Below are 72,089 nucleotides of genomic sequence, written 5' to 3'. Positions count from 1 at the left end.
ATGATATTGTTGACGACTACGTGTGAATAGGTGAAAGCACTGCAATTGAATGCTTGAAAAAGTTTGTTGAAGATGTAGTTTCAGTTTTCGAGTGTGAATACTTATGTACCTCAAACTCGAATGATGTATAACGCCCTCTAAAGATAAGAGAGTACTATGGCTTTCTGGGCATGATGGGAAGCATTGACTGCATGCATTGGAAGTGAAAAAATTTATCCAAAAACTTGGAAAGGTATGTTTTTAAGTGGTTACCGTGAAGTTTTCACTGTTGTACTTGAAGTTGTTGCATCTTCTAACCTTTGGATATTACATACTTTCTTTGGAGTAGCTGGTTCCAATAATGATATCAATATGTTAAATCGTTCACCGGTATTTCACGATATTTTACAAGGTCGCGTTCCAGAAATAAATTACACTAGAACCAGTAACTTGTACAATATGGGATACTATTTATCAGATAGTATATATCCTAAATGGGCAATGTTTGTTAAAACAGTATCCCGATCACAAGGAAATAAATGAAAATTGTTTGCACAATATTAAGAAAGGCAATAGAAGGATGTACAATGAGCATTTGGAGTGTTGCAAGCTCGTTTCGTAATCATTTGTGGCCTAGCAAGATTTTGGGATAAAGAAAAGCTTAGAAAGATAATGAGAGCTTGCATCATATTGCTTAAACAGAGGGGTAGTTCCACTTAAGATTCTCTCAAACTCCTCCCAAGGGTAGAGAAGCACCACTTGATGGAGTTGTAACCTTATCGTCATCTTTGCCATGGTGTCCGCCACAATGTTTGCATCTATCATAATCAAACAAAATTCAACACGCCAATTCCAATACATGATATCTCTTATTTTGAACATCAATTGATCAATAAACCCAAATCCATCTTGATGATTAGCAGCAAGATTAAACACCTCCACACAATCTGTCTCACAAATAATATTTCATTGACCCACATCCGAAGTTAAGAGATAACCTCTCCAAATAGCAAATAATTCTCCTTGAAGAATACTATTACTCTCAATCATTCTCAAACACCCCCTTTGCCAATACCCATTACAATATATGATAACACAAGCAAAACCAACACTATCACCAGAACCAGGATAACTAGCATCACAACTAATCTTGAAAGTACCTATGGATGGAGGATTCAAGAACTACTTATAATAGAGGGAAGGGACATACGTTGTAATTAAAAAACACTCTTAAGCTCTTTTTCTGAAGCTAAAGCCAAACAAATCACCTTTTTTGGAGGCCAAGTCTCATGAGGATTAAAGATGTCATTATTCTTTTCTCACCATATTCACCAAAGTCCCAAAAAGGACATACGTTGTAATTCAAAAACACTCTTAAGCCCTTTTTCTGAAGCTAAAGCCAGACACATCACCTTTTTCGGAGGCCAAGTCTCATGAGAATTAAAGATGTCATTATTCCTTACTTGCCATATCCACCAAAGTCCCGAAAAAAATCTGAACGAATGCTCTCCGCTATGATACAAGAACTAGTTCTTCAAATCCAAAGGATGACAAGAAATATCCAACTTGTGCCATACAAGCTGAGCTTTCGGACAATCCTGAATATAATGTAAAATTGATTTCTAGCTAGAAAGACATCTTGGGTACCTATCCGATGACGACATCCATCTTCTGAAGCGAAAACTTGCAATAGGAAGAGCCTCCCTAAGACACATTCAAGTAAAAATGTGTGCTTTTTCGAAACAAGTTTGCGCCAAAGCCAAGGCCAATTTTTCTGTTCCTCCCATCTAAACAGTTGCTTACACACCCACAATTAACTATTGCGTGAGTTATAAACTTTGGATGTAACCCTAGACCAATACCAACCCACTCCTGAATCTGTTTGCACGTTTGGATTGTAAGAAAGAATGTTACCTTTCAGATTTTAAGATAGAGAGAAATAAAGAGTCTCCAAATGCCACTTATCAACTGATCAAATATGCTGTATCTAGAGGTTCGAATCAGAAATGTGAACATAATCCATCTCATTAGATAGCTACCCTTCTCTCCTCCAGCTAGAAAATAAAAAATTCTAGTTCAAATTCTCAATACACTAAGCAAACCCATCTTTCAACACTTTCTAAACTTACAAAGACTCTTCCAAACGTGAGAGTCCTTGTTCCTAGGATAACCAAAACAATCACTTTGGTTGCGTTTTTTTTTTAAGAACAGGATAGGACAAGACACTGAGAACAGGACAGAACAAGACATTGATGGATAGAGACACAAAATTGTGTTCTTGTATTCTGTTTGGTGATAAACTAGAACAAATTATGAAAATTCAATTTATTCTCATTTTTTTTCATTCAAAAAATTTGAGATGAAAAATATAGCAATAAAAAATATAATTATGAAAAATTAACAAGAATAATAAAAGAAAAAATAAAAAATAAGTTGTGTCCCTTGTTAGTGTCTCCATGTCCTTCCTGTCAGGATGGACACAAAATACACTAATTCAGTGTCTCTGGACACATTGTCTCTGTCCATGTCTCCTCTGCCAAACACGATTTTGTGTCTCAGTGTCTCTGTCTCAATGTCCTGTCTTTGTAAACAAACGCAGCCTTTAAGATGATTGGTATTTGGCATCCAACAATTGGACCCATAACTTGGTTGGATGATGGAAAAAAGTCCAAACTATCTTCCTAAGAAAAGCAATATTCACACAATAAGGATCTCTAATCCCCAAACCTCCATATTTTTTTTGGAGTAACCAGCACCTTTCAACTAACAAGATTCAATCTTCTTTCATCAGCCTGTCCTTTCAAAAGAAAATTCCTATCATAGACTCCAGTTTACTAATGATCCCTTTGGAAAAAATAGAGTCTTGCATCTGTTACGTGAGAATAGCGGCTACAACGAAATTGGCCATGTAGACTCTACCTGTCCACTTGAGCAAACTCTATTTCTAACTTGCTAGCCTACCCCGAATCTTATTCAGAACACCATTGAAAGTTGAACGGGTCACCCTAGAATGGTTGAGGGTAACCCCAAGATACTTGCCCAAGTCCTGGCCAAATTTGATGGAGAACACCCCGTGAAGATCTCTTCTCTTGTCGCAGAGACATTCTTGAGTGAAGTGCTTTAAACTTCTCCACATTAATCTTCATCCCAGATGCTTTGCAAAAATTCTCCAAAACTACCATTACATTTCACACTTGTCTCTTTGTAGCTTAACAGAATAAAAGCAAATCATTCGCAAACATTAAGTGGGATATTCTTGGTCCCCCTCTAGAAACAGCAACCGACTTCCACAAGCCCAGATCAACCTAATGACTAATATAGTATGCCAATCTCTTATACACAACAAAAAAAGATAAGGTGATATAGGGTCTCCTTACCTAAGACTCCGACTAAGAGTCAAATCATTCAGACGATTTCCATTCCAAAGAATAGACAAGCAGAAAGTAGTGACACAATTCATAATCAAATTAATTGTAGGACTGAAAAAACTAAAGTTCTGAAGGGTATGAGCCAAAAATTTTCAGTCAACTCTGTCATAAGTTTTCTCCAAATCAATCTTAAAGGTCAAGGTGCCTTTCTTGGATTTAGTCTTCTTTATAAAGTGGAGAACTTCTTGTGCAATAATGATGTTGTCAGGAGTTCCTCGTCCCGGAATAAACCCGTCTTGAAGCGGGCCAACAATCTCCGTAAGATGAGGACGTAGCTTATTAACATGGACCTTCATGATGATCTTGTAAACCACATTGCAGACACTAATCTGCCTGAAGTCCTTCGTAGATACTGACTTTTTAACCTTCGAAATAAGAACCAGTAGAGTCTCTATCATCCTTGTATCAAGAACAATATCGAAAAATGCCTGCTTAATCATATTCCAAACATCAGGACCAATGATCTCCCAATATTCTTTGAAGACAAAAGCTTGAAACCTGTCAGGACTCTGAGCTTCAAAAGAATTCATGTGAAAGCACAATATGATTGTTAAAGAGAAAAGCGACACATATTTTAGTAACTTTACTGAATTCCCTGCTAATGATGATGTCAAAAATGACATTTTACAACTGGAGTTAGGCGAAGATCTTTTTACTCCTGAGAAGTTCATTCAAAAAAATGTCGAACTTCGTAATAGATAAAAATATCATAACTACAAGCAGATTTGGTTGAGCATATCTCGCAGTTCACAATGCTTAATAAGTTAAGTTTAGGGTTTTATTATATATTATATTGTATTTGTTATTATTTTATTTATGTAATATCTCAAATATGCTATGTGTTTTTTAATGTTGTTATGCTTAATTAGATAATATTTTAAAGTTTATTTTATTAGTGTGTAATATCTTTTATATATGATATATAATTATTAATTCTATAATTTTATATTTTTATTTTAGTTAAATTTTCGTAATTTAATTAAAATTATTTGAAATAATTAAAAATAATATAATTTTTAAATTGAAATAAGATCGAGCATTAGAATGACAAATCTTATATTGAGTCTAAAATTAATTTTTATAATATATAATTTTACAAATATTTGTGTAATATTTTATGCGACTTAAAATAAAATTGAACTAAAATTAAACATTAAAAATGTTTTAAGAATGACCTTCAAACTCTGTTTATTCTTCTAATCTTTTTTCATATAGTTTTTTTTTTCTTTAGAGGTTAATGGAAGGTCTAATTATAAGTAAAACACTAAAAGAATACTAAAAGTAAAAGAAGTGTGTGGAGGCAGAGAATTTTAGTTTAGTGCAAGATCTACTTATAAGTAAAACGATTAAAAATTAATCGTAAAAGAAGTGTGCGGAGGTGGGGAAAAAAAATCCTTCGTCGCTTAGTTCCATGGAAAGGAAAAAGATATTCTCTTGCGAGCATTATTATTAGGGTCTATCTAGTGTACAGATGTGTTTTGGTACAGATTTACAGATTTTTGTTTTTATTTGGTTGTTTATTGATTTAAAAACGTATCACTAAAAGTGTTGCTTAAAGAGAAAGTGTTACCCTTAATCGTTAACTTTGGCTCTGATACTAATTTTACTCTTTTTACTTCGAATAAGTTTATAATTTGTATAAATTTGAAATAATTTGCAAATTCATAAAAAATGTTGACCATTTCTACTATTATTAGTATTTATAATTCTGATTTCATTTTTATAGTTTTTCAATCTTGTTTTAGTTTATAATATTCTTTTTTGCATGGATTATTGTATATAAAATATTTTATCTGTTTGTCTTTTTCTTTAATATAATTTCTCAAATCTTCAAAAACTTCTTTTATTTCTACACTTTCTGTTGTTTCTAAATATCTTTTTAATTTTTCAACCTCATTCTCCATTTTTTCTTTCAACAGCTTTAATTCTTTTAAGTCATAATATGGTTTTCTAGGCATTTATAAATTTTTTAAGTTTAATTCCAACTTGTTTATATTTATTCTTATTTCTATCCTTTTTATTATAAGGTCATCAATTTCGATCTGAAGATTATTTAATTCCTTTTTATACTCCTTTATTTTACTTTTTAATTTTTTCGCTCTTTTTCTTTTTATTTTATTTTCTGGTCTTTCAATCTTTGTATGCTTCATTATTTATTTTAGAATTTCTGTAAATTCTATCATCGCTTCATCACTATTTTCTAGAGATTCTATTAATTTTTCTAGCTCTTCCACTTCTCTTTTTAAATTGTCATAGATTATTTTTAGAGCTTCAAATGCTCTTTGATTTATTTCAGAAAACTGCAAAAAATTCAAACGATTTTCTCTTTCAAAGAGCTCTTGTTTCTTATTTTAATAAGTTACATATATTTCTTCTTTATTTATTGTCATAATTTAGTATTTAGGGTTTCATTTAATTTTTCGACCTTTTTTGTTAATTCTTTTATTTCAGAATTTTCTTCTTTAATCTTTAACTTAGATAAACTTAAAGGGCTATTAATTCTAGATTCTCTTATTTGAAAATTTGGTGAGACCAATTTTCCTGATGGTTCTTTTAATAATAGAACTGAGTTTTCAATAGCTTTATATTTTGGTATTTCTGTTTTTACAATTTTCTGAAATAATTCATTGACATAAATTCTTTCTCTGTTTTTAAATATTATACTATGATGGCTATTTGTTAAAGCATAATTTATTGCATATGTAATTGAAAATGGTTCATCATCTTGTTCCATTAGATTCTTTCTATGAAATTTATAAGCCAAACTTATAGATCTTCCAAGATTTTCAGTTGATAAAGGTATAGCATATCCAATTACGTTTGCCAAATTTCCATGAACAATTCTAATTATTTGATCTATTGGGTCATCAGTAATTCTTTTGTCACAGATTGCTAAACTTATTGGTGAATTAATTCTTTTCATATATGTAGATTTGATTAAGACTTGTATAGTACTAATATGAATCCATCCAATTTTAGATCTTTTTTGTTGATCCTTAATTTTCTCAATCTGTTTACTCAATTCTTCATTATTTATCAAGGCTATTTCAAGTTCTCCATTAGCAGATTTTATCTTTATAGGAGCTTCAAGTTGAATTTTTCCATAGTATATTATATTTTTTCTATTAAAAACTTCTTTTAAAAGATTTTGTTTATTAAAATTTTCATTTGATTTGAGATTTAATTCTGTTTTTAGAACAGCCTGCTTTTCATTATCTAATAAAGCAGTTAATCTATAATAATCAGATTCTTCTGTTAATTCTAAACTTTCTAAATAATTCATAATTGAAAAAATAGAATGAAGATGTACCTTTCTGGAGAAAAACTTCCTTTATTTAGTATATTTTACATAAGGGGTTTTTATCTACAGAGGGGAGATTGTAGATACTAACTCCAGAGGGGAGTTTAGAACTATTTTTTCCTAAGGGAATTCTTCCTCAGACTATAGAATCGCCTCGACAGCTTCCTCCTTGCTCTCCTAGCATATGAGTACTCTTAGCCTCCTGCTTCCTATTGTCTGATGCCTTTACAATTGCTTAAGCAACCTATTTATAATAGTTGGGTTTGATGGACAATTCCCATCCTTACCCTTCTTATGACGTCATTGCTTACGTCATTATTTGTTCTCTTTTACCAGATACATTGTTGGTGCTCTATGACCTAAGTGCTTACGTCACTATACAATAATGTTGAGAGATGCTTCAGATGCACTGTCCTCTTCTTTTATCATGTGACCGTCAGATGCATTGTCTTCTTCCTTCATCATGTGAGTTGATTCCGTTTCATTATTGCTTTCTTCAGATATCTCTGAGGCACATAGCTGGCACTTGTGGTCTTCTCTGTCTTTTATCAAATAGTAGAGATTCCTCTTTATCCTCTCAGGGAGTTTTTCTAAAAGTCCAGATAAGTTGTAGAATGCTGATTCAAATTCCACCAAGAGTCTAATCTCTCTTTCTTCAATTTCATTTCTTTTACTGGACACAAGCAGAGTATTTCTACTTTTATAATTAATCCTTGTGTGAGATTCCTTCGTTATTTTTTGAGTTCTTTCAAAGACCCTTGCTAATGTGCTGGCTAGCCTTCCTTCATGACTGTAAATTGTTAAATCTTGAATCTGATCAATTGGTTGAAAATTTCCTAGGAAGACGGACATGAATATTACTTGGTGTGCTGGAACTAAGCATTCTTCTTCTTCATTAAAAATAGGTTGACTGTTTGTAAATTTTAGGGATATATCCCTTGGATTTACATTGTCAATCATATTTTTAAATCTCTTTACTGCATCAACGAATCCTGCAGGAAACTCACTAATAATTTTTAGATCATTAAAAATTAAAATTGTATCAATTAATCCATATTGGAAAAACTGATAGGTGTCAGATGGGGAAGCATCTGGAAATATAACCAGCTTTGTTAGCTGTTCTTTGGCAATAGGATAATATCCCAAAATTGCCCTTTTTTCTTCAGTCCAATTCAGGACTATGTTAAGGGTTTCTCTGAGATTTGATCTACAGACCCTTTTCTTTTCCTTGATTTCAGCCCTTGTAGGAATGTTTCTGATTATCCCTCTTCTCTGGATTTGAATTGGAGCTTTATCTGCTCTTTTTAGGGTTTGCTCTGGATGGAAAGCTTCATATTTCCTGAAGGATTCCTTTGCTTCTTCCAGTGTTAGAAACCCTCCTTTATGAATTATCCTTGATTGATGTGTGAATGGTGCTGCTTTTTCCCAGGCATCATATACTCCCTTCATGGGGCCATTATAAATTACATAATATTTTTTATCTTGGGTGGATTTTTTAACGATTTCAGCAATTGTTTTATTTTCTGAAATTTTTTCTTCACCTGATTTGTCCACCATGCTCAGCTGGCTGAACTCTGATGGTTTTGCTTGTTGTGTTAATTTCATTGCTTCAATGGCCTTCTTGAGAGATTGGATCTGTGTCCTTATTTGCTGACAATGCTTGCATTTTTTGAGTTCTTGCTCATATTTTTGAATTTCTTGATCTAATGCGTTGTAGACGAACTCCATTCTCTTGTTAATGTATCTGCAATAACATTTTTGTCATCCTTAATATATTCAATTTTTATTGGATATTGTAACAAAAATAATTGCCATCTTACCAATCGTCCATGATTATAATTAACTTTTAAATTATATCGTATGAAACCTGTTAGGTAACTTGAATCTGTCCTTAATGTAAATTCTCTGGGCAGTAAATCAATTTTCCATGTCTTAAGAGATTTAATTGCTGCTAGAGTTTCCTTTTCATGAGTGGTATATCTCTGTTCTGTTGGAGTAAAAGTCCCTGAAATATACCTGCAAAGTAATTCCTTTGGGGAATATTTAGAATCTAGTGATTCTTTTTCTTGTTCCAAACTTTTTATAGCTTTCTTAGCTTTTTGACATCCTGACCAGGTTATGTCTGAAGCATCTGTTTCTACTATTAAGTAGTCATTTTCTTCTGGAATATAAAGTTCTGGAAGTTTTTCACATAATTCTTTAATTCTTTGAATTTGTATACTATCTTTTTCATCCCATTTTCATTCTTTTTTAGTACTTATTTTTGGAAATAAGCTTTTAGTGTATTCTGTTATATTTTTTAAAAATCCTTGATCAGAAATATAATTTATACACCCTAAAAATCTTTGTAATTGTTTTCTATCTTCTATTTTATTAGGAAATAAATTTACCTTTTCTAGAACATTTGGTTGAAACTTTAGCTTTCCTTGAGTGGATAAAATTAATCCAAGAAACTCTATTTCTTGTTTTGCTATTCTTGCTTTCTTTTTGCTAAGAACTAAACCTTTTTCTTTACATCTCTCTAAAACTATTAATAATTTTTGAAGATGATCTTCTTTATCCTGTTTTGTAAAAATTAGTATATCATCAATGTATACTAAAACAAATTCATTTAACTCTTTTAGATTTTCTTTCATAAATCTTTGGTAAATACCTGGGGCTTGTTTTAATCCGAATGGTAATACATTCCATTCATAGAGCAACATACTTGTTGATTCTTTTGTTGGGCAAGTAAAAGCAGTTAATTTCTTTGTTTCTTCGTCTAAACGAAGTTGCCAATATCCTAACTTTGCATCAAGAGATGAAAACCAACTTGCTCCTTTGATTTTTTCTAAAATAGAATCTTTTCTTGGAAGTTTATGAGCATCACCAATAGTTACTTCATTCATCTTCTTATAGTTAATAACCATTCTTCGTTTTTCCTTTTTAATTTCATTATTGTTTTCGACATAAAAGGCTGGAGCCGCATGAGGACTTTTACTTAATCTTATAATTTCTTTTTCCAAAAGATCTTTACATTCTAATGAGAACTCTTCTCTATCTCTTGCGGAATAAGGAATTTTATTTGGAACATTTATCTCTTTTGTAGGATCTTTTAATTTAATGCTTACTAATTCGTTATTTGTATTTTTAATATCTAAAGGATTTTCAGCACAAATTTCATCCAAAAGTTCTTCTATCTTTATTTTAAGATTATTTTTTGGGATATTTATCTGAAAGTATAAATTTAAATAACATGCCTCTAATATAGAAAATATTTTAAATTTTAAGATCTTATCTATAGTAGTAGTTGGTATTTTTATACATTTTGATTTTTGATTTATTGAAGAATCGTGTGGAGCTTTTAAAACTAGATATGTTAATTCTTGAATGAATGGATGATATAGCTTTAAAAAGTTATTTCCTATGATAAAATTCATTCCAGAATCTAACATATATATAGATGGAACAATGAACCTATAATTTTGAATAAAAATTTCAGCCATCTCTGCTTTTTGGTCAATTTTATGTATTGATTTGTCAGCTATTCTAACTCTTAATGGTTTCTTTAATTTTTTCCAATCAAGTTTTATATTTGTACTAGCAAAGCATTGTGTTGCTCCAGTATCTATGAAAGCATTTATAAACTTTTCTGATATTTTTATAGTAATAAATGTGGCATTATTACTCAGTCTCTGAGTCTGTTTCTGAGACATATTCAAAAATATAGTCTAGGTTATCATCAGATTCTTCTAATGGTTCCATGAAACAGGACTTAGCAATTTCTATTTGTTTGGTAAGATCCTTTTTATCCTTCTTTTTTGGACATTCATTTGCATAGTGTCCTTCTTCTTGACAATACCAACACTTACAATTTTCTTTTTTATTTCGGCAATAGTCATTTTTTGTCTTTTATTTTTATTGTTATTTCTCTTCCTAAAATACCTCTTTTTTCTCCAGTTTGGATAGTATTTTCTTTTTCTAAATTGATATTTTCTTTTTCTTTGAAAATTTTTATTAAGACCATATTTTTGAGGTATCTCTTCATTATCCTGACAACAAATTCTAATTATATTTGCAAATCTTTTTTGAGTTGTTTCTTGCATACAACGTTCTTTTATTTCCTCTCTTATTGCAGAGGTTGCTCCACCAAAATTATTTTCAATTGTCCCTCTATTTATTTCTCTTATAAATCCTCCCATTATAAATTCATTAGCAGGATATGGAAGTTTTGTTATATACATACTAAGATAATAATTTTTATCTTCTTCTTTTAATTTGTAATAATGTATTCTATATTCACATATATAAGACTCCACATTACATAAATCATATATCTGAATATTAGCTAAATGGTTTTTTGCTTCTTGATATTCTTTATTATAGACTTCTTGTCTATGATCTATAATATTTTTTCCAAAAAATTCTTTATATAGAATCATCATTATATATAATATCTTATCGTAAGCTGTTGTTTTTGTTGCTAATTCTTCTATTATTTGGTTTTCTATTGATGTCATATAATATCTTATAGTTCCTTTAGTATGAAACCCTATGTAATTCCAAATGTCTCTTCCAGATAATTCACTAAGTTTTGGATTAGTAAAGGCTTCTAATAAGAAGGAATTCAACCAGTTTTCGAAAATTTCTTTTTCATTCTTTTTACAGTCTAAATCGAGCATTCTTTCTCCTTCCATTTCCTGGATTTTAGGAACGTATTTTGATGGTATTTTTGTATATTTTGAATCTTTATTTATAAACCTTTTTTTAAAAGCATAATTATCAAAACCTGTTTCCCATTTAAATTGAGATTGATTATCCTTAGATGTTCCAGCTTCATTTTTTACTTGTATTGGAATTGCTGGTTCTTCGTCACTTGAATAATCTAGGATGTGTTCTTCATTTTCTATATTTTCAGAATTTACTAATTCTTCTTCTATTTGAAAATCCTGTTCCATAATATTATTTTCTTGAGCCATTTTTAATTGTTTAAAAAGCATTGTAACTTCTTCTAATTTTTTTTCAATATTCATAATTTTAGTGGTGGTTTTACTTTTAAATCTGTTATGTTGATTATGTTTTGAAATTTTTCTTCTTTGGGATTCTCTTTTTTCTTATTTCTTTGAAATTTTATGAATACTAATATTTCTTCAAGCATATCTACTATAGAATTTAATTGTGGGTTAAAAGTATGATAAAGATGTGGGGAATCATTTCCATGGTAACATTTTTTAGAAATTCCGTGTGAAAAATAAATTTTTTCAGGTTTTTGAAGTCCTTCAATAAAATTTATAGTAAAATAAAGATTTTGAGAAAAATCATTTTATATTGATTTTAAGAATTCGGTGTCATTACAGTTAACATTAGTTAAAATCATTAATTTTTGATCTATTAATTTTGATAACTTAATTATTTCTTCTCTTAAATCTTCTAATTTACTTTTTTCCATTAGGTGACGCTTTTCTTTGTGAAGAGCTACGGTTTTAAGTGAAAAGTGTGGCTTTGAAAAGTGTAGTTTAGTAAAAAAATCTTTAAATCTGTATGACTTTTGCTCTGTACCCTATAATTCACTTTATTATTATTATTATTGGAAGAGTCCAAGTTTGACTATTGCACTGTTTTCTTATGGGGCTCAAATACGTACCCAAACCAAGAAAAGAAATTAACGCCAAATATGTCATGTACAAAGAAAAGGCGCGTTTTCTTGTTTGGATGCAGAAAGAAAGACAAGAGGAAAATGATGATAGGGGTAAAGAAAACGAATATGAATTTTGATTTTGGTACTTCAGAGTGGTTAAGATGTGTTTACAACTTTTCATTAGCCAAGCTTGACCAGGCAACGTCAATAATGCATGAACCTATTCTAAGTGACCACAATTTAGTGGATACAATTTCCGTGTAAGACAATGTGGTTCCGCGTCACTCGTTATCATAGTTACGAGAACTGAATTGATAATTGATATGATCGTATAACTGGATCATCATATCACTAATTTATTTGGTTGTTTGAATTATAATTTAATAAAAATATAAAATTAAAAAAATAAATTTAAAACTAAATATAAAATACATCTCTCTACAATAAAATATATTAGCAAAATTCAAATATTAATATTTAGATATAATTGAAAAAATAAATAAATTAGTCATTAATATAAAATACTTTTTTAATTTAAATGAATAAGAGATAACAAAAGATAACACAATTAGTTTCTACGTGTCTGTGATGAAGACATTTTTAAATTAAAATTCTAGCCAAAAATAAAAAGAAAAATTCATCTAAAAAATTTTTAACAACAAATTCAACAATAAAATTCAACTCAATAATGATTTTCTAAAAAAAGAAAAAGTTTAGCTAAGTGATTATTTCAGTAAGTCACCAACACGTTTAAGGTTCAATGATAATAATGAGTAATAAATTCATCTCTAATGATTTTAGCAATAAATTCAAGGTTCAATTATTAACAAATATTTCACTAACAAAAGTTCAATCACTAACAAATTTAACTTAGTGATGATTTTCAGCAACAATAAAAAACTAGCTCAATAATATTTTCAGTAACAAATTATTCAAGGTAAAAAATTCATGTCAGTGATGATTTTCAAAAAAAAAAAAAAAATTAGTTCAGTGATATTTTCAGCAACAAATACACCTTTCAGCAACAAAATCAAAGTGCAGTGATGAATTATAGCAACAAAATTGAAACAAAAAGAATAGGAAAATTTTTTGGAACTCACTAAATCGGGTCCTGGTTGTGTGAAGGAAGCTGACGGCAGGGAGGAAGTTGGCAGTGAGGAGGAAGCTGACAGCGAGACTCGAAGCGAGAAGACGACAATGACAACCAGTCCCAGAACCTGCTGCTTCTGCCTCTGGCGATGACAGCGCAAGGAAGGTCCATGATTGAGTGAGAGACGGTGACGAGACAGAGAGCGATGAAGACGACCAGTCCCGGGACCTTTTTCTTCTGCCATGGGCAACGATGAGCGCAGGAAAGGCGCGCTAGCATGACCAGTGCAACAAGGTGACGATTGACAACACAAAAACCGATGACGAGCTTGAGGGGAGACTGGAGATGAGAGAGGGAGAGAGCTTGAGTGCGAGAGCCAGTGACCCATAGTGAAAGAGATGAGAGAGCTCGAGCTTCATGCCTCAAAGAGAGAGTGATGAGACGAAGGAGGAGAGGGCTAGGTTAAAAGCGTTTGAACTTTTGATGAAGGAAAACGGCTTCATTTTCAAAATTAAAAAAAAAATTAAGCATGACCTAGTCCGGATTATGTAAACCAACCGGATCACCGATTTTGATGAAAACCACATGAGTCAAACCGATTTTAACTGGTTCTGTTGCTTGGATAGTTTGAAGGGTGACTCGGCCGACCAAATGACCGGATGATCGGGTTTTCAATCGAACCGATTGGGTTGGGATGGGTTTGATAACTATGTTCCTTATTACATTTATACTATTTTAGAGAAAGCACAAGAGCAACTCAACAGGTAGAAATAGATAAGGTCTTGCCACACTTTACTCTTAACATATAAGTCTAGTATATAGTTCGTTATAAATCATGTTTTAAGTATTAAATTTGGCTTGTTATTGAATTTAACCTGACTTAAAACTTATTAAAAAGTTTGATATATACAATTTTTTATTAAAAATAAAAATAAAAATAAAATTTTTAATTTTAATTTTAAAAAATGATTTATATGCACTGCCATCATGGCATCACGATTGAATGATTTAGACTACACATGTTGAAACAATATGTTAAATCAAGTAATAATGAAATTATATTTCAAAGACAAACGAACCAAATAATAAAATGAAACAAGTTATATACCAGCCTGACCTTTGTCTTCATCAAAGTCGCTGACCCACCAGTATACTTCGACGACCTAGGCGATGCCTTATTGGCTTTGTTTGTGAGACGACAACGCTTGAACCCGTCATCAGTCTCCCAATGGACGTACAATGCCTTCTTAATGTTCGGGGGGAGCCAATTAGTGAGGTGGTCACGCCTCTCACGTACGTCCTCTATCATCTACTGAAGCCGCATAATCATATGATGGTCGAAGATCATTTTTATCATGGTATCGTGAGTCGTGTCCTATGTAAATTTCTCATGTTCAAAGAAGTATTTATCACTAGTTAATTGAAGTATACCATATTAAACAAAATAGAAGATGTAAAGTAGCTAAGTCTTAAATATGTTTGAGTTCTCACCATCTACTTCTGAAACCATCGCTCTCTTGTCTTAGCAGGAATCGTTTTGTAGCTCGGTCATGGGTGGTCGTACATCAACTTAATGATATTGGTACACTCCTGTGTATATGCATTGTTATTTGGCATAAACCTATTAATGAAAAACTTAAGATTAGTAGTTTAAGTCAAATTTGAACTTCAATCATATTTAGGATTTTTAAAAATTTCGACAGAGTTTCGTCTATAATTAGAAGGCGCCTAAAACTCTATCCGTCAACAATTCGCTTAAACAATTCACAAACAAACCATTATGGCAATATACAACACAAAATCAGCAGCAATATCCATCAATAATCAGGAATTCTCAAACACTTTCAGAAGTTTAAACCTACTAACACAAATCGAACCTATCTTAACAACCTAAATCCACTAAAATTAGAAAAATAAATCTAACTAAAGTAAACTAACTACATTGTATTTAAAACACATTAAAATAGTACACAACCCGTCAAACCATCAGGCCAAATCATCATCCATACGACAGGCGGTGGTAGAGGCAAATCTGGCTGGGATCCGTGAGACAAATCCGGCACCGCGATGTCTATCGCTGGAGGTGTCATCGCCATCGAAGTCGTGGGCTGCTGAGCTGATGGAGGTGGTTGAGGAGTCCACACTAGTGAAGTTGTCGGACAACTTCCTCGTGGTGGGGGTGGCGCAGCAGACGGAGCCATGTAGTTGGGGTTAAGGACCAGGATGAATGGCTGATCATATACCCCTATTGCCTGTGACATCCTAGGGATAGTTGGCGTAAAGTGCGACGACTGAGAAGTCCTGGAGGTACTAGTAGACACCCTCCCTTTACCCCCAATCATGAGGTCGATTCGTGACACATCTGTCTGTCGTCGTGTCTATAAAGAATTGGAAAACAAACACATAGGTCACAAAAACAATATAAAGGAAAAACAAGAATATTCGCAAGTTAAAACAAACAAAGAAGTCAACAAGACGTAAAACGACATTCATGCATCATGATCGAGTGTTAATGAAGTGGAACGATGAATAACAAACAAAGAAGTATATCAAAGCAAAGCGCACAAACTTAATAATCAAAGCAATAAGCAATATGAACAAGCATCACCATGTATTGGTGTTCCTACATCGATAGTATCAAAGGAGTACAGTATTCATTTGATTTGTTTTTAAAACAAACTTACATAGCATAAAGTACAAATTCTGGGTACACTTAACAAATTATGAATGTGTATTAGCTGAGTTTATAAAATAAACAAATTGCAACAAATATCCAAAAGCATGAACATTTGTCATTCACTATAAATTTCAACAATTTCATTCTCAAATCCAATTTTATGTGGACCTATTATGACTGCTTAGCTCTTTTCCAACAAAAGCTAATCAACATATAATGAGAGATAAGGACATTTTTTTACCATAAAAAGGACACGCACGTAGATTATTATTCATTGACATTTCAACTCTAACCCTTTCCCAATCTACAACAAACACTTATAAAGAACCCCGACAAGAATAACAGGAACCAGGCTAAGACCAAGTTCAAAGATCCCAAACCTTAACTCATTCATTAATTAAAATCATGTCAACAAGAACACCCTAACAACAGAAAATAATATACAATATAAAGAGAAAACAAGAAAACCTAGAAGCAGAAAAATAAAAATGAAAAACGAATACCTAAAATGACAAGGGGTGCTTTGGATAAGCGTGACGTCACTGCCATTCTTGGAGGTGTAGGAGGTGAATGTAGGACGGTCACTGCGGCTATTCCTTCTAATGTCGTTGATGCAAGACGCTCACCGTCGAAGTTGCGTTGAAGCTCGCCTGAGAGGGGGCTGCCGAATGAAGGGACTGCTACCGGAGATAGGAAAGGCGAGAGGGTTAGAGAGAGTGAGAAGCGAAAGGGTGAGGAGAGATAGTCTAATTCGAAATGAGTGGGAGAAGGGGTTGCTGGAGGGGGCTGTAGGAGATGGGAGAAATGAGAGAGAGAGAGAGAGATAGAGAGATTGTAATTCAAAATGAGGGGGAGAAGGTTCCCGACTCAAATTCAGTAAATGACCAAAACACAACGATCCATTAATTAGGTTTATCATCGGAAAAATCCGATAGTAATTATCGCGTCAATTTTTCTTTTTTTTCCTTCCATTATTACTGGCAAATTTATCGTCGAACACTCGAATTCATCAGTAATTGTTTTGCCCAACGAATTTATTGTCAAATCTGCCGATAAATCCGTTGCTAACTTGCAACACTAAATCCGACGGTATTCAGCGTTATCCTTGTAATGATCTCCCCTCATTTCTTCTTCTTCATTCTCTTGAAGTATCACTTTCAACAATTGAACCCCTCACCCCATAACTACTGAGCTCACGCAAAACATTAGGAGAGACTAAATCACAAACTTAACCACTAAATACACACAAGTTATTTATTTATTATTGTTATTATTTAGTTATTGTAATTATTTAATTTTCTTAAGATGAAATTATTAAAAAATAGTATATAATTTATTAATATTATTTTCTAGCTTTGATTAGTATTAATCAAACTAGTTGTTAGTTGATTATGATTAGTTAAAAAATATGATTTGTTGTAGTAACTGTAGTCATAGTACTAATGTTAGTGTTAGTTAATTGTTGTTAGTATATATTATTAATTAATTATTAGTATATATTTTTAATAATTTTAGTTTTATTTATAATTCTTTTTCAAAAACAGAATTATTTAATAGTTGCTATTACATATTTTTAGTGATTTAGCTTTTATGTTAAAAAAATTATTAAAATATATTAACTTTGGTTATTATTAACGATTAGTATTTATTTTTAGAATTTTTTATTTTACATAAAACATTAGAAGTTTCAATTATTATTAATTTATATTTTTAGTTATTTTAGTTTTATCTAAAATATTTATTAATAAGCCAACGAGTTATAACTCAATTAGCATAGTCTTCTTATACTCATTCAGAGGTTATATGTTCGAGTTTTCCTATCTTTAAAAAAAAATATTTATTAATAAAATTAAACTATTATCAATTGTTACATATTTTTAGGATTTTGTCTGCTATTTTAATTATTTATTAAGAAAACATAATTATTATTAATTTTAGCATATATTTTTACTAATTTTAGTTTTATTCAGAATATTTATTAAAAAAAAATAAATTTCTTATTATTAATGGTTAGGATATATTTAGTAAATTATATTTTATTTTAAATCTTTAATTAAAAAACAACAGTATTATTAATTATTAACATATTTTGTAGTATTATTAATTATTAGCATATGTTGTTCAGTAGGGTTAGTTTTACTTTCAATATTTGTTAAAAAATAGTAATATTATTAAGTGTTATTCTTAGCAACTATTAGGGTACATTTTTAATAATTTTAATTTTATTTTGCATATTTATTAGAAAAACAAAATTATTATTAATTTTCAGTATATGTTTTTATATATTAATTATAAAAGATTAATTATTAGTAAATAGAATAGAGTTATCATTAATTATTAGTATAAAATTTTTTATTGTAGAATTTTAAAAAGATAAAGATGAAAAAACGTGATACATGATGAGAACTACATTATAGAATATCTTTGATATCTTGTCTATATAAGTAATTTTCGTATTTACAATAGCGGTTAATATTAACAATTAATTTAGTAATACCATAATTATAGATGTTACTAAAATGAGTAGTTAGTAATTAATATGAATATTAATTTATAGTGGTTATTTGTTAGTTACAATTATTGACTGTTAATTATGATTTTTGTTTCATAGTACAAGAAATGTGTAGAACAGATACCTAAATTAAATAGACTCATATAATGTTAAGTTGGAGGAACAATTAAGAGAGAGTGGATTTTCCGGAAAAATTTAGGGGTCAATAACTTTATTAAATTTTGGCCAGTATGTAACCAGCAAAAGAAAAGTGAGTAATTCCATACTATTGGATGAAATCTCACACCATTAAAAACATCATTGATGGCTACAAATCACAAAAGTTGTTGACCCCTTATCACTCCTCTTTATCATATATCTCATATTGGGAGGATTATAAGTCACATAGTTCGACGATAAATGCATTGGTTGAAAGGTGGCGTCATAGGACCACACTTTTCATGTTCCACACTACAAGTGCACGATTGCATTGGAGGATATCAACATGATCCTTGAATTCTAAATTCATAGTTTCCTGGTGACTGAATTAACTTATCATAACACAAGTGGGTTAGAGATTGAATACATTAACCAATTTGATACTGCTCCTGGACCGAATAACCACAGAAGAAGTGAAATCAAGTTGTCATGGTTTCGCAACTTAAAATGGCGCCTACATTTGACTAAGTGACTGAGTAAGAAAATATATGTGAAATGCCACAAAATATTACTATTTGGTATGATATTATTCAGTGCCAAATTTGATATAACTGTGTACTGGAAGTATTTTCCATTCCAGTGCATGTATATGGCATCAAAATTCAATGTATGCATAAAAAATGGTCTATTAATACATTTGCAACATTTGCCACAATGCATAAAAAATGGTCTACTAATATATTTGTAATATCTACCATATCTCCCTCAACTATTATGTTATCTTCCTCCACATTTTCAGTTGGACCAATAATTTGATAATTGTCTTCAAATTCTTTATCGTTTTTAGTATTATAAACCGTCAAGTCTACGTTAGGTTTCGAAAAGTGAACATTAACGATTTTCTCAAACTCAATATATAATTGAATAAGTGAAGCTTTTATGCTCTAGTTTGATGATAGGTCGAAAATATCCATTACATACTTGTTTCATTAGCTACATGCATTATTTAAAATTGAACGAGACTACTAAATAGTCAAATACTAAGACAAGTTGTCTGTACAAAATATTTGTCACTCTCTTCAACACTTGATGGTCTACACTTTGAGAAAGGACACTCTTAAGTCCTTCATATATTATTAAAAAATAAACATCAATAACACATGACCATTATAGTATATTTTTAAACTAACATAATCCTCTATTTTATACATTTATTTAACTTATTCAAAAGTTTTTCACTCTCTCAACATGCAGAATAACTCAAGACCTCTTTCAAAATGAAAAACAACTCTACCTCTATTTTCCAACAATGCATTTCTGTACAACACCATCACTTTTTTTATAGTTAATTTTATATTTTCTTATATATGCGAACACAAAATACTATTGACTTTTTCACTTTTACTGCATATATGTTAGTGACATTTTAACCAATTTTTATTTTTAAATTCATTAAACTAACAAAATGAATTTAACCACAAAAGGGCAATGCCATTTTTTATTATAAAATTTTTAAAAAATGTTTTCCTATGCAAAATGGCGATGTCGTTTTTTTTTTAATTAATTAAAAAAAATGCTTCACACAAAACAACACTAACGTTTTGTGTCTTTTGAAAACTGAAACTTTTTTTCTACAATAGTGTTAAACTAACATGAAACAAAAAACAACGTAGAATACACATCTTTCAGCAATATCAAAAAAATTGAGCCATCATTTTCTGCTTTGACTAGCATGATTATAAACTTGGAATGAAAAAAAAAAAAAAACATGAAAGAGAATATTTTCCAATATATATATATATATATATATATATATATATTGGTTAACTCAATGTATTCATATAATGGACACTATAAATGACGCTTGAAACCAAAAGCTTTAGTATTGCTATCCACTGAGCCGCTGGATAAGGCACTGAACAACATTGTAGTTTTGTACCAAGAAACACTTGGTACAAAGACCTTTATATAAAATGAGTCTATTTAAGTTGTACGCTACATGCCTATAATGTAACTAATCCACATTAGCTTAGGTTCAAAACCCATTAGTATTGTTTCTGGTTGTAGCCATAGCAACTAGCAAGCTCCTTTAGATTTTAATTCCGTTACCTTAAAGGTGCATTTTCTGTATAAAGTATAAACAATATGGCATAAATCCGTTTCTGTTTTAGTTTATCACTAAGTGCCACCATGATCTAAATGCGACAGTTTGCAAACACAATCATGCTGTTAGTGCCCTCTTGCTACAGAACCACACCACTATTAGAATTTGGGATTGTTTATAAGAGTTGGGCTCACCACTACTTATTGAGCATAAGCTAAACCATAATGTATCTTTCTCAAAGCAACTAGAAAGTAAACGAGGGATTGTAAAAGCGAGATGGTAAACATCATAAACTAAGTTTTTTTTTTTTTTTTAAATAAAAAATAAAAGAACAGGACAACTAAATCTCTGAAAAATTGTGTAAACCACTAATACATCTTTGATCTTTCTGTTAGTCATTCTTTGACTTCCGTCAAACTCATGCCTATATCTATGTGTGTAAACTGTAAACACATGGACTTGACAAATGTCGATGGAGGACTAACTAAAGAATGTGACATGACCAACGTTAACAATCCCTAGGGACTCAAATGTCCTATTATTTTTTCAGCAGACGTAATATATTTCACAAAATTCTTCAACGATTTAATTGTCTTATTAGTTATTACTCCTTTTTTCCCCTTAACCCCTGCGATTAAAAAAGGCACAATTCTATTGATGTCTCGCATAGAAATTCTATTAAACCCAAAAGTGCTCTTAATCAAGCGCAATCGAATACATCATAATACATAGTGCAAAATTTCTACCATAGATTGATAAAAGCAAAGCTGTTTCCTTGAAGAAATAAGTAACCATAAGACTCTAATCAAAAAGTGACATTCCAAAATCTTCATCGTCTTCTTCCTCAACCTTTTCTTCCTTCTTCGCTGCAGCCGGGGCGGCCTCAGCAGCTGGGGCAGCTCCTCCTGCGGGAGCAGCTGCAGCCGCTGCACCACCTCCAACAAACACCGCACCACCCACAACCACCTGAGTAAAAGAAGGTCAAATTCACATCCTAACATTATTCATCAAGCATATGCACACAGAACAGACTGCGAATTGCACTTCCAGTTATACAGGAGAATGAAAAAAGGACAAAGGAACAAATATAATACACACAAAAACAGAGCAAAGGAAACCAGCTTCTCTATAGCCGTAGAGCAGTTTTTCGAAAATGTGGTGTAGCACCAATATGGCAGCTCTTTGACAACACAGTTGATTTTAAATTGCAATTCACACCACAATCCAAATTTAAAACCATCCCAGTTGCAGTTACCAAAACTGGACACAGTTGCAGGAGAAAACATGTATAAACAAGTCAAGATTTTAGGAGTGATTTGGATAAAAACGCACCGGCTTTCACAAGACAGTTCTACTGTGCCTAAAATACTAAAACTATTATTATCTATTTGGTTCTAAACTTCAATTTCACACCAGAGGCATTCCATTCTATTCCTATGAATCCTAAAACATGACACACAAAACATAAGAATACTTCTTACTCTTTTTTCACTTTAAAGATAGCTCATACTAGTAATTTCATGACACAACAAAATTCACCCAAAAAAAAGTTTCATTCTTAGTCCCTGAAATTTTGAAATATAAATTTAGTCTCTGAAGTCACATTTCACAGATCAATTTGGTCCCTAAAATGACCCGTGAAAGGACTAAATTGACCTGCAAAGACTAATTTATCAATGCTTCATAGAACTTACAATTTATCTACGATTCACAAAATCCATCAAATCATCAACGAAAATCAGCATGATAAAAACCTAATTAATCTTTTTTCCCAAAAAAGATTCTAAGAATCAAAACCAGCTAATAGAAACAAAAAAAAAAGGTTGATTGATTAAAATAGAACATTCGAGAAGATGCTACACGAGATCGAGAAAGAGTACCTGGAAAACGGCGGAGGAAGGGGTAACTATGGAGAAAGAGGATTGAACGGCGCCGGATGAATCGACTGCGCAGACGGCCTTAACGAGCTTTCGTTGGATGTCGAAGGTGTCGGAAGACGACTCCTCGATGTCGCCGTTGTGCTGCTTCGCCGTCCATTCTCCGCCGGATTTGCGGAGCACGAAAGTGAAAACTCCCATTGCTCTCTGCTCTGTTCTTTTGCGAGAAAACGAAAGAAACCTTCTCAGTCACAGTGTTACGCCTCTCTCGACTGCGGGTTTATTATGAGGGAGCTCTGCGAACTGGGAACCCTAATATATTGAGGTTAAATGACAGTTTAGCCCCTAGTTTCTGTTGAAGAAAAAAACATAAACGCCGTCTGTGGGGATCGAACCCACGACCACGTGGTTAAAAGCCACGCGCTCTACCGCTGAGCTAAGACGGCTCATGTTTCTATTTAGATTGTTGTTTATATTTGACTCCAACATTTTCATGGGCCTGTTAAACCCAACTATTAGAAAACGACCTTCTGTTTAGATTTAGATTCAGAAGAAAATACATTTAATTTTATTATATCTTGTAAATATAATATTCAATATTTATTTGTACCAACTTACAGATAAATGCTCAGAAAACAAACTTTGAACAAAATGAATTGAGTGATAATAAACTTCACCATACTTCAAAGGAGATTATAGTAGTTTATGTTCTTGGGGTTAACTTCCAATTTCCACTTAATTTGTATTTTATTAAAAGTGAAGACCGAGATAAATTTCATCATGGTGATGATAATTAAGTTCACGTGCACTGTTTTAATTCAAGTGAAAAATAAGTAAACAAATTCAGAAGATATTGAAAGTTAGGTAGCTGTTTACCATCTTTGACATAAAAAAGAGACAAGCTTGCGCAATGATTATTAACTATGTGTCTCTTGATTTATTGTTAATGATAGAAGATATGTTAAGTATCCTATTAGGATTTCAAGTACTCTGCTAAGGTTAGGCAAGAGTAATTCTAATTATTCAAATTTCACAGTCTCAATTGACTGATCAGTCTAAGTGTCGATCCAAACTCAATATGGCCACGAATGTTGTTCACAGAGGCAGACAGAGAAGGAATATGAAGGAAGAAGAGGATATTGTCAACGTTAATGAAGAAGATAATTTAAGTTGCGGTAAAAAGATGTTTAAGAGTCTTCTTGAAAGGATTCTTGCAGACCGATCTTTCTCAAGAGACACCATAGAGGCAACATGCAAGTTATATGGAGACAGTAAGAGGGGTTTAGGGTTACGGATCATGGAGGAAATCTATTTCAATTTTTCTTCGATGATAATAAAGATAGAGAACACAATAATTAAGGTTCAAATTAGCGTTGACATCACAAAACCGGGAATAGTTGCTGCCAAATGCATCAGCCCATAATCGTGTTAATCACCCCATCTTATATAACTCTGAAAAATACAACTCTTTGGTGACTTGTCTTATTTTACATTTCAAATTTTCGGAAATAATTCCAAAAAAAAAAAAGGAAGAAATTATGCATCAGCAGTGACAACCATTTTTATTTTGTTCTTGGGACTGCAGCTTAGTACAAATAGCGCATTTCCATGCGCTTCAACCGCCGTTGATAACGCACCCTGTGATATTACCACGTCACTTCCACTCCACAATTCAGTGCCCTCACAAGAACTTAAGTCTGTGCCTGGAAGAACTTTAGCAATGTCTGATATCTGGGCAGATATCACAGTCTTCTGCTCATTTAGATTGAAGAAAGCAACATAGACTTCTCCTACACATAGATTATACAATATAATATAAAATAGTAGTTAGAAAAGATTGTTGAAAGCATAAACCAATCTAATTTGAGTATTTGACCAAGTTTTTGCTAACACCTACACGGGTAATATGGTAATATGCAAAATTATCTTTTGGCAAAACTGGAAAAAGGTAAAATATGTCATTGAGTTGTGATTTTCTTCAAAAATACTTATAATGTTTAATTTCATTCAATTTTCTCATTAACGTTTTCTATTCGTGTCAAAATTACTCCTAAACATCAATTCCATCTAAAACGTTAGAGATAAAACAAAAATATTCAAGAATAATTTTGACACGAATTGGAAACATTTGGGACTGAATTAAACTAAATGTTTAGGGATATTTTTAAAAAAATTACAAACATTACAAACAAAAATATATTTTACTCTTTGGAAAAAATTTATTTTGTTTAAGTGCTTGTATTTTATTTTGGCAGCAACAAACCATTTCTTCCGGTTGCAATCCAAGAGCGAAGCCCACCGGAGTTAATAGTAGCTGCAAGAATGACACACTTGCTCCATGAATAATAAATATAAAAGGAAAGAAAAAATCACAACTTGAACAACTAGCACAAATCATAATCATTATAGAAAGTGCTTTCTATATATATATATATACAGATTTTCACCTTTGACAGGCTCCATTGTTGCACATAGGCCAGAATAACTATTTTCCAGCGTCCCATTAGGGTTCAGTTCCCACATCTGTCAAAGACTGCATAACTCAGCTTCCAATAGAATTCACAAATATGAAGAAAATATAAAAATCAAGGCTATTTAATGGTCAGAGGAGAAAAAACTAACAATAAAAAACAGCAGGCATGATTGGGACAAAAATCGCAGTACACAAAGACATGATTATCCAGAGAAGAGTGCAGTAATTGCACATTGGCTAACAGGTTACGAGATTCTTACCCAGGAGTATTCCTAAAGGAAAAAAGGACGTGCATGTTACAGTTGTACAGATTAAGTGTGGAGTGTGGACTATATAATATACCTGATATGCATCCCATTTGCACGGAGAAAATGGGCGTCTAACGAACTCGTTAGAAGTAAGCTTTCGTCTAGGAGAAGCATCCAAGCAAAATTTTATTCTATTGGTTGCAACTAAATGATATTTCCTTCCAAGGTTCAGTTGGGACAAACTCTCTTCAATACTGTAACCAAAATAGAACAATAATGATGCAGTTAGTAATAAGTAATAAAAAATCAAAGTTGAGCACATGGAACAGAGAAGACTAAAACATGATTACAATTTGAAGTGAAGTTTTCTCTTGTTTACACAGAAAGCTGCCAAAGGCTTGTTTCTCAAAGTCCCTTTCCAACAGATCCTTTCAACATCTTGGTCAACAGTTTCACTAGTCCAAGCACTTGCCTTCGGATCAGAGCAGTTAGTGAGACCTAATGAATGTGTATATAAGGTCTTTGTTTCTTTGATATATCTTCTCATTTGCCCTCCAAGATCTTGACCTTCACTCCTCAAGCTTGTGATATAAGGAAACTGTCGTCATAACAAAAGTGATATAATGATAATACTCGAGAAATGCTAGATAAACAAATCATTTTTACAACCAAGCCCAACCAGGTCTTTCTTCTTAAGAAAAACAAGCGTGAACTCACGCTCACATGTGTGGGTGATTTTTGTTGTGCCAATAAACTATTGGACCAACTTGGTTGAACTTGATTACCAAAATGACTTGTTTATGTAGCATCGCTGATCATACTGATTCGATCTCCCATGATTATACTAATGGGTAATCAGAAGGCTCACATGCCTCCATATTGTTTGAGCTAAAAGAGTTGATCTCCAGAAGAGTAGGGTTTGTGATAAGGCCATATGTTGTAGGATCAATTTTTCGCAGATCCCCTCCATACATTAGGGGAGACTTTGCTATCGCCCAAAGTGTTATCTGTAAGTCAATACAACCAGTCAGTGTGTACCGATAATACATGTCACACATCAAAATTTGCATGACAATATGGGAAAGCAACTTAATTGTGCTTTTACAAATACCTGTGTCTTTTGCTCTTCTAGATTGAGTCTACAATACCTGTGTGGACCTTCATTTACACCTACAGGATTTTGATGATCATCAACATTACCATGAGTATCATTTTTAAAACGAGTTTGTAGCAATTATCAATGATAGATGATTTTAAACATCTTTTGTGTTTGTAAACATATAGAATCAGTGAACCAACAATATCTTCATATTAACAGAATAAATATGTCTGATGAGAATCCTCCATCGTTCTAGTGCTTTATGATTCGGGTATCTAACAAAAAGTAATTTCTATATAATACCAGGATCTGTTAACCATCCAAATGGAAGCATGTCCAAATCAGGCCAGGATTTCCCATTTAAGCCTGTTGCTCCTATCAGATTAGCAGTTGCAAAATCCCTGATTCAGAATTGAATAAACTAACTTTATTGTATAGCCGAGGATGGAGAAGAATCATTATTAAAAGGTAATACGAAGTGATACAATGCAAGCACCCAAACTGAAATAGATCAATTTAATAACCTTGTTACGTTGAAGTGACATTTTACATCCCACCATGTATCCCAGTCATCTCCTGTAATACGATACATGTTGACCAGTCCAATGACATCCTTGGCCATGGCTGGGGTCACACTAGTTCCAGGAGACAAGGAATATACAATGGAGCGATCAAGCTTCCTTAGAACCTGAAATGACATGTCACATTGTAAATTGGTCAATGAATCTGCCAAGATATTTACTGATCAGGAGTAAAGGAAACTGCATAATACCTCTGATACATAGCTTATTTCACTTAAATCCAAGTCATCACCAAATACACAGTCATGTTTCACTGCAAGTATAAAACAAATTACTGGTTGCTAAATTTTAAATACCGTTGAGTAATTTCTTCATACATGAATAAACAAATATAATCTTCTTTACCTTTTTTAATTCAGAGTATCCCCTAATTAGTACATCAAAAAATAATCAATCTAATCTTCAAGATTTACTCACCTCTCTAACAAATGAAAACATAATCCATGGTTGACTATTTTTAAAAGTGTGGCCAAAAGATAATCTTTTTCTTAATTTTAGTTGAACCAGAAGCTTTGAAATTTGATATATGAAAACACTGACTGAAAGTTATAGAACCACTAAAATATCAACTCTATCTCACTCTTCCTAAACAACAATCTCCCAAAAACAAATAGTGCACATAGTGTATAGAAGGAAAGCTGATGCATTATATTGCTTAAATTTATCCGAGACATGAGTATGATGATATATCACATACTTAAACTGACTATAAATTGTATATCAATTACCAAAATCAACACCCCATGAAGCATATTGCTCATAAAGGGATCTCAAAAAAGCTTTCCCAGCTCCCAATGATGTATTTACACTCATGAAACCATGAGGCATCCATGCACAAGCCCTTGCTGGGATTGCTATGTCTTTGGCACCCCAAACTCGACCAGATTCTTGATAAGCACCTCCCTTATAAATTGAAGGAAGAGGAATTGAAGGTCAGCAACAAAATTTAGCTTAAGGTAAAAACAACATTCCCAAATCTTTTTTTCAGCATTCGTATCAGATGTTAATGAATATATTACAATTTACAACATTCCATTATTTACCAAAGTAGGAAAGGATATAAAGTTATAGCAGAAACAAAAAGCAATACCGTTGCTGTATCTAGGATAGCAGTGTTTGCATTGACGGCTTGTGTGCTTATCCCTCTCATAACATGAATCCCAAATTTCAAACCCATGCTATGTACCTTATTAGCAACTTCAATGAACCCTTTTCCACCTAGGGAAGAAGGCCACCTTCCAGGGTCAGGAATCACTCTCCCCCATTCATCAATCACATCAAACCCAAGAGAATCATGTCCAGCGCCATTGACTTTCCTTCTATACCAAAGGTAATCCACCACAGCATACTACAAGGGTTTGAATTAAATAAATCAAATGCTCATAAGATTGAAAGAAGTACAAACATATTCAAACACATCAATAAGTGACAGTTCCATGGAAAACCTATACCTCATATCCATGATCATGTAGTGTTCGAGACACTATTTCAGCATTTTGTAAGAATTCCTGTTCAGAAACTGTCCAACAAAAAGAATCATAGGAATTCCAACCTCTTGGTGGGATGCTAGCTTGCTGTAGGTCACTTCCGGATACATTTTCAGATGATACACTGAAATGACAGACTCAGATATTATGTTTGAGTTATGTCTAATTGTTTGTACATCTCAAAGTAATGGCAAAGTAAAGTCGCAAAAGGTTAAGGCAGTAAGTATTCAAATCAATGCAGCTTTTGTGATGCACTCCTCAAAAACACTATTAAAAATTTTAAAGCAGCTTATAAAATCAACCTTTAAACACACATATACACAGAGCATAGAAAGAGGTACTTTCTTGTTGTTTCCTGTTTTAAAGATTTTGTACAGAAGAAGCAGAAAACAGGAACAAGGCTACTTTTTAAAAAAAAAAAAAAAATTCCCTTCACAAATTAAAAAGCAACGGTTGAGTTGTCTCCATGTAACCTCAAGGGCACGGGTTCAAACTGTGGAAACAGCCAAATTATCAGGTTAGGCTGCGTGCATTGCGTTCTTTGGATGCGGCCCTTCCCTTAATACGGGATGCTTGCGCACCGGACTGTCTTTTTTACGAAATTAAAAAGCAAGCAAAAGAGAAAACAAACATAAAAACGATCTCTGTAAGTGAAAGCAAAGTAATTACTAATTAGTAAGTGAAAATGGAAATAGAAAATAATGCAAGCAATAGCATCACTCAATCCATTTTTTTTATTTGAGTATTCGACAATACTGATCGAGCAGAAACATCACCTAAGAATTAGTCACTAATCATGTTTGTTGTAAAAATAAAAACAAAATAAAGTAAAAAAAAATAAGGAAAAAAAAACAAAAGAAGAATCCCGTGATAACAGTAACATACCTCTGAAAACAGAAACAAATAAGAAGGCAGATAGAGAGGAAGGACATGGAGACACACTTGATTCGCTCACTTTTGTTAATCAATCAATCTGCGACAGAATTAGCAACATGAAGCAAGGGTTAATGATGAGAGCTTACGCTAAAACTGAAGCAGTCCTAACCCGTAAGGAAGCACTTCTGGGAAAGGGAAACCTATCTGCTGCTGCTTAGTGGTCACTGCTTGGAGCCTTGAAGTTTCAACTTTCAATTCAATTATTAAAAAATAAAAAAAAATAAAATAAAAATAGTTTCTTTTTTATTTATTTTTATTTATTATTGGCTAAGGTCGTTTGAAGAGTGTGCAGAGTGAGCAGACCGGTTAGATAGATTAGATGGAGTGATGATTTGGGTTGAACGACTTGTTTTGGTGTTGAAGAAAAGTGTTTTGTACTTTGGTTTTGGCTGGACATTTTGGTTGAGTCAACACTTGAAGAATCTGGGTGGTGATTGTTGAAGCTTGAGAAATGACTAACGAAAATAACGAGCGCTGGCTCGTGGGCGCACAATCCCCGTCGTAGACTCGTAGGTGCAATTACAAGTTTACAACCTTGTCAAGCGAATCGAATAACCTATGAAATAAGTGCACTTTGTTGAGTTAGTGTGAATATGTGTCTGTTGAATATAACATTTATTGATACTCATTCAATATCTGTGTGTTTTGTTTAACTATATCTTAATAAAAAAATAAGAAATTTTACTCTTAATATATTTGGACAAATTTAAATATTATTATCAAATCTTATTTTTAGAAATAATATATATTATTATTTATTAAAATAAAAAAATATTTTAAATATTTTATATAATTAAAATAAAATATTAAAAACGTATAATTACAAAAATTAATTTATATTTTAATATCAATAAAATAATAAAATATTATTATAATTTATTTAAAAAATACTTTATATTTTATATATATGTTTATCTTTATATTTTATAAAATGTTAAAATTCGTGTGTCAATGTATTCCATATCGTATTGTCTATCGTGTCTATATCAGTGTTTGTACATCGTAGCGAATAATTAATAAGAGTTATTTGGAGGATTTTTTTAAATAAATATTTTAATTCTTTTATTTACCAAAATACGTAATTTGGCAGAAATTTATGTTTTTAGGTCACATTACTTATTTCGTTTAAGTATACACATATCTCGTTTATACTGTTTCATCTACTGGAGTCTCTGGTGCAAATTCTTCATTTTCAGAAGAACCATTTTCATTATTGTTAGCGACGTATTCTTCATCTGACTCTTCACTATCGACGATCTGTGTTATATTGGACTAGCACACTGTCAAAAGCAGAGCCTCACGTAAAGAAATGGGATAATGGTCAACCTAAATAGCAGTTTTCTTTTATAAATCATATAAAAATTTTAATTTAGCCCCCAAAAAATATTTAGTTTAATATTGTTGATCGAAAAATTATTTTCGATCAGAAATAGTCAAATCGAAAAATATCAAGAATGGGTTTTTCGAGAAAATGTGCTTAGGAGATTAAATTTGGGAGTTGCTGACGCGGAAATTGTTTCCAATTACTTTGTCGAAATCGAAGAAGCTAAGTCGAGAGGGAGATTCGATTTGAAGGATGACTTTCGGAGATTTAGTCGAGTGGTCAAAGAAGTGAGAAGGTTAGTGGATAATTAATCACATGGGGAATATCTATAATCGTGTAGCGGGAACAGTTACCAAGGACAGTTGTGTTTCAAAATTGTAATTTATTTTAATTATAATTAATTGTAATTAATGTGATTCAATTTACTGTTATGTAAGGTTAGATTATAAATACTAGGAAATTTCAGTGAAAAGGGGTTGGAACTTTTACTCAGAAAAACACTCAAGCACACTCACAATCCAAGAAATTCCTGAGTCTGCAATCGAGTAACTTTTCTGTAGGGTTCCTTCCACCTTCCTTATTCTTTCAATTTATTCTTCTGTAAATTTAACATTTCAATTGATTTTATCTATTAAGTGTTCTTTATTTTATTGTTCAATTTACCTTTCTGCGTTTAAATTTTACATGTAGAAGTCCTTTGCTTCAAACGAAGGCAATTTATTATTTTCCTTTAATTTCTTTGAAAAAAATTGTTGATTTAGTTTATAAAACTTTAATTTCTGAATTTTATTTGTCAATTCATAAATTTATTTTATTTTAATTTTCAAATTTAGTCTAATCGAAGACACTTTGATGCACTTCTAGAAAACTGGTACTCGCACAGAGGAGTAGGTTTCGCTCCCAGATCATTAGATATCGAACCACCATTGATTTGCTAAATATCGACAAAACAAATTGGCACGCCCGGTGGGACGGTTTTTAAGTCGAAGTGTGTCAAAAATAACTACTTTCCAATAATTTTTTAGTGTATGCGATTACGAAGTGGGAAGATCATTCACATGGCTGATGAATTATCAAATGTGAATGGTGGTTTTTCCACTAATGATAGTATACCGGTATCCGTACAACAAGCCGACGTGTCTTCACGTTCGGAAGGTGCAATCGGAACTGAAAGCATAGTCGTCCCGACTATTCAAATTGGAAACGTTGGATGTAATACACGTCCACGTGGCTCTATGCCACCGTTTCAACCTCCATTAACCGCTGGTTGGCCCCCTTATGGTCTTCCTGCTGGTTACACCCCACTTGTGGGTGGGTTTGTCCCGCCTATCCGTTTTGGAAATGCAAATGGAGTAAATATTATGCAAAACCCACAACAACACTCTGAGTATTCTCGTGAGTATCATGTGGACTCCACTTCGAATGTTGCGGGTTCAATGACAACGTATCGACAACAAGTGGAGGAAAGTCATCATGACTTGGTTAATTTATTGACTCAGCAAATGACTACAATTCTGAATCCTATGATGGCCGATCATGAATCGATATTCGAGCGTCTTGCTAGACAAGTCGAGAGGATCGCTCGAATCGTCAATTATGAAGGTGAAAGGCATAATGCTCGAGGAACTAATGAGGGGATGGAAAATATTTTTCAAAATGAAAATCATATTCCAAATCGAGAAAATCCTCGCATAATTCATCGACATGAGAATGCTGATAATGTTTTACATGGATTGCGTGGTGATCGTTATCAGGTCACCCGAATTATAGAAGAAGTGTTAAATCGGGTTGGATTGAATGTTGGTTTTATGAATCAGCCACATTTTGTCTCGGCTTTTTCCCAACTAGTTCAAATGGCTGAAGTGTCAAGAGGGGTAAAAAATCCGAAAATAATTGCAAAATTTGCTGGAGAAGTTGGAGAATCAACAACTGAACATGTTGCTCGTTATTTGGTCGAGATTGGAAACTTAGCAAATGATGAAAATTTGAAAATGAAATTTTTTCTGTCGTCATTGACGAAGAATGCATTTACATGATTTTCGAATCTTAGACCAAATTTGATTACAACATGGAATCAGTTGGAAACTGTTTTTCACGCTCAGTTTTATCGAGGGGAAATGAACGTAGCAGTTACCGATTTAGTAGCTTTGAAATGTGAAGATGGTGAAACCATTGATGATTATTTAATACGTTTCAAAAATGCTAGAAGTAGGTGCTATGTCACATTACCTGAAAATGAGATAGTGAAAATAGCAACTATGGGGTTAGGATTCTATATGCGCAGAAAGTTGCTTAATGTGCATATTCCTGATTTGGCTCATTTGGCTAAAAAGGTTCGGCAAACTGAGTTAATGAAAAAGGAAAAAGAAAAACATAGAACAGAACAGAGGTCGAAGAGTAAACCGTTTACTCGAAAGGAGAAGGTTGCTTATGTAACCATGGAGTCCTCAGAGGAAGAAATTGATTTCGAAACAGAAGTCGATTTGGCCGAACTTAAGAAGGGCCCTCCATATGTTTGTTCTTTGTTGAAAAAACTCCCTGGTAGTGAAAAGTCGAATGATTCAAAACTTAAAAGTGGAAAGAAATATAGTTTTGATATTTCAAAATCTGATCAGATTTTCGATGTGTTGCTTAAAGATAAACAATTGGTTTTGCCTGAGGGTAGAACATTACTTTCCTTGAAGGATTTGAAAGGAAAGCCTTACTGCAAATTTCATCAAGAAACAAGTCATTCGACTAATAATTGTGTTCGTTTCAGGGATTTGATTCAAGAGGCAATAATGGAAGGACGGTTAAAATTTGATGATGGCAAAAGGGAAATGAAGGTTGATGTAGATCCCTTTGAAACTGATGCCAGTTATGTGGAACCCTGCTTTGGAGTGAATATGGTGGGGATGTCTTATGATTTTGATGTGGCTCTTGATGATTTTGAGTCACAAGTAAGAGCTGTGTACCCTAGAATAGGGGATGGTTTGTTGGACTTCTTGGTTCAACAAAAAATCAAAGACCGGGACGTATCTTTGTGTCCACGGTGTAACGCTGTTTTTGATGCTGAAGCGGCGGCAATCTTTAAGAAAAGAATGAAGAAAGAATTAGCCCACAGGGAGGAACAAGCACGTCAGAGACAACCAATTCGACGTGTAGAAGCTTCTAGTTCAAAAATTTCTCTACATGATGTGGATACACCTTTGAGCCGATCTCAGGATATTGGTGTTCAGTGGATCAGAAACTGTCAAGAGTTTCAAAGGTGTGATCACTTATATCGACGCAATCCTCAATGGGGACATAGAGCGCCATCTCGAAATCAGTATGCCGCTTTTCGAGGACGAGCCAGAGGATACCCGAGAGGAAGAGGAGGAAGGAGAAGTTTCCATCAGAATAAGAAACTTCAAATTGATATAGGGAAGGAAGCAAGCAAGGGGGCAACTCCTTCGGTGCATTCCCGAATTGTCTTTCCTTCTGATGGAGAGACTTATCCTAAAGAGATTCCATCACCAGCCAAGATGGACAAAGGGAAGGTAATCGCTCAGTCTTCTGGTGGGGACGATTTTGATAATCCCTACCGAGTACCTTGGGGAGTGTGAAGGTAATCTAGATGAGGATTACGATCAGGAAGACGAAGAAGCTTTTTCTTTTATTGGCATAGAAGATGAACCAAGTGTCTTCCTTCGCCCTACTGAAAAGCAAATGTCTCATTTGCATCCTCTTCACATTGTTGCTGTTGTGAATGGTTACAAGATAAACAAGGTACTGATTGATGGTGGGGCAGCAATAAGTCTTTTGCCTGAAAGGATGCTAGGAAAAGTAGGGAAACATGTTAGTGAGTTGGTCCCTACTAATATTGCTGTAACTGATTTTAGTGGGAATTCCACGCCAGCAAGAAGGTTGGTTACCTTAACTGTAAAGGTGGGGTCATCGGAGAGACACTCAGTATTTGTGGTAGTGCCATCGAAGGCAAGTTAAAACGCCTTACTTGAGAGAGATTGGATTCATGGAGTAGGTGCGGTGCCATCTACGGTGCATCAAAGTGTGCTTCTATGGACTGAGGAAGGCAAGCCTGAAATTGTCAAAGCAGATTCGAGTCTTTATGTCGAACAAATGCATGCTGATTTTAGGATATATAATCGCAAGCTGAAGCCTTTAAATGTTGATCGATCTCTGAATCCTTACAATTGTGAAGGTTGTTATTTGACTTCGGAGGGACTGTCGGTGAAGTTGCGCTACCCAGACATGCCTATGAACCAACAGGTTGGGATTGTGATTCTTGAAGGCCTCGAAGGCTGAACCATGGACCAGGTTGAGGAAGTTTTCGATTACCTGGTAACTTTGCATAATTATTTAAATAATTTTCAAGCTTTAGAAAATAAAGATGATTCTTCTGATAAAGTTGAATCAGATAGGATTAATAGATTTGTTGGTAGTAATATGTTTGATTCGACACCTCTAGTCGAATGTAGTAATGATCTTTTTATTACTTGTAATGAAGTTAACGATATGAGTCAGACTGTTGATTTAATAACAGAGGCTCATTGTTTAGAGAATAAAAGTTATGATGATTCAATCAAAGATCAAGTTTCTACTCTTTCTCATGATGTTATTGATTTTACTTTTGATTGTATTTATGATTTGGAACCTTTGAAATTTGAAAAATGGACAACTGAAGATGATCATTATAAGGGGTTTGGATCTCAAGATCATTTAGAAGAAGTTAATTTGGGTACTCATGATGATGTTCGAATTACATATATTTGTAAAGATCTTATTGATCCTTTTCAAACTAATCTTATCGATTTGTTACATGAGTTTAAGGATTGTTTTGCATGGGACTACCATGAAATGCCTGGTCTTGATCGATCGTTAGTAGAACATCGATTAGCATTGAAACCCAATGATCAACCTGTGAAACAAACCCCTAGACGTTTTGCTCCTGAAATTAATGTGAAAATTAAGGAAGAGATAGAACGCTTGATTAAAGCCAAATTTATTCGAACCGCTCGTTATATAGAGTGGGTGTCGAATATAGTTCCAGTGATGAAGAAAAATGGAAAATTGAGGGTGTGTATCGATTTTCGAGATTTGAACAATGCTACTCCAAAGGATGAGTATTCATGCCAATTGCAGATATGTTAATCGATTCTGCAGCAGGAAACGAAATCCTAAGCTTCATGGACGGTTATTCTGGATATAACCAATTTTTTATTGCGGAGGATGATGTGGCCAAAATTGCTTTCCGTTGTCATGGGGCGTTAGGTACATATGAATGGGTGGTTATGCCTTTTGGTTTAAAAAATGCTGGAGCGACATATCAACGAGCAATGAATGCCATTTTCCATGAGTTTATTGGAAAATTTATGGAAGTGTATATTGATGACGTAATGGTCAAATCCATTTCTGTAAATCAACATATAGACCACTTAAGAAAAGCATTCTTGACTATGAGGAAAAAAGGATTGAAAATGAATCCTTTGAAGTGTGCTTTTGGTGTATCGACAGGAAATTTCTTAGGCTTTGTCGTTCATAAAAAGGGGATAGCTATCGATAAGAATAAAACAGATGCAATATTAGCTTTGTCTGCACCTAAATCGAAAAAAGAAGTACAATCGTTTTTGGGAAAAATTAATTATCTTTGAAGGTTCATTTCGAATCTTTCAGATCAAACCAGGGTGTTTGCGCCTCTAGTAAAATTAAAGAATGGTTCAAAATTTGAATGGACTAGAGAACATCAGTCAGCATTCAACTCGATCAAAACTTATTTGGCCAAAGCCCCGATTATGGCAAATGTTCGTCCATTTGAGCCTTTAAAATTATATATTGCAGCATCTGAGAATTCGATTGGATGTATGTTAGCCCAAGATGATGAGAATGGGCATGAGCGCGCAGTTTATTACGTTAGTCGAGTCCTAACTGATATCGAAACAAGGTATTCACCGACTGAAAAATTATGTTTGTCATTATATCATGCTTGTATGAAATTAAAGTGTTATATGGTGGCTAAATCGGTAAAGGTGATAGCGCAGACTGATGTTGTTAAGTATATGCTTAGTTTCCTTATGTTAAGGGGGCGCTTGGGAAAATGGATGTTAACATTAACAGAATTTGATTTGCAATATGTCCCAGCGAAAGCTGTTAAAGGACAGGTCATTACAGACTTTTTTGTGGATAATTCGAAAGGTTTGAATGACCAGGGGGCAAATATTATTGATATAGAGGTCAATTATTGGAAATTATATTTTGATGGATCTAATCACAAAGATGGTGCAGGGGTTGGAATCCTTATTATTTCACCTGAGGGTGTTCCATCAGAATTTTTGTTTGAATTAAAGTATCCTTGCTCTAATAATGTCGCTGAATATGAGGCTTTAATTTTAGGTCTTGAAATTTTAATTGACAAAGGAGCTTTAGAGGTTCAAATTCTAGGAGATTCACAGTTGGTTTTAAAACAGTTATCAAAGGAGTTTAAATGTAACAATGAAACGTTACAGAAATATTTAGTAACTGCTTGGAAGATGTTAACTTCTTTTCAGAAGGTTTCTTTGGTACATATCCTTAGAATTCATAATAAAATTGCTAATGAATTAGCCCAAATTGCTTCAAGATATCGGGTTAGCCCGAAAACTATTAGAAAATTTTCTAGTATCCATCAAATTTTAGTGCCAGCAAGTGAAAGAGAAGTGCTGTGTATGGATGAATGGGAGGATTCGGATTGGAGAAGGTTTATTGCTCAGTATTTGAAAGATCCCAATACTGCAGTTGATAGAAAAATAAAGTTACAGGCAATGAACTTTGTTTTATTGGCTGATGATTTGTATAAAAAAGGGATTGATGGAAGTTTGTCGAGATGTTTAGGTCGAGAAGATCAGAATGTTGCTCTGGGCGAGGTTCATAATGGAATTTGTGGTGCTCATCAGGCAGGAAGGAAAATGAGATGGGTGTTATATCAAAATCATATATATTGGCCGTCTATGATAAAAGATTTTATTGATTATGCAAAAGCATGTCAGGAATGTCAGAAACATGGCTCGATACAACAAATTCCGGCAGCTGAGTTACATTCGATAATAAAGCCATGGCCATTTAGAGGTTGGGCTTTGGATCTAATTGGCTTGATTCATCCTCCTTCATCAAGACAACACAAGTTTATCTTAGTGGCTATTGATTATTTTACGAAGTGGGTTGAGGCTATTCCGTTAGTAGAAGCTGGACAAACTGAGATAATTGACTTTATTGAAGAAAATATTATCCATTGATTTGGAATTCCTCAGACATTAAGTACTGACCAAGGAACTATGTTTACTGGTCAAAGAATTAAAAACTTTGTAGCTTCGAGGAATATTAATATGGTCACTTCGAATCCTTATTATGCACAAGCTAATGGCAAAGTTGAAGCAGCAAACAAGATATTGATAGGCTTAATTAAAAAGCATATTGGGAATAGGCCACGAACATGGCATGAGACTTTAAGTCAAGTGTTATGTGCTTATCGAAATTTTACCAAGAGGTTCGACAGGAACCTCATCTTATAAATTGGTGTATGGCCATGATGCAGTATTACCATTGGAAATTAATTTGAATACCTTGAGGGTATCGAAACAAAACGAGCCGGTCGATGATTATTGGAATGCAATGTTCGACGAGTTAAATGAGTTAGATTCAGAGTGAATATTAGCACTAGAGAATATAATTCGACAGAAAAAAAGTATTGTTCAAAGTTATAATCGTCGAATTTTTAGAAAATCTTTTCAAACAGGCGATTTGGTTTTAAAAGTTATTTTACCAATGAAAAAGAAATCGAGATTTCTTGGTAAGTGGTCCCATAGTTGGGAAGGTCCCTTTCAAGTGATAGGGACATATTCTGGAAATGCTTATCAAATTAAAGATATCGAGTCAGGAAAGGTGATTAGCTCAATTAATGGAAAATATTTAAAACTTTTCTATTGTTGGCAAATATAGAAAATTTAGCATGCATAAAGTTTAAAAGAGACAAAAGTCATTACAAAATAAAAGGAAAAGTTTAAGGCGCCAATAATTTAGCCAGAACAGAGCGCAGTTTTGTCCTTTTGTCTTCCAGAGTTGTGAGCATCCAGTTTGTTTAGATTTATCAGTTTGGATCTCCTCAAGCTGTTGTTCGACTTTCTCTCGCTCAGTGTCAATCGAGACAAGTTGTTGGATAAGGAGATGTTGTTCTTGCTGAGCTGCAACCAAAGGTCTAGCCAAGGTGGTCCGATTTTGGCGTAGAGTAGTGAGTTGTTCTTGAATTAGAGCCAATTCTGCTTCGAGCCTTGCTTCTTCTTGGTCATGAAAGGCTTGGACAGAAATAGCATGGGCAATCTTTAAATCAAACTCGTCACGAGCAGCTTTGATTAGTTGAGCAGTTGCTTGGTAATTTTCAATTCTGGATACGACTGTGGCTTCTCGATTTTCAATTTCTTGGAATTGAAAATGGAATGCGAAACTTTCTTCGATGAGTTGTTTAAATCCTCGAATTAAATCAAAATTGGGAATGTTGGTTGGGAGTTCAAAAGAGGAGTTTAAAAGAGAGGTTAAAAGTTGATTAAGGATTGGGTCATTAACCCATGTGGCAGGAGGATGATCCAAGAGCTTGATGAGCGATCGGAGTTGTTCCCGAGTATCAGGATCCAATTCGATTGGAGGTCTTGTAGAAACTGGACTTGAGATGACTGGAACAGGTATTGGCACTTTGGTTCCCTGGATGATTTTATTCAAAATAGAAGTCAAGTCATCCAAGGTAGCACTAGATGGAGTTGTCGGAATAATTGACGTGCTTGGTTTTGGTCCTGGAGGAGTCTGAAGTTGTGCCAAGTTTGAAGGTGTTGATTGCAATTCTGGTGGAGTTTCTGAAACCTTGGATTTGGAGGAGTCTGAATTGGTAGTGTCAGCAGCCTTGGAAGCAGAATCAGAGTCAGGAACTAGTAGATTCTTTTTAGAAAGAATAACCTGATTGTCTGGTGAAGTTGATTCAATCCTTTGAGTTTCTGCTGGGGAATGTTGCAAAGGATTGGCTGTTGGATCCACTATTTGTGTTGTGTGAGAAGAAAGTGGAAAAGTGGCTGGAATTACTCTGGGTCCTTAAAATTGAATCGAGTCGTGTGACGTTGACTGTTCTTGACCGTGTTGCTGTGGCAAAACTAATGGGTTAAGTTCTTCAGCAGAAGTGACTGAGTGAGTGATGTGGGCAGGCTAGAACAAAAAGGTACACATTTGTGAGTATAAATTTTACGTTAAAATAGGTAAAGTTTGTAGTGACGATCGTGTTACCTGAGAAGTTTTGGTCCTGCGGATCAATTGAGGGCCAGAATCAGAATCGGCTATATCTTCTGATGGGGAAGAGACAGCAGGAGTGTCTTTGTTGGCCGGTTCGATTTCCTCAGAACTCTCAGTTGATGAAAGCAGTATCAACTGATAAGAAATCCGGAATTAAGTGTGATTTAAAAGACAAAAGTTGAAATATGTTTTAAATAAAGAAAGGAATTATAAAGTTACCTTTCGAGAAGTTTTAGTGGGAGTTTTCCTGCTTTTCACTGGTGGTGGTCGAGCAGTTTCAGCTTTCCTTTTCTGAGTTCTTTTTGGAGAACTCTCAGCAACAGGGGCGGTTTGGATTGCAGTTTGTTGAATGTCTTCTAAGGTACGAGTGTACCTAGAATAATAGGCATCTCACCATTCAACACATGACTTGGTAATATAAGAACTGCATTCATACTCCATGAAATTAAAACTATCCCTGCGCTGTTGATTCATGGCGAGGCAAGAGTCGAAGTCTTCTTGGGTAGTCAGAAGGAAGTGACAGAAAGGGTCATCGTTTCGAGGTTGAGGTTTGGGAATGGCTTGTGAAAATCCTAATTGTCTGGCGGACAGGTGAGGAGCATACAAAGTTATCTTGAATTTTTCTTTTTTCTGTAAAGATAATCCTGTGGGGATTACCTGAACGGCTAATAGGTGTGCCCAACTTCGTTTGGCAAGTTCACTTTCTTCATATGAGTTTGGAAAAAGCAAACGATCTAACCAGGCAGGGCCTCGGTTGCAGCGCAAAAAAGGAGTGAAATTCAATTGTTCATTCTCAATTTTTACAAGAATGAAAAAGGGTGAAAACCGCCCAAAACCTATCCTCATCTAATTGTGCATTTGGAAAATTGGATTTGTACGCAGATAATCGAAACCCTTCAATATACTGCTTGTCAGTATGACCACTCTTGGGTTTGGTCATGAAATTCTCAAAGATGGCGTTGAGCCATAATTGAAGAAGCCATAGAGGGCCTCCTGCACTTATTATTTTGTTATCTCGTAGGTCACAAACAAATTGGCCAAGTTCCTCGAAGATGTGCCCCCAAAAGAAGCTTAGCCAGGTTGAAAGTTTTACCTTCGTGGAGAAGTATGGCCAAAGAGAGGCAAAGTTTTGACATTTGGACGCTACGAGAACAAAATAGAATTGCATTTAACCAGTAGAATAGGAAAGCTACATGTTCATTATTGGTGATTCTGGTACCTTCTCTACCCATGTTATGGGCGATGAAATCACTGTAAGAGCTGCTCAGAACGACGTTGTATTGACGTTCAGGTTGCATTTCAGAAGTATAATCTGGTAAATTGATGGGAAGTCCAGTGATTGCGGCTATGTCGAGAAGAGACATTCCAATCATTCCACAAGGAAGGTGGAAATTATTGGTGGTTCTGTTCCAGAAGCATGTAACAGCCCCGATCATCCAAGGATGTGTAGTCAAAGAAAAATGAGAGTATCAGCAGTTCGTGAATCCCTATAGCTCCCCAACGGGCACTTTTGGTAAGTTCGAGACGTCGGTACCAGGCTGTAAAGTATATCCTCGTGGGTTGATTTTTGAGTTGTTCCTGAACGTCTTTTGGTTGATAAAATAGGAAATATTGAAAGATTGGTTTATTAGTAAATCTTCCCCTTCAGCACTGGGGAAAGAAAGAGACTTCCTGTTCACCTTTTTCAGAGACTCAATTGGTCCGAGGAAGCAATATGTGTCAGTTCCGATTGTGAAAAGAATTAAAATCATATTATCACTGGACTAAATGTGAGGATCATCAATGATTTCATCATCGATCTGATTGAGAATGCGAAGAGCTGGTGGAGGTGGTGGTATTGATGCATGGCCTTTACCTTTGTCAGAAGAGGTGATTTGTGAGGAAGAGCCCGCCATTCTCAGATTGGAAAGTTTTATGAAGAGATTCAAGGTTGTAAAGAAAGCTTAGAGAATGATGGAATTCAGGAAAATTGAATGGAGGTAAGAACGGTGAATTTAAAGTGTTATTGTAACCGTTACTATAGAGAAAATGCAAAAAGAGGTAACTTCTTGAGGAAGATGGAATGGTGGAGAGAGAAGGCGTGACTCTTGGGAGACGTGTCGAGTGGACTGGTGATAATGGAAAGTTTAAATGACAATTATTATTAATTTGAAAACTGACGTTTTTGGATTAAGTGCTTTACTTTTCGATAATGATACCAAAGGAAACCACATTAATCCAAGGGGGCAATTTGTTGATCGAAAAATTATTTTCGATCAGAAATAGTCAAATAAAAAAATATCAAGTATGGGTTTTTCGAGAAAATGTGCTTAGGAGGCTAAGTTTGGGAGTTGCTGACGCGGAAATTATTTCCAATTACTTTGTCGAAATCGAAGAAGCTAAGTCGAGAGGGAGATTCGATTTGAAGGAGGACTTTCGGAGATTTAGTCGAGTGGTCAAAGAAGTGAGAAGGTTAGTGGATAATTAATCACATGAGGAATATCTATAATCGTGTAGCGAGAACAGTTACCAAAGGCGGTTGTGTTTCAAAATTGTAATTTATTTTAATTATAATTAATTGTAATTAATGTGATTCAATTTACCATTATGTAAGGTTGGCTTATAAATACTAGGAAATTTCAGTGAAAAAGGGTTGGAACTTTTACTCAGAAAAACACTCAAGCACACTCACATCCAGGGAATTCCTGAGTCTGCAATCGAGTAACTTTTCTGTAGGGTTCCTTCCACCTTCCTTATTCTTTCAATTTATTCTTCTGTAAATTTAACATTTCAATTGATTTTATCTATTAAGTGTTCTTTATTTTATTGTTCAATTTACCTTTCTGCGTTTAAATTTTACATGTGGAAGTCCTTTGCTTCAAATGAAGGCAATTTATTGTTTTCCTTTAATTTCTTTGAAAAAAATTGTTGATTTAGTTTACAAAACTTTAATTTCTGAATTTTATTTGTCAATTCATAAATTTATTTTATTTTAATTTTTAAATTTAGTCTAATCGAAGACACTTTGATGCACTTCTAGAAAACTGGTACTCGCACAAAGGAGTAGGTTTCGCTCCCAGATCACTAGATATCGAACCACCATCGATTTGTTAAAAAACGACAAAACAAATATCTTCTATATTACAAAATTAATTTTTGTCCCTCCCTATACACTGTAGAGGTGGTGATGAAAGAAGTGGGTCATCTTAGACAAAATTTGAGTGTCCAAAACCACCACCACCTACGTCACCAACTTCTGCAAAAAACTCCATCACTTGCTGGGCTTTGATTTTTCCGTGGACATCAAATATCCAGCGCACATGCTCATCGCCATCTAACCAAAAAACACGAAATTGAAATACTTTATTTTTCATTGGTACTAACAACTTATATCCATCTCTTCCAACCTCCTTTGTCCCATTAGCACCAAAGCTCATCAATATTAGGTTCTTCAACTTAGAAAAAGAACCTAATCAACGAGTGCGTAATAGGATAAGACTATCACACTCGAAGATAACCCAATCGTCACTGTTTCTCATGTGACAACTAAGATATACATTCACAAAAATATATTCATCATTAGACATTTTCACTAAACCTATTGAAAGAACAGAGAAAAAAAAGGGTCAGAAGAAGTGATATATTTGCAACTAAGACTAATACTTGCAAATTCTTTTATAACTTATTTAAATTTGTCATACTATATTTTATTTACAGTATAAATGAAATTATTATGTCCAATAAGTATATACATATCTCATTTACAGTTATCTCATTTACACTGTAAATGAGATACGTTGAAGTCTTCATCTGACACATGTCACGTGTACACCCATTTTCTTTATTTAAGAAACATGTATTATCCTATTTACACGGTAAATAAAATAAATAATGTGACTAAAAACATAATTTTTCTCCAAATTATATATTTTAATAAATAAAAAATTAAAATATTTATTTAAAATAAATTCTTATTTAAAATGTGAATTTTATTGTGCTTTTCACTATAGTTTTTAAATGGTCTATTTACTTTTAAAAATAAAAAAATTAAATATTATTAAATATTATTTATTTAATTTTTTTAATAAATTAGGCATAAAATTAAAAATATCATAGCATTCATGTATTTTTAATTGCTATATTCTATTAAATTAATTATGCGTGTTAAATAAAAATTTAGTTAATTATCACATATATTTAATTATTTAATTATTTTGGTAGACAACTGACATATATTTAATTATCATCTTACTGTTCGTGTGTGTATATATTGTATTTTATTGTATAGCCATCTGGATTAGGATTACATATCCATTTGTTTGTCGTCCTTTCTTGCCACTGTTATGGGTTTCTACATTTTTTCCTAATCTTTGGTTGTTCTTCCACCTCTTTCTCTCTCACACACACACACAAATATATCTAGGGTAATTATGGTATTTTATGAAATATTGCTAAAATTAAAATAATATTTTTTTATTATTAAAATTTTAATTTCCACCTTTAAAAATTTTAATTTTTTGTATTCTCACTTTTTGGAAGTATTAAAGAGAAATAAAATTTTAACACAATACTAAATTCAATATCCTGGTTGCTACGTTAGATACATGAAAAGTCTTAGATGTGTGAATTGTTTCATGTTTTGCAAGATCCGGCCTTTGAATTTGTCTAATGGATACTTGTTAGAGACTTAAGTAGTTTATTATGTATAATATTTTAAACATATGATCTTATTAAGGGCAAAAAACATAAATAAGATAAGGAGAGAATAATTTTACACAAATTAACCAAAACAAAATCTGATTCATCAATCAATCAAATCACATTTACATGTAGTTCGAACCTACCTACTTTAAATTTGGATTGCATGTAATTCGAATCACATAGATTTGAATTACTCACTAACACTCAAACAAACATAATTCGAATTCAACTGATTCGAATTAGGCAGCAACATATAATTCGAATCAAGTTGATTCAAACTACTTCCATACACGTCCTTCAACGTAATTCGAAGTGGATTAATTCGAACTATACCTGAATATTTTTTTATAAATTTTTTTAATAAATTTATTTAAATTATACCACAAAAAAATATTTTATTCTATACAAAATAATTTTAAAAAATAGCTTAAAAGATATTAAGAGTACTATAAAAATTTGTAATGTCCTAATGACTTAAGATATTAAAGAAGTATTCTACATAGTCAACAATAATTTAAAAATTAAAATAAATATAGTTATAACCAGTATTTACCTAAATTACTAGAATATTACAAACTTTTATAGTACTCCTAACATTTTTTAAGCAATTTTTTTTAAATTGTTTTGCATAGAAAATGGCTTAAAATGGCTTAACATACCCTTTATTCAATGTAAAATAATTTTAAAAAAATGGCTTAAAAAATGTTAGGAGTACTATAAAAGTTTGTAATGTCCTAATGATTTAGGACATTAAAGAAATACTCTACATAGTCAATAATAATTTAAAAATTAAAATAAATATAGTTATAACCAGTATTTACCTAAATTACTAGAATATTACAAATTTTTATAGTACTCCTAACATTTTTTAAGCCATTTTTTTAAAAATTGTTTTGTATAGAATAAAGGGCATTTTAAGCCATTTTAAACCATTTTCTATGCAGAACAATTTGAAAAAATGGCTTAAAAAATGTTAGGAGTACTATAAAAGTTTGTAATATTCTAGTATTTTAGGTAAATACGGATTATAACTATATTTATTTTAATTTTTAAATTATTATTGACTATGTAGAGTATTTCTTTAATGTCCTAAGTCATTAGGACATTACAAATTTTTATAGTACTCCTAACATTTCTTAAGCCATTTTTTTAAATTATTTTGCATAGAATAAAGGGCATGTTAAGCCATTTTAAGCCATTTTCTATACAAAACAATTTAAAAAAAATTGCTTAAAAAATGTTAGGAGTACTATAAAAGTTTGTAATATTATAGTAATTTAGGTAAATACTGGTTATAACTATATTTATTTTAATTTTTAAATTATTGTTGATATGTAGAGTATTTCTTTAATATCCTAAGTCATTAGGACATTACAAATTTTTATAGTACTCATAACATCTTTTAAAGTCATTTTTTAAAATTATTTTGTATAGAATAAAATATGTTTTTGTGGTATAATTTAAATAAATTTATTTAAAAAATTTATAAAAAATATTCATGTGTAATTCGAATTAATCCACTTCGAATTACGTTGAATGACGTGCATGGAAGTAGTTCGAATCAACTTGATTCGAATTACATGTTGCTGCCTAATTTGAATTATGTTGCTTTGAGTATCCGTGAGTAATTCGAATTTATGTGATTCGAATTACATGCTAGGGGTGCACAGACCCGGCCCGGCCCGAAGGCCCGCCCCGGTCCCGAACACTTTAGGGACTAAATTGGTGTGATTTCATCGGATTTAGGGTCGGGTACGGGTCTCAAAAATAGACCCGGTCATTGTTTCGGGTCGGATCCGGACCATAGCTCGGGTCACCCGAAGTCGGCCCGGTGGCCCGGTCATCATACACAATTAATATTTTGTGTTATTAGTGATGGATCATGACTATTCTTATGTGGAATTTAAGTATTGTAAACCTTAATATTTTGTGTTATTAGTCATTATAAGACTATAAGTTAATGTTTTATGTTTAGAATGCATAAGACTTTAGACTAATACATAAGATTGTGTTATTTGTATTGGTTTAAATATTTGGTATTATTAGACAATATTAGTATTGATTGTGGTTATGCTTTAACATTGATTGTGGTTATGCTTTAATTTTGAAGAATGGTTGGTTCTTGTTATATTTTTTTAAGTGAATTTTACTATGTTAACTAATGGTTGGAGTCTTAAAAATTTGGATATTTTTACATGCTAGCTTACAAGAATGTATCAACATAATGTAATGTTAATGACCCGGTTTTCACCCGGTATAATTGTGGCCCGAAAGTGTATTGGTTTCATCGAGTCTAGGACCGGGTTCGGGTTTAATAAATAGGCCCGGTGTATATTTCGGGTCGGGTCTGAGTCACATCAAACCCGGCTTCACCCGGCCCATGTGCACCCCTATTACATGCAATCCAAGTTCGAAGCAGGTAGGTTCGAACTACATGTAAATATGGTTTGATTGATTGATGAATCAGATTTTGCTTTGGCTGATTTGTGTAAAATTATTCTCCCCTTGACTTATTTATGTTTTTTGCCCTCTTATTAAACCTAAGTGTTATATGGAGTTATTAGACCATACATTATTATTTATACTTAAACTAAGACTTTTGGGAGTATGATGATTAGTTGATAAATTTGGTATTTGAACATGTGTTAGTATTACTTTAACAGATTACATTTGTTTGAGTAATATCCTAGGAGCATAGGAGACTAAAAATTATATAAAATAATATATAAGATTTTATATATAAATATATATAAATTACGAATTTCATAATTTATTTTTAGAGTAAGTATACTCTTTTTTAAAATTTCTTGCTCTAATTTAGAACTACAGTACTTTCTCGGGAGTCGTAACAAACACCCCAAAGATTCACAAAATAAAGGTAATTTGCTGTTCCATTTGCCAAATTTTACAGTAGTGGGCTCGTGATACACCATTAAGAATACAGAAACTTGGCAACATGTATAATTCACTAATGATGTACACATTTTTCTGTTAGTACAAAGAATATCAATTTCTTTCGAGGATGACAAGAGAGGGGCAGGGGGGGAAAAAGGGAAAGAGAGAAGGGGAGGGGAAAAAGGGGGGGGGGGGGTGTCATGTGCATGTTAGACAAAAAGAAAAAGAAACTATCGTACCGGTGTACGGGCGAATATAACACCTAGAGGACAACCAACAGCTGAGTCGAGTCTCGGGTCCTGCAAGCCATTATCTTCACTCAAAATTTCAATTACTTTCCCTCCCACCTTGGCGTGAATTAATTAACCCCAGATCAGATTCTCACGCTTACCCTGTGGATAGAACTCATAACTTAGATGGTATATTCCTTGCAAATGCATCGTTGAGTGAAGTCTGAGTGTGTAAAAGTATATATAGGGAAGTCGGTGTAATCAGGCTTTGCACATGCAAGGAGTCAAGGGGTTCTCCCAGAGGTCATAGTTGGGGAAAGTTTCTTCCGGCAATCCTGTCCGCGTTTGATGAGTAACAACCACATCTTCAACAAAAGTAGCCCAACCCATGTATGGATCCCCAAAAGACTTGGACATTAATCCTTTGTCAGGCTTGATTGATTTTAGACGGTGACCCATGTATCTACGGGCGCCAATGATCAGCTTAGCAAAGTTGCCTCCATGGGTCATCACAAACACATCTGACTTCAGGCATACCAGGAAGTCAAGAGCTGCAAGGCTCGTCACATGCTTTCTAAAACCATCCAACTCCTCTTTAGTTGCCAACTCCTCCTTTGTAACCTGTTAACAAAAGTGGAAAGTACTATCATATTGAATCCAAATGTGAAACTATAGAGGAAAAAATTTGATATATTAGCTCAGTTATGTCAAACAAGTTTATATAGAACAAGAACAATGCATCCTAGCTTGATAGCCTCATTACAGACTAGAATCCCATGTAACATCTCTAAAACATTAACAAACAAAAATATCAAGCATCCAAAACATTTTTGAACTTCAAGGCAGTACCATGGTCATTGTTTTTAATTCACATAATAGTTAAGAGGTCATTACCAGATTAGGGAACATATTCCTCAGCGGAGCCATCCGATTCTGTCCACCATAAACTTGTCCAGAAGCGACATAAATTTGTGTTTCCTTTGGATAGCCCATAGCACGAAGTATAACGGCCACTTCTCCAGGCTCTAGAGGACACCGTCCCTCCTTTCGCTTCTGTAGAGCCAATTGCCATAAGTGGGAACCATTCTGCATTTTCATAAAACGCAGTGTGAACATTATGCTCCAACAGAAAGTTCTTGGTTGTTATTTCGATATTTTCTTATGAAAAGGAAAAAGAAATACTAGTACTGCACCTTATACCGTCGAGGCCACTCCTTTTGCCTGTATTCTGCCATTTTAGCTTTCTCTTCTCTTGTCCCCACAAAATCACAGAACGATAGGCCCACCATTCCTTTCTCAAATCGAAGATGCAGAGCCCTGCTCATGTTTTAAACTGTTATATCACTGATACAACAAATGCACCCAAATTCAGCTACAAGAGGATCTTGATCACAAACGATACATACATATAAGGATTTGAACTACCAGTTCGGTTTCTCATCCTTGATGCCAGTAAATCAGCCATTTGCTCTATATCAGGAAGAAATTTCAGAGCATGATAATTAACCCTACATCTCAACTTGTTGATTTCTGGAGGAACATTGTCATATCTGAAATAACAACAATGACAGTGACAACATGAATTACATATAAAATAGTGGTGTCTAGCATATAAATCATCCACAGCCTACCCCAGCCTATCAACAAAAGGTTTTAGAGCCATAATCCTTTTCTCCTTGACTCGAGGCAAAACATTGTCAATGTAAAATTGTGCAGGCGCATATTTTGGAATGTTCTTTACAGTCCTCCTGAAAGACAACACAATTTTTATGTTAGTCAAACAAATCGCCACCAACCACCAAGGCATCAACAACTCATGCCAAGACACAGAACAATCTAGCTTGGCATGCATCATTGGTTAATGTTTCCTACAGCTAAAGGAAAAAATAAACGGTTTAACAAAAAGACAGAAGACAGAAAAAAAAAGGGGTTGGGGGGGAGGGGGGGGATTCTACATCCATACATGAACACATCACATCCCTCCTCCAGCCAAAACTATTATCAACTTAATTAAGATATGCTTAATGAAAGAGTCCACCCATAGCGTTATTTGGCCATAAGGCCAGCATCTAAACCAAATTTTTTATGCCAATAAGTCTACGATCAAAACAGAAACCAAAGTGACAAAGTGATATTGGCTGTTTACATATGCACACCTTTCTTAAATAGCAACTTGGGATTTTAATATTTAACAGACTCAAGAAAGAAAAGAAATCTATCAAACCTTATACTACTGAATAGCTCTGTCTTATCAGTAAACCATTCTGGGATATCACGGACTATACGAACATCATATTTCAGGTAATCTATGAAGTGATCCACATCAAAAATGTCTTCAAATTTCCTGCAATAAAAAAAAGTTTCATCATGGTCCATGGTTAGGACCATCTAAAAATTTCTTAGACAAAACTTTTAAAAATACAAAAAACAACAAAACTAGTGAGGAAGGACAGAAATACAACAAGCAGTCACAAAAGAGTGACCTGAGTTTTAGTAATTAAAATCTATTTAATTTTCAGAAAGAAGAAATATGATATTGGTGACACATACATGTACATACACATGCTTGGCAAATCGATAGTGACAACTAAACTTATTAAAACACCATAAGAATACATTTGGAAAAGAGATCTCACGTTTGGTCTTTCCAAATCTGGTCTTGCTTCAAAACAGGCAAAATAAGTGTGGCATTCATTATTTTGGCCACAGCCACGGCATTGCATATCTGCGTTTTGAAATATGAGCCAAAGTAAATCATTGATAAATAATTCTAAAACCTTTTACATATAGCTAATTACAATGTACAAGACAATAAATCAGCATCACACATCAGTAAAACCAACTATAAACGCAAATTCTAGTTGTTTTGCAAGTCCATTAAATTGGAAACATTAGTGCCACACTACTAGTTTAAAGAGTCTCTGATGATCTTTGAATTATCACTTGGGCATGAATATCCAGAATTCATATTGTCATATCAAACTCTGCAATTGATTCTATAAATAAATTGCACCATAAAAATCAACAAGTATGCAAAATAGAAAATAGATATTGTCCTTATCTTACAGTTTTCTTTGATTTTATTCCTCTCAAACAGGTTAAAGAAGAGTAGGTTCACATATTTGACAAATAGCTGTAAAAAGAACTCTCTACTAGTACTAGACCATACTAGATAATAGAGGCAATGCAAACAAAAAGGTGTAAATAATAAAATGAAATAAGTCGTGGTGAATTTTGGAAGAAGAAAACAATGTAGAATATATTGCATCACAACTTAAACAACTTAGCCCATACCGCAATTCTTTGTTGGTTTAGACCACCTTCAGCATGGATGAATATGTACCCATTTGTTTCATTTTCAGGAGGAAGCTCTACGTAGAGGTGTCAAAGCAAGATTAAATTGCAAAGAAAATAAAGCAACACCCATTGCACTAATATGAATATATACCAGTGTAACATATATGCAATAAATAAGCAACACTATATTAAGAAAGAAACAAGTTAAAATGCTGAGTACTCCATGGAACATAGACTACAGATATAGATAACTCCTGTGTTATAAGGTTCCAATTCAAGGATTCAGCAAATATTAGTCTTTCTTCCTTAAAGAACAGCAAGTCAGCGAGAGCATCACACACACAAACACACAAAAATATAAAAAAAGAATTGTTGACAGATCAATTCACTTCATAAACAAAAAATTTGCACACCAGTGAATAGTGATAAGTGATAACTAACAAAATCTCATCACATATTGATCCAACTATCCTTTTTGTGATTCTAGTTATAGCTATTGCTGAAAGTCTGTTGATGCTTCATACAAATGAAAATTGCATTAAATTTCCCTGACTTGCAATGCTAATGAGATGGTCAATGCACATATAAATATCTGAATCAGGTTTTTTAAGAAGAAGAAGAGAAGAAGAAGAAAGAGGACCTTCTATAACACCATCCCTGCGCTCAGCACAAGGCTTCCAAGACGTCGTGGACGATAAAGGATTTTCCCACAGAGACGGCGATTCTTTCACCTGAAACCAGTACCACACAAGCTGTGAGAATCCACATAACAGAAAGAGACAGAAAAAACGAATCTTTTAATATGATGGTTCATGATAACTTACGTGAGGGCAGTGAAGTGTAATCCCATCCTTTTTACACAGGTAAGGAGCATTCTACAATCATAATAATAAAAAAAAAATTAAAAATGAAAATTCAAAGCCGAATATCAACAATAAGAACCAGCTCAGCTACTATTTACTCAAATTACTTTAAAAAAACGAATCCATCATCGCGGAATCAGAGAGAAAAAGAGAAACACAATGTGTTGAAATCTGAGAGGGAAACTGACCAATTTGTTGACGATTGAGAAGAGGGAGAGAAGGCCAACGAGGATTAGAAGCAAGGTGCAGAAGAATGAGATCCTTGGGGAATGGAGAGGATTGGGAACCCTAGGGTCATCGCCGAAGAAGGAAGAGAGATACTGTAGGGGACGATACCGGTCCTTAAGGGAGTGGCGGTCGCGTTCCTCGTCGTCGTCGGGAAGGTGGTGGTGATGGTGGTCCGCGGTGGCGGAGGGGATGAGAGGTGATGAATCGGCATCGCGCTTCATCGGAGAAGAGGTGGCGCGAGGGCCGAAGGAGGCTGAGTGTCTCAGCTCCGCCATTACCCGACCCGATTTTATTATTGGGAATTTCGATAGATGGTCGGACTCTCTCTCTCTCTCTCTACACTGTACTGAATACTGGTAATTATTAGTGTTACCTACTTCTTCAGAGGGAAGCACCGAGGCAATGTTGTCTTGTGTTAGAGTCCATAGTCCATACTGCGTGCTTGTGGAGTGAATTCAGATCCAAATCGTGTTTTGCCTGTGCGGTCTTAATTCTTAAATTGTTTCTCTTGTCCAAGGAGCAAGGGCGTCTCGGTAATACCTGTATCGTGTGTGGGCATCAATGTAAAAACAGCAACCAACAGTCCTGCATTTGTTTTTTTAAGGAAAGGGGTAAAGGACAGGAGATTTTTTTTGTAACCCATACAAATTGTACCCGAAGCTCTCTCAAAAATGTTCTTGAATTTTGTTTATCGATATAATATTTTTAAATAATTTAAAAACGTATCAAAAAAATTTAATTGTATTTAGAGATACGTTTTATTAACGAAAAAATATTATGTTATTTACTTGTCAATATCAAAATTTCACTTGCCATATAAAAAGTTTTTTTTTTATATTACTATTTTTAGTTAACATAAAAGTCTTAGTTCACATTTATTGATATGTATTTTTGTCATAATTTTTAATAATTTTTTTTATCAAAAATAAAAAATTCGAATATGTGACTTCTAGTCGAATATGAAAAGATTATACTATTTGGGATATAATTTATTGATATAATTTTTAATAATTTGATGACATCTTTATTGATAACAAAATTTAAAAAAATGTTATTAACAATAAAATAGTTTAAGTCTATTTTGTATTTTATCTTTTTTAAATAAATAAAGTAAGTATTGTATTTATAAATATAGATAAGAATTTAAAAAATTTATGTTTTTTTCCTTTCTTTATATATCTCGTCCTCTGTATGTTATGCACATATCTTATCTCCAAAGAGAACGAGATAAGAAAGAATGCATTGAACATGTATCACATGTATAAATGGAAAAAGAAATAAAATTACGCAAACACATATCACGATATACGTTCATAACTATCTCGTCCATAGTGCCTATATATATCTTGTGTAGGGACGAATTGGAGCCTCTCATTTTGTCAATTTGCACATTTTTACATCATTTTTTTTCCTTTTGGAGAAATTTATGTCCTAGTGAGTTCTAATGACACGAGTAAGTTTTTCGGATATCAACAAACTAAATGTAATCTGCTACGTTGTGTGAGCACTCGAACCTTAGGTTGGTACTCATATTAGTTAATTTTTTTTATTTTATTTCTATTAATTTTAGTTTAGTTAATTTTTGGTTTAGTTATTCTAGTAATCCTTATAGTTTTATTGAATTTTTAATTAGGTTCATATATTTTTTTCTTTTTTACTGTATTCCTATACCATATCAAATTTTATAATTAAGTCCTTATCATGAAAAAAATTTTAGAATTAACAGAATATTTTGTTAAACAAAATGAATATACCTAACATTTGATTGAATATTCTGTATAGTTTAACAAAATATTCTGTTAATTCTAATATTTTTATCATGGTAAGGATTTAATTATAAAATCTGATTGGTATATGAACTCAATTGAAAAGAAAAAAAAAACATAAAAACCTAATTGAAAATTTAGTAAAATTATAGGACCAACAGAATAATTAAACCTTAAATATTTTTTAACTTAGGTAATAATGATTTTTTTACTATACAAAATTTGTGTGTTAAGGTAGGTAGCTAAGTAGCTAATTTTTTTTATTTTATTTTAGTTTATTTTATTTTAATTAAGTTTATTTTAGTTAAATTTTTAATTTTAATTTAGTTCTGTTAATTTTATTTTTTTATTGTATAACAATTATGTGTTAAGAATAGTTAGTTGGTTAGTGATATTATTGTTAGATTTTGAATACACTGTTTAGGATAAATTTTAAGGTGCATATTTTTCGTATAATTTTTAAATAATGACATTAACACTGAGCATGTTTTTAGGGGAACTAATTTTTATTATGGTTGTATATGCAAGTTGGTTTTGCTATAAAAAAAATTTTAAGTCATACATTTTTATAGACTTAGGGTGCTTCAACCGAAGCGGATTAGTCACAATAACTACTTTCGGAGATTTTGATGCCATACCTCACGGAGCCAGCTTCAAACATCCGGCGCAGCTTAAGGACTTCTTTTTTGGATAATACCTTAATCTCCGCCTTTATTGAGAGTTGCCACCTTGAGACACACACATTCCACCTATCATGGGAAGAGTGTATAATCACACTCCAAGATATGACCTATCACCTAGGGATGCACATAGACAAAGATCTGATTGGTGGGTGCATGAGGAATTTCCAACCTATCATTAGCGTTTGATATGCGATTGGGTGGAGGAGCTACTTGGAGCCAGGCCACAGTAACAGCCCGAGGCCAGGAAGGAAGTTTTTGCCATCAAGATGACATAACTTAGATAGAGAATGCATCATATTCCTACTGATGTTGATCCTCACATGCTGTGGTAGTTTACACGATGCTATATCAAGATGCTGAGTATGGGTTATCTAATGACGAAAGCCCAACGTCCATATTCAATGGCTTCCCCTACCAGCAGCAGACTTCGATAGTTGCAGGAGGTTATTTTGGGGGGTCGATTGTGCTAGCTTCGACGTATAGATCCTTCAGCAATGCAGCTGATCGGGATACTACAAACATAGCTAGATGCCTCCCTCTAATTATGAGCTTGATATACCACAGGTTTTCTTCTTGGAGACCTAGATGTGAAGACAGCCTGACTTTCTCAATAACCTTGTACTCTACAGCCCGTGGAATACTATAGTTCTTCACCCCCCAAATGCACGGCTTTCCTACTTCTAAATCAGTGTCCCACCCTAAACTCAATGTCTCTGTCCAAGTTGTAATCATCTCTTACACTACCAATGCCGCAAAGTAGACCCTCCTCCATTGCCTTAAGGTCTAGTATGTGAAAATGACTAGGAACACTGGATAGATCTAGCACAAGAAGCAGTGTGGGTAACAAAAACCTAAATCCCAATGAAGCATCTGCTACAAACTCATCCTCCTCAGAGCTACCAGAGGACTCTTCGGTGTTAGCAATATATTCCTTGTTTGACTCAGAGTTCTCCTCCATGTGTTCACTTGGGGTAGCGTAATGCAACAAATTTGCAGCAATTAGTGATTCCAAGGCTACGGATGTGAACAGGCCGACTCCACCACCACCAATCTCATCGATCTCGACATAGAGATCCATAACCTGTTGTGCTAAGATTCTTCCATGAACCTCGAACGTCACACACATATGATCATCGCCCACAAGCCAACAAGCTTGAATCTCAAGTCTCGATTTGCCAAGACTGCCAAAAACCTATATCCAATCCTCCTAGCCTTCCAACCTAAAAACCCTATCGTCGTTAATATCAGGCTCTTCAATACCTCAACGGTATCAACCCAAAGAGTTCGAAACAATGACGGGTTGGGAGATTCAAACACAACCCCTTCGTTAGTATATCTAATACAACCATTTTCATAAACTACTCATAACAATTTACTCACTACTAGAGATGTTGAAACAATATGAAAAGAGAATTGAAGAGAATACAATATTTGTAAGGCAATAAACATGAATAAGCTCCTTATATAGCCACAATTTCCTGTCTCGTACATATCACATGTGCACAGGTCTCAAGGTGCTTAAACACATATCTTGGCCTCTGTAAACATGAGATAACAATGAATATATCTCGTTCTTAGTGACCACAAGATAGGTGCAGATGACATTTACAAACGTATCCCGTCATATGTGATACGTTATTAACTTTTTCAACATATCTCGTCTTCACTGAGATCAAGATACATTCTTAAAGAACTCTTCCTCTATGTACACGAGATATGAAAGGTAGGAAAAAAGATAAATTTTTAAACCTGTAACTATATCCCTAAATATTTTATTTATTTATTTATTTTTATAAAAAATCCAAAAGATAGATGAAGTCTCACATAAAATTTGTCTTCATGTTAAGCTAATAGTTGAAAATTATTACATAATTTAATATATTTGATTAAATTAATGTTAATCATCTAATCTTTCTTAACTATCAATTTTAATAAGAATAATTGCAGTTGAATTTCCATTAAAAAATTCTTCTTTTACCATATATCCATGGGATGTTTGTCTTCATGTTAAGTTAATAGTTAAAAATCATTACATAATTTAATATATTTGATTATATTATTGTTAATCATCTAATAGTTCTTAATTGTCAATTTTATATAAGAACAATTGCAGTTGAATTTCCATAAAAAAAATCTTCTTTTACCATATATCCATGGGATGCAAAGGATTACACATTTTAGCAAACGTAACCATGGTGTCATTATAAAATTAAGAAAAATAGACAAAAGTACACATAAATTTTCACACGGTGGACAAATGTATATTCTATTATTTTAATGAGTCATGTGTACACACCAATATCACATTTTGTTAGTCATTCTACCCTTTTGTCATCTTATTAACATTTCTGTTAGTAGAGGCTGACAGGTGGTACATTATTTTTTATGATGGCTCTGTGTATTGTATGACCTAGATTAAATAAATAAAAATAAATAAAAAATAAAACGGTAAGATGAAATCTTTAACATCTTCACGTTAGTTCATATAAGAGATTTGTAAACCCTAACATAAAAATATCATAATTTCAACAAAGGAAGAACATACTCTAGCCTTGTATAAGTGTTTGTGGTGGCTCCTCTTCTGCGTCGAAGAATAGGAAGAAGAAGAAGTCCGACTACAACAAAGGCAAGTGTCTGCATGGCCTTGTCGCAGTGGTGCTTGAGTCTATAATGAAGTAGATCCCATGAAGATTGTTTCTTTGTTGTCTGTTATAAAAGATATGTGGTTTCTTGTTCTGTTTATGATAGTAAATGCTATGCAACTTATGTAAAATGGCTTATCGTTATTGGATAAATGAATGCAAAAGGTTGATTTGAGGTGCGATTATTTTATTTGAGTTGATGAAGTTGGTGATGTTGGAAGAAATTGGGAGATTCAAGAGAAGAGTTAAGAAAGCAAATGGAAGGATGGAGGTGAAAACAAGGTAGAGGACCTTGCTTTTGGTTTAAAGGATGAAGAAGAGTTGAAGAAGATGCTCAAGACAATTGATGGAATTAATGAAGAATTAAAGAGTATTAGAAAATAGGTGCAGTGTGTTTGCTTAGGAATTAAAATCTGTATTTTGTTATTGTTGTTGAATACAATTGATGGGATTAATGCAAAATTGAAGAGTTTTCTTTGTTATTTATTAACAGAAGGAAGTTGAGTTTCATTGAGTTGTGGTGCTGCTTCTTTAGGGTTCTAAAAAACAACATATTCATAGGTTGAAATCATGTGTGATTTATAATAGAGTAATTATCCAAATCAGCTCCTGAGGTTTTTAAAATCAGACACTTTAGTCCTCTAGCTTTTGAAATACACAAAAAACTCTCCCAAGTTTAATTCCGGCAGACAAATCAGTCCCTGTCAATGTTTTTCTGTCAATGACAAACGAAAAATACTAACATGGAGCCCTGGACTAGCACACGTGGCAGTCAGTTGTCCATGTGTGCAAAAAGACATATCAGTCCCTGGCGTGGGTGTAGGGTTGCAAAACGCAGCGTTTGAAAATTTGAAATTGGGTGAAGATGGAATCCCCCTTTGCGTGCATCTAGAACCCTATTGTTTGCACTCTATAATGGTCAATGCTTTAGCGACTGTTAGCGGCAAAAGCTCTACTGCGTCTAGTCGCCAGCGGGGAGACTAAGTCAGAAAAGCATGGGTGAGGGAAGGTTAAGCAAAATCGACTTCGCAAAGAGAAAATACCCGAATTGCTTATGTGGGTATCACGCGAGAATATGCAAGTCAACTACTATGGAGAATCCTGGAAGGTTGTTTTTTGGGTGCCCCATGTACAAGGTAAGAAACCAAAAGTATTGCATAACAAGCTTTTTGGATTTGTAGAATGGTTCTGAGCAGAATCAGGAATTGGGTTCATTGCAGGAAAATCAACCATATTGCAAGATCTTCGCTTGGGTTGACACTGTTTTTGATCAGCTTCAAGAAGGCTGTTGTGGAAGACGCCATTGAACTGCAAGATTTAGTGGAAATTGTTGGTGGGTTCCAAGATAGATTGATAGAGTTGCAAAATAAGGTGTATGCACTAGAGATGTGTCAAAATACAGAGCCAAAAAAAGAATGCAAGAAGAGTTGGTTTAAGGCAGCTCACTTTATTTGTGTATTTTGTGCTACAAGTTATGCTGTTGTGTTTAAGTGTATTATTGGATCTTAGTTTTTTGAAAATGTTAGTTATCTGGTGATGTAAATTAAAACTTATGAATGAATGAAGTCCTTAACAATTTGACTCTATATATGTTGTTCTTTGTACCACTTCTTTTAAAGTGACATATTTCATTATTCTTTTGAATAATTTTAGGCTGTCAAACATGTTTGCTTTTTGAAAAAAACTTGGGAATTTGTTGAATCTTAGTTGTAAAGAACTATCCTTTCTTAAACAAAGATAATAAGCATATGTTATTTCAATTAGGACTCTAGATCTTGATCATTCCTGCTCATCAAATAATCATTGAATTTGTTACTAAAACAATAGTTATTATTGTATTTTTGCATTAACGTATTATCTATGCACTAAAAATGGGATGTAAGCTCTACCCTTTAGGAGCATATACAATCAGTTGTTAATTGAATGATATAGAATCTAAATTATTGCAATTAAAACAAACACTAACAGAAACATATATAATAGCTAATACCTATATTGAGTGGTCCAAGCACCACATTAATAGTAAATAGTAATGTCATACATTTTCAGCAGTAGCATGAGTATGAACATCACAAAATAGATCATGCATGCAGTAGCATGAGTTGCTAAAATAGAGAGTTTTATAATATCCTAGATGGTCAAAATGAGAAACTAAAGTATTATCAAAATACATTTTTCACTATGAAATTTCAACCCAAAAAAAAAAAACTAAAATAAAACAGTTCATGTCATCACTTCTTTCTTGGAGCCTTAAAGCCTAGATTTGGAATGAATTGAAACATCCATGAAGAAGTGCCCTTGCTTGCAGCTGCCAGTGTTTCTGATGAGATCCCTTCATTGGCACGAGGATGTGGAACAGGACATGGAGTGCTAGATTGGACTGTTGGAGAGTGTTGTGACCTAATAATTGGCTGTTTTGGTCTTACATGAATTGGTGCTTGAGTTGGCTAAGGTGTGCTAGTGTTCTGCAACCAAATCAAAAAAATACAATCATTGTTTAGCACAACTACAATCCATCCCTAAAGATTTTAAAAATGATATATCAATCCCCAAAGAGTTTAAAAAAAGACATATCGATCCCTCAATTAGTATAAAAAGTCCAACACAGTCCCTACCATCTATCAAATTACCAAAGAAGCACAACTGTTACCTGTGCTTGGGGAGATGACTGGGAGACATGAATCTCCTCTGTTGCTTGGTTAGTGGTTCCAATAGTTGACTGAGTATTTTTACTTCTTCTTGAGTTAGTTGATCTTCTATTTGGAGTGGGAGGACCTTTGCATGTTTTCTGGTTATGTCCAGTCTCTCCACATTTAGAACATGTAGCCCGAAATGTCTTTTTCTCCTTTGAACCACTTGTTTCATTCTCAGATGGCTCCCTCCTTCTTCTCTTTATTGGTCTTTCAACAGGTCTCTTCAACTTAGGTGGAATTGGGTTAATAACTTCAATCTTGTCCAAATATTCTTCTGAATTCACTGGTTGGATGCAAGGTTGGTATGTGGCCCTTGCTGCCCCAATTTTCAGTAATGGATGTATATAGCCCTCATGCTTGTCACCCCTCCTAACAATAGCAGTGATAAACCCCAATTTTGTGGTTTATCTTGTGTTGAATTTGGGGAATTTTATCAACTTTTCTCACATTTATTCAATGAAGTAGCATGGTTTTGTGAATTTCTCCTAATTTGTGCTTTAGAGTGAAAACATGCTTTTTAGGCCCAAAAATTGATTAATTTAATTCACTTTAATTCCATTTGATGCCTTGATATGTTTGTTAAGTGATTTCAGGATTAGAAGGCAAAGATTGGGTTGAAGGAATGGGAAAAAAGCATGCAAAAATGGAGAATTCATGAAGAAATGAGGATTTGCTTAACTGAAGGCTACGCGCACGCGTGAGATGGAGATTCGCCAGTGACGCGCACGTGTCACCCCACGCGTACGGGTGATCAGGAAAGTTGCCAGCGACGCGTACGCATGACAAGCAGCACGTGACCAACTTAAGGGCAATACGCTAGGGGCGATTTCTGAGCTCAAGGAGGCCCAAATCCAACTCATTTCTGATGCTTTTGAACCCAAGGATTGCAAGGGAATTGGGGGGGGGGGGAGAAAGACTCATAGTTTAGTTTTCATCATGTTGTAGGTAGAATTCTAGAGAGATAAGCTCTCCCTTCTCTCTAGAATTTAGGGTAGTTTAGGTTAATTCTTCTTAGATCCAAGTTTTAATTCTTGTTTTGATTTCAATTCTCTTTATATTTTAGTGTTCTATTGTCTTAATCTTCTTAGTTTCTCTTATTAATTTCTTGTTTTGCTCTCTTTTATGTTTATGAACCCTTGTTGGATTTCCATTTTCTTTCAATGAAATTTTATGTTTCCATGCTCTTTTATTGCTTATCTTAGTTGTTATTATTGATTTCTTGCTTGTGTTAGTTATGGGTTTCTTTAATTCTTGCATTTTCTAATGTTTACTTTTCTTGCACTCTAGGTGTTTGTTAAAATGCTTTCACTAGCTTTAGAGTAGTTTTCTTTACTCTTGGCCTAGGCTAAGGGAATTGAGTGACCTTGAGTCATTGGGTCTCATTGATTTGGTTATTTGAGAACCCTTTGTGGTCAATTTGATAACCATTGATACTAGCCTACTACTAAGTCAATTAGTAGCTAGGTTAGGACTTATGGATTGATGTTGATCAAGCCTATTTGACGTACTTAATGCTTTGAGGTAGACATTATACTTGCTTCAAGCATAGGAGTAGACTTAATGGGTTGGTCCCTCATGATTGTCAATATTTGGTTTGTAGACAAGGATGGTGATCTCAATTACCTATGTCTAGCCAAGAGTACTTTTCCTTTCTTTTATTAGTTCTTGTCATTTACTTTCTTGCTATTTTCTTGCCAATTATAAGATCAAACCCCCTTGTTCTTCATAGCCAATAATTGATCACTTCATTACAATTCCTTGTGAGACGACCCGAGGTTTAAATATTTCGGTTAATTTTCATTGGGGTTTGTACTTGTGACAACCAAATCTTTTAAAATTTGATTTGAGTATTGTTAGTTGGTTGGGAACTATATTATCAACGAAAATTATTTTGTGTGAAATTCCTAACCATACGAAAATATTCTTAATCAAATTTTTGGCGCCGTTGCCGGGGAATTGCAATGGTGCTATGTTATTGGCTATTGTGAATATGTGAATATGTTTGCCTTTTGCTTGTTTGTTAGTTTTTATTAGGTTTAGGACCTTATTGTTTATTTTTGTTAGCTTTTGTTTTTAATTGTTACTATTAATTCTCATCCCTTTGGTTATGACTTTGGTTCAAATTATGTTGTAGGAAATGGAAGCTACAATGACAACATGCATCAAGGATGGATCAATCAAATATGGGAGGAGTGACGAACGGACTTTTGCTAGTAAAGAATTTCATAATAAACTCTCGTTGCTAGTATAGTTTCTAAACCAACAAAGAATCCTTTCGTACAAAAACTTGTTTGTCACTAAAGCAAACCCAATAAAAATAAACCGAAGTATTTAATCCTCGGGTCATCTCTCAAAGAATTACAGGGAGGTGTGTTACTTATAATTGGTTATGAGATTGTATCTTTTTGGGTTTTTGAAAGGTTGGACAAGGAATGTAAATTGCAAGAAAGTAAATTAACAACTAGAAAAACTCTTGGCAAGGTATGAGAACTAGACATCCTATCCTAGTTATCCTTATCAATTGTGATGAGAATTGTTCATTGCTCCCACTTAGTTAACCCTTACCGAATAAAGAAAAATCAAGTGGACTAATCAATTTGATTCCTCAAGTCCTAGTCAACTCCTAAGGAAAGACTAGCTTTAGAGGGATCCAAGTCAACCAGCAACGTTCAATTATCAATCAACAAAGGAGTTTGATAACTCAAGAGTCTCTAATTACTCAACCAAAGCCAAGAACATAGAAAACTAACTTAAAACCCTCCTAAGCATTCTAACAAACACTTGGAAGGCATAACATAAAAACATAGAAAGGTAATAGAGAATGTAAAATCCAAACAACCAATTGAAAGTATCAATAATCATAAAAACAATCATAAATCTGAAATACCTCAAATTACATTAATATAAAAAATCAAGTCCAACATTAAAGGGTTCATAAACCAAATTGGAAAAGAAGAGAATCAACAAGAGGAATAGATAAACTAAAGTACTAGAACAAATAGAAATAGAAGAGAAACTAAATTAAATGAACATTGAACCTGGAATTGAGAAGAAATAAACCTAAAACTAAGAGAAATCCTAAAACCTAGAGAGAGGAGAGAGCCTCTCTCTCTCTAGAAAACTACATCTAAAACCTAAAATTGTGAATAATTCATGAATGAATGAATGATGTATGAGTTGTCCTGAGTCTCTGCTTGTCCCCTGGCTTTAGTCTGCGTTTCTGGGCCGAAAACTGGGTCCAAACTCAGCCTAAAATTGCCCCCAGCGTTTTCTACGATTTCTGCAGGTAGCGCATGTCACGCGTACGCGTCAGGTACGCGCACGCGTCGCCGTGCAAACTCCAATTCACGCATACGCATCAGGTACGCGCACGCGTCGATCCTTGCTGGTTGTCTCCTTTATTTCTTGTGTTCCTTTCATTTTTGCAAGCTTCCTTTCCATCCTCTAAGCCATTCCTACCCTATAAAGCCATAAAACACTTAACACACAGATCACAGCATCGAATGGTATAAAGGGGAATTAAAAACATATAACTTAAAGGTTTAGGAAGCAAGTTTTCAATTATAGCACAGAATTAGGAAGGAAAATGCAAAACATGTGAATTATATGAATAAGTATGAGTTTAGTGGATAAAATCCACTCAATTAAGTACAAAATGTACCACGAAATAGTGGTGCATCAAATCTCTCCATACTTAAACATTAGCATGTCCTTATGCTAAGCTCAAGGAGATATAAAGAATGAATGGGGGAAAGTAAGACTCATGAGATGCAACCTATGAATGCAACTATATGCTAAGATGATTCTGTCTACTTGGTTAAAAGTAAATAAGTTCTTCAAGACAAAAATAAATCAGATTCTACTAATTTAAATCACACAATAAAAGACAAGTAAACTTATAAGAAGATAGCTCATGAAAGTAGGGAACATAGAATCAAGCATTAAACCCTCACTGGTAGTGTATATGCACTTTAATCTCTCAAGTGTCTAGGGTTAATCACTCTACTCTTCTCTAGTCATGCTTTCTAAACTTTGTTCTTCATCTAACCAATCAACAAATATTTAGTATACCAATGCAAACATCATGAGGTCTCTTCAAGGTTGTAATGGGACTAAGGTAAGGGTGAGGATATATGTATGGCCAAGTGAGCTATAATATGAATCTTTGAGTAACCTAAGCTCTCACCTAACACACACACACACACACACACACACTCTATACACTTATAAAATCACGCCTAGCTACCCATAATTCCCACTCTTGTATCACATACTCATGTACCAAATATTTCTTTACTTTTATCACATATGCATTGATCTTTTATTAAACTGAACATTGGAGTAATTTTATCCCCTTATTTAATTACTTATTTATTTGAATATTTTTGAATTTTTTTTATTAGAAAACATAGCATATCAATGTACATGGATTTTTAATTTTTCTGGTCTCACATGAGTAGGTACCCAAATTCCCAATATTTTGTCAATAGAATACTGTACACTTTCATAAATCCAAGTTCCCACAATTTTCCACACTTAATTGATACACAATCTCTAACTTAAGCTAACCAAAGATTCACTTGGGGTGATTAATTATTTTTCTGCTTAAAGCTAGTGATGTGGTAAAATATAGAACAAATGGGGGATTAAAAGCCTCAAGGTGGCTAACAAAGGTGATTGAAAGGGTAGGCTATTTGGGATAAGTGAGCTAATAACAAACAATAGCCTCAATCATATGCAAGCATGTAAATAGACTAAACAATGGACATATAGAATGGAACAAAATATAGATTACAATCATAGAGAAGGAAACACACAAGAATAAAATATTATGGTTAAATAATGTAACCATATAATTAAGCTCAATTCTCACAAGTTGTGTGTTCTTAGCTATAATTCATGTTCCAATTTACAGTCTTCAAACAAGTTTAACAAAAATTTTAATTTAAATTAGTGAAAAGCTATAAAATAGGGTCTTGAAAGGAAACTCATTACTTTAATCAAGTAGTGGTAAAATATGCACAAAAAATTAAACAACCAGAATAATTCAAGAAAAGATGTAACAGTTGAATAAGAAAATTTAACACCAATGGAAAAGTAATAAATTTAGAAAAAAATAAAAATATGCACAAAATTAAAATGCAATGAATAAAAGTATGCAAATAAATTAAGTAAAATAGAATGAAAGTATGTAAATAAATTAAGTAAAATAGAATGAAAATGAAGAAGGATGAGAAGTTAAAGAGATGAAGAAGAAGAAAGTAAGAAAGGAGCAAGAAAGAATGAGAAAAGAGAGAAGAAAGGAAAAAGGAATGAAAAACGGGACGTGACGTGCACGCGGTATCACGCGCACGCGTGAAAATAGAGACAGCCATACGATGCGTAAGCGTCGCTCACGCGTATGCGTGGGTGGCCAAAAGTGCAAACTGACGCATGCGCGTCGGTCACGCGTACGCGTGCCTTCTCGCACAACTCCAGCACCATGGCAACACAACTCTCTGTTGTTTAACTTTGTTTTCAACTATTTTCCCTTCCCAACAAGATAGTAAGCTTCTATGACACCATTTTAAGGCTTTTGGGCTTAATTTTGGGCATGAGAACATGGGAAATAACCTAAGGGTCTTAGTTGATGATTGTTATGAAAAATTAGCAAACGGAGGCTTAGGTTTCGGGTGTACCGAGGATGGTTTGATGGCATGTAAAGGTAGACTGATATGTGAACTGAGAACTAATGAACTGTTGAGTTCAAATTTGAAATGTGAATTGACAGTAGTTGAGATGAGTCGAGGACTCGGAAATAGAAATGTTGATGTGACAGTGGTTGAGAACGAGTCGAGGACTCGAATGTGCAATGATGAATCATTGCTATATTAAAAATGTTTTCTGAAAAACCACTGAACTACTATTTTATACTGAGACTATGAGATGTTATGCGCCCGGCAGGGACGGCGGTTGGATCCCGCCTGTCGAGGTAGTGGCAGCGGCATAAGGACGGTGGTTCGTCCCGCTTGCGTTGAGATGTGAGGTTGATAAACCCCAATTTTGTGGTTTATATTGTGTAGAATTTGGGGGGTTTTGTCAATATTTTTCACACTTATCCACAAGAATTGCATGGTTTTGTGTTCCCTTCCTAATATTGCTCCATGATGAAAAATATGCTTCTTCTGCTTTAGAATTGCTATATTTTGATCCTCTTTTATTACCATTCGATGCCGTGACGTGTTTATTGAGTAATTTCAGAATTTATAGGGCAAGGATGGCCTAGAAGAGAGAAATAAAGCATGCACAAGAGGAAGGAACATGAAGATTTGGATTTTGGGAATTTCAGCATGGGCGCGCACGCGCACCTCGCGCGCACGCGTGGATGTGGACAGCTGGAAGCGGCGCGCAAAGATCGACGCATCCGCGCAGATTAGGGAAATCCACACCGGCGCGCACGTGTGGGTCACAAAATCAATCGGCGCGCACGCACGCATGGCGCGTACGCGCGACAAGCTGCACGTGACCTCATTAAAGAAAATCGTGCCTGGCAATTTCTGAGGCTCAAGAGGCCTAAATTCAAGCTGGTTCTGCATGGAAAAGACCCAAGGATGCTAGGGAAAAAAAGGGGGGGGATCATTCATTCACACTTAGACACAATTTTTAGCTAGTTTTTGGTTTTTGTTCTTCTAGAAAGAGAAATCCCTGTTCCTCTCTAGATCTAGTTTGATTTGACCTTCCCTTGTTGAATTTTGAATTGGATCTTGTTAATTACTAGTTTTGATTGCTTAATTTGAATTCTTTAGCATAATTTTGTTTAGATCTTTTGTTAGTTTTATGTTTTGTTGTCAATTGTCATTTTATACCCATTTCATGAATCTTGTGTGATGAGTTTGGAAAACTCTAATTTAAATTAGTGATGATCAAACATTATTAATATGATTAATTGCAAAATTATTAATTTGATTCCAATTCAAATTTATTAATTAAATAATTTTGCTATGCAGGTTTTGTTGATGGGCCAAAAAGAAAAGAAATATACAGTAAGCCCATTTAAATTGTTATAAATTTTTTGTTGTGACTGAAACAATGAATTGCTTAATTGGGCCAATATATTGGGAAACAGGCCCAGTGCATTCAGCTTTGAGCAAAAATGTTATATTAAGTGGCTGAAGCAATTTGTGATTATTTGGGCCAAAAAGAAAAGAAAAGATCCTAAGCCTAATAAGATCAAACTTCAGCCTTATGCAAATTTGTCATATGAATGTTGGCTAAAATGTTTTATTTGTTGGGCCAGTTTGAATTGTTAATGATACAAGCCCAAATTATTTTGCTTGCTTGATCCGAAACCAATTGAGAGAGGAAGCAAATGTTTTTGCCTCATGCTTCTAAGGGATTCCATTTCCATCATGTGGTGGATTTCAAATTTTCTTTGCTTAAGTTTATTACCTTGGAAACATGAAAGAGAAAATGTCAAAGTGATTTGATTGCAATTAAGTGTAGCTTACACGCTACTACACAAAGCATGGAAAGTTACACCTAATTAATTCATCTAACACTCATAGCTTTGCTTTTCTTTCTCTTTCCTCTCTCTACCCTCTTCTTTATTCGGTCTTTTCACAGAGAAAGCTTTGAAGCTATGGCTAGTCACCGAAGAGAAGAAGAAGCACGCTACAAGACCATCACAATGATGGCAAGAAGAAAAAACAAAAAGTATGCTGTGGCTGAGATTCTCATCACTTATGGTAAGATTTGGTGAAGAGATCTTGGCTTCTCCACACCCAAAAATGGATGAAGTAGATTTCGGTTAGTAGAGAAAGATTCTTGGAGGGATGACTTGTCTCTGTCTTTGCTCAACCACCACAGGAGGTAGCTACAGTGACTACGTGATGGAGGAGGCAGAAGTTGGAGTAGATGAAGCTGTCATCATCATGAAGCATCAAGGGCTAGGAGTCCATCTTGGAGAGCAAGGCAAGATGGAGGGCTCGGATTGATGAAGATTACTGACCAAGAAAGGACCAGAGGTAATTGCATGTTGGGTTTTACATTCAGTTTCCTCTTCTCTCTCACTGGCCGAACCAGTTTGCATGAAGAAGAAGAAGTTTGGCTTGGTTTGTTTGGTTTCAACCGTGGAGGCTTCCCCTATAAGTAAGGGAGAATAGCCAGGGCTTGAAGCAAGGAGTGAGAGTGCAAGGCACAGTGTTCACATAGCTACCTAAGCTAACAGATTTTCTTCTCCTTCAATATATTCTGTTTTGTATTTTTCTGTTTAATTTTGTCTGTCTTGAGTCTCATAGAAAAAGGCAAACAGTGAGGTTTGTATGAAAAAGCCATAAAGCGAAAAAAGGCAGAGAGCCCAAAATTAAAAGAAAAAACCATAGATGTCTTAGAGGTCCTTTGTACATCTGTATTGTGTTTCATGATTCTGTGGGAATCTCCTTGCAAGTTGGGTTAGCACTTAGCAGTTGGAAAGCTTGGCAGCGACCAAGTCAAGTTCAGGATTGGGATTTAGATTCTGGACTTGTCCCGGATAGGAAGGGTAGTTCCTAGGGAGAATTGGTGCTTGTAATCAAGAATGATTATAGTAAAATTCCATCATTTTTGTGATGGAGACTGGATGTAGGCTGCACTGCACTTAGCAGCTGAACCAGGATATATCTGGGTGTAATTCTCTCTCTCTTCTACTCCATTTCTATTTTGGCTGCACAGGAGATAAAACCGAAAAATATCTCGTGCCAAGTGACGAGACAAAAAGAAAAAGTCTCGTGGCTAGGGACGAGACAAAAATAAAAAATCTCCAGAAGTTGTTTCAAAGATCAGCAAGTGTTACTGAGTAAAAAAAAGGGGCTAAGATTCAACCCCCCTTCTCTTAGCCACTAAAAACCATCAATTGGTATCAGATCTTGGTCTCAAAGAGATTAATCTTTGCAGCTTGGAGAAAAGATCCAGATGGCAGAAAACAATGGCTCAAATCTGGTGTCCTACAACCTGACCGAAGGACAGTCAAGCAATAGACCTCCTCTTTTCAATGGGAAAAACTACACCTATTGGAAGGAGAGAAGGAAGATCTTTATGCAAGCAGTGGATTACAGACTTTAGAAGATTATCCTGGAGGGTCCTCAATATCCAACCATCACAAGTGCCGAAGGAGTTGTCTCTCTTAAACCAGAAGCAAGCTGGACCGAAGAAGACAGAAAGAAGGTTGAGCTCAACGCCAAGGCCATCAACTTACTCAACTGTGCTATCAGCTTCGAGGAATACCGACGGGTATCATGATGCACAATGGCAAAGGAAATCTGGGACAAACTTTTAGTTACTCAGGAAGGAACCACCATTGTAAAGAAGACCAGGATAGATATGCTAAACAGAGAGTATGAAATGTTTGCAATGAAGGAAGGAGAATCTATTGATGAATTGTTTGAGCGCTTCAACATCATCATTGTCGGCTTGGATGCTATGGGAATCAAGTATCCTGAATCTGTGCTTGTGAGAAGAGTGTTGAGATGTCTCACAAAAAAGTGGGAAACAAAAGCATTAATAATTTCTGAGAGTAGTGGTCTTGACTCCATGACATATGATGACTTGAGAGGAAATTTACTTGCCTTTGAAAATACCTATTTGAAAAAAGATTCAAAAAAGAAAGGAATAGCTTTTTCATCTGTTATTAACCCTCTGGATGATGAATCCAGTGATAACTCATCTGAAAATGAATTTGTGTTGTTTGCCAAAAAATTCAGGAAAATGGTGAAGTTCAAGGAGAGAGGCAAGGGAGGCAGTTCAAGAAAACAAAAGAAAGATCTCAGCAAGGTGACATGCTATAACTGTAAGGAAATAGGGCATTTCAAATCCGACTGCCCTAAGTTGAAGAAGGAAGAAAAGCCGAAGAAAGGAAAGAAAAAGGGACTGATGGCGTCATGGGAGGACCTGGAAAATGACTCAGAAGACGATGAAGAATCTGAAACAAAGTCTCAACCATGTTTCATGGCAGATCACGTTGAACAGGTAGTCTTTCATAACCCAAACACTGAAGATCTTCATCTTATGATAGACCACCTTTCTGAAAAAATAAGATGTTTTTTGCTTGATAACCAAGATCTTGAACAACAAATCACCATTCTTAAAGCTGAAAATGGTTTTCTCAAAGAAAAACTAAGGGAGGCCAAAACTGATTGTGAACTTGTTGAAGAAAATAAGCAGTTAAAAGCCCAACTTAGGAGCTGTGAAAGTGATCATTCTGTTGTTGCATATGTAAACTGTTTTAAAGAAAATGAAGAGTTGCTTAAAGAGGTCAAAAGGCTTAAAGAAGACTTAGCCAAGTTCACTCAAAGTTTTGAAAATCTGAATCAAATCTTGGCTAGTCAAAAATCTCTTTATGATAAAGCTGGCTTGGGCTTCTATAAATCTGTTGAGAAACCTTATTTTGAAAACATTGCCTCATCTTCTAATGATACAAGGTTTCAAAACCCAACAAGCTTTAGCAAAACAGCAACTCCAAGGTTTTGTAGACTATGTAACCGAAATGGACACTTTCCCATTCAATGCTTTTTTGGTGAAAGGATGATTGGTGATAAAGTTTACAAAGTTGTTTTCGATTATAATGGATTAGGACATAAAAGATGGTTTAACGTGAAAGGATCCAAGAAGATTTGGATTCCTAAGGTCACTTGAGCTTGTTTTGTAGGTGTGCCTAGCATCCAAACAGAAGGAGAATATGTGGTACATGGACAGCGGATGTTCTAGGCATATGATCGGAAAGACAACCTTCTTCATAAAGCTTGATGAGTATGATGGAGGATTTGTCGCTTTCGGTGATGATGGTAAAGGAAAGATAGTGGCCGTTGGGAAAGTTGGTAAAAGGTTTTCATCTTGTATAAATGATGTTCTTCTTGTAAATGGTTTGAAACATAATTTACTTAGTGTAAGCCAATTGTGTGATCTAGGATATGAAGTTGTTTTTAGAAAGTTTGTGTGCTTAGTTGTTTATGAAAAAACTGGGGATATTTTGTTTGAGGCTAAAAGGTGCAATAATATGTATGGATTGACTCTTGAGGACTTGAAAGAACAAAATGTAACATGTTTCACTTCTCTTGAATCTGAAAAATGGCTATGGCATAGAAAGTTAGGTCATGCTAGCATGTACCAAATTTCTAAACTAGTCAAGAAAAATTTGGTTAGAGAAATTCCAAATATCAAATTTGATAAGGATCTTACTTGTGATGCTTGCCAATTAGGCAAACAAGTAAAATCCTCTTTTAAACCAAAAGATGGAATTTCAACCAAAAGGCCATTAGAGATGTTACACATTGATCTTTTTGGTCCAACAAGAACTCAAAGTTTAGGAGGTAAACACTATGATTTAGTAGTGGTAGATGATTACTCTAGATTTAGTTGGGTACTTTTTCTTGCTCATAAAAATGATGCTTTCCATGCTTTTTCATCCCTTTGCAAAAGAATTCAAAATGAAAAGGATTTAAAAGTTGCCCATTTGAGAAGTGATCATGGAAAAGAATTTGAAAACCAAGACTTTGAAAAATTCTATGATTTTGGAATTGCTCATAAATTTTCATGCCCAAGAACCCCTCAACAAAATGGGGTGGTTGAAAGAAGGAATAGAAGCCTTCAAAAGATGACTAGGGCCATTGATAAACCACTATTTTATGGTTTATATTGTGCTTAATTGTGCGGTTTTATCAAATCTTTACCCACTTATTCATATGATTAGCATGCATTTATAATTCCTTCCTAAAAATACTTCATGGTTGAAAACTTGCTTCCTAGAGACTTTTAATTTTGTATTTTAATTCTTCTTTATTCCATTCGATGCCGTGATCTGTGTGTTAAGTGTTTCAGGCTTCATAGAGCATGAATGACTTGGAGATTAGAAAGGAAGCTTGCAAAAATGGAAGGAACACAAGAAATTAAGGAGATGACCGGCGAGAAGTGACGCGGACGCATGGCTCACGCGACCGCGCGACATAGA

At 34.0% G+C, this 72,089-nt stretch overlaps 4 protein-coding genes and 1 non-coding gene across 11 annotated transcripts; 1 reads left to right on the top strand and 4 right to left on the bottom strand.

The window, feature by feature from the left end:
- Nucleotides 1–21,500: 21,500 nt before the first annotated feature.
- Nucleotides 21,501–23,107, bottom strand: LOC112783712 (large ribosomal subunit protein P3z). The gene is made up of 2 exons (XM_025826758.2): nt 22,727–23,107; nt 21,501–21,812 (listed from the first exon to the last, which is right to left on the bottom strand). The coding sequence occupies exons 1-2, from the start codon at nt 22,922–22,924 to the stop codon at nt 21,648–21,650; spliced, it is 363 nt and encodes a 120-aa protein (XP_025682543.1). The 5' UTR covers nt 22,925–23,107; the 3' UTR covers nt 21,501–21,647.
- Nucleotides 23,098–23,169, bottom strand: TRNAK-UUU (transfer RNA lysine (anticodon UUU)). Its single transcript has one exon. It is a non-coding gene; the product is annotated as a tRNA-Lys (tRNA).
- Nucleotides 23,170–24,143: 974 nt separating this feature from the next.
- Nucleotides 24,144–30,137, bottom strand: LOC112783151 (uncharacterized). 7 transcript variants are annotated; one of them, XM_025825944.3, is made up of 15 exons: nt 29,657–30,136; nt 29,497–29,584; nt 28,576–28,735; nt 28,215–28,472; nt 27,853–28,027; nt 27,316–27,377; nt 27,068–27,231; nt 26,847–26,944; nt 26,556–26,614; nt 26,317–26,451; nt 25,795–26,042; nt 25,539–25,698; nt 25,171–25,246; nt 24,987–25,037; nt 24,144–24,513 (listed from the first exon to the last, which is right to left on the bottom strand). In XM_025825944.3, exons 2-15 carry the CDS (start codon nt 29,541–29,543, stop codon nt 24,260–24,262), a joined length of 1,947 nt encoding a protein of 648 aa, XP_025681729.1. In that variant the 5' UTR covers nt 29,544–29,584; nt 29,657–30,136; the 3' UTR covers nt 24,144–24,259. The 7 variants fall into 7 exon arrangements, 5 of the variants coding, with proteins under 5 accessions (XP_025681729.1, XP_029152141.1, XP_025681731.1 ...); XR_011878463.1 differs by having other exon boundaries at nt 25,171–25,256; nt 29,497–30,136; XM_029296308.2 differs by having other exon boundaries at nt 29,497–30,137.
- A 6,505-nt stretch (nt 30,138–36,642) lies between these two features.
- Nucleotides 36,643–38,118, top strand: LOC112785529 (uncharacterized). The gene has a single exon (XM_025828992.1). It carries the CDS (start codon nt 36,643–36,645, stop codon nt 38,116–38,118), a length of 1,476 nt encoding a protein of 491 aa, XP_025684777.1.
- A 9,484-nt stretch (nt 38,119–47,602) lies between these two features.
- LOC112782773 (protein PECTIC ARABINOGALACTAN SYNTHESIS-RELATED) lies at nt 47,603–53,146 on the bottom strand. The gene is made up of 11 exons (XM_025825343.3): nt 52,307–53,146; nt 52,080–52,130; nt 51,896–51,986; nt 51,253–51,329; nt 50,595–50,683; nt 50,183–50,302; nt 49,590–49,706; nt 49,365–49,508; nt 49,152–49,275; nt 48,853–49,044; nt 47,603–48,579 (listed from the first exon to the last, which is right to left on the bottom strand). The coding sequence occupies exons 1-11, from the start codon at nt 52,619–52,621 to the stop codon at nt 48,220–48,222; spliced, it is 1,680 nt and encodes a 559-aa protein (XP_025681128.1). The 5' UTR covers nt 52,622–53,146; the 3' UTR covers nt 47,603–48,219.
- Between the last annotated feature and the right edge of the window lie 18,943 nt (nt 53,147–72,089).

The sequence above is a fragment of the Arachis hypogaea genome, chromosome 20 (assembly GCF_003086295.3).
Source record: "Arachis hypogaea cultivar Tifrunner chromosome 20, arahy.Tifrunner.gnm2.J5K5, whole genome shotgun sequence".
NCBI classification, from domain to species: domain Eukaryota; kingdom Viridiplantae; phylum Streptophyta; class Magnoliopsida; order Fabales; family Fabaceae; genus Arachis; species Arachis hypogaea.
The sequence above is the reverse complement of the archived record's forward strand: the minus strand, read 5'-3'. Positions and strand labels throughout refer to the sequence as shown.

Coding starts and splice junctions, on each gene's coding strand:
- LOC112783151 (XM_029296308.2), bottom strand. CDS start 29,543: ATGTCCTTCCTCTCTATCTGCCTTCTTATTTGTTTCTGTTTTCAGAG. Junction 27,232..27,315: donor AAATAAGCTATGTATCAGAG/GTATTATGCAGT, acceptor ATGTCATTTCAG/GTTCTAAGGAAGCTTGATCG. Junction 26,043..26,316: donor TTAGCTCAAACAATATGGAG/GCATGTGAGCCT, acceptor TTATGACGACAG/TTTCCTTATATCACAAGCTT.
- LOC112782773 (XM_025825343.3), bottom strand. CDS start 52,621: ATGGCGGAGCTGAGACACTCAGCCTCCTTCGGCCCTCGCGCCACCTCT. Junction 50,303..50,594: donor CAGATTTGGAAAGACCAAAC/GTGAGATCTCTT, acceptor TTTTTATTGCAG/GAAATTTGAAGACATTTTTG. Junction 49,045..49,151: donor AGTGGCCTCGACGGTATAAG/GTGCAGTACTAG, acceptor ATGAAAATGCAG/AATGGTTCCCACTTATGGCA.
- LOC112785529 (XM_025828992.1), top strand. CDS start 36,643: ATGGCAAATGTTCGTCCATTTGAGCCTTTAAAATTATATATTGCAGCA.
- LOC112783712 (XM_025826758.2), bottom strand. CDS start 22,924: ATGGGAGTTTTCACTTTCGTGCTCCGCAAATCCGGCGGAGAATGGACG. Junction 21,813..22,726: donor CTTCCTCCGCCGTTTTCCAG/GTACTCTTTCTC, acceptor TCTTTTACTCAG/GTGGTTGTGGGTGGTGCGGT.